The 72,089-nt window shown below is 37.3% G+C and overlaps 1 protein-coding gene across 2 annotated transcripts; it reads left to right on the forward strand.

The window, feature by feature from the left end:
- Positions 1 to 514: 514 nt before the first annotated feature.
- SLC25A36 (solute carrier family 25 member 36) lies at positions 515 to 38,735 on the forward strand. 2 transcript variants are annotated; one of them, XM_516786.7, is made up of 7 exons: positions 515 to 856; positions 15,326 to 15,490; positions 18,246 to 18,323; positions 21,900 to 22,000; positions 29,743 to 29,809; positions 32,543 to 32,832; positions 35,062 to 38,735. In XM_516786.7, exons 1-7 carry the CDS (start codon positions 816 to 818, stop codon positions 35,253 to 35,255), a joined length of 936 nt encoding a protein of 311 aa, XP_516786.2. In that variant the 5' UTR covers positions 515 to 815; the 3' UTR covers positions 35,256 to 38,735. The 2 variants fall into 2 exon arrangements, with proteins under 2 accessions (XP_516786.2, XP_063663299.1); XM_063807229.1 differs by lacking the exon at positions 515 to 856 and adding an exon at positions 993 to 1,514.
- The last annotated feature ends 33,354 nt before the right edge of the window (positions 38,736 to 72,089 follow it).

Here is a 72,089-nt window from a genome sequence, read left to right on the forward strand (position 1 = left end):
CATATGGAATCACCTCATCCCTTGTCACGATTGCATAATATTCCATAGTAGGAATGTTTCATGATTTATTTCTTCATTCCCCCACTGATTTCAATTTTCTGCAACTGCAAGCATTGTTCATAATTCTGTACTGTTTGTGAGCCTATACAGGAGTATCCGTGCAGAAACCTTTTTATGCATTGTGCGAGGGTTACTCTGAGATAGACACCAAGGGAATTGCTGGGTCATAAATCCAATTTTTTCAAAGCAAATCCGCTTGCGAACCCGGAACCAAGTCGATTTTTCCCGCCCCGCCAGTTCCCTGTTCAGGAGAGTGCAGCCGTGATTGGCGCGTTCACTCAGGCCAGGGGCGCCCCAGGTCTCAGGTGCTAGGAGCGCGGTGACCTACCACCCTCCGGGCACGCGTTCTGGCCACGCCTCGCGGCCCCTTTCATTGAAAGAGCCCGTAGGGATCACGTGAAAGAGCACTGCAGAGTGCGTGACGTCACGACGCTCACACCAATGGGAGCCTCTGTTTATGTCGGGAGCCGTCAAATAGTCATCTTCCCCCTACCATCCCCCGCCCACTCTCCGTCGCGCTGCGCTGCGTCGCTTTCAGCCTCTGGTGAAGGGCGGCGCGCTTAGGCAGGCGGTGGCGCGGCTGGAGTGCCGCGGGGAGGGCTGTGCCGGTTGCTTTCTGCAGCCGCATCTCGGCCAGCTCTCCTCGCCGTCCCCGGGGCGCTGTGCGTCTCCAGTCCGGGACCGAAGCCGCCTGCCGTAGCGGGCGGCCAGATCCGCGTCCCGCCTCAGCGGCCGGAGGACATGCGGGAGAGAGAATGAGCCAGAGGGACACGCTGGTGCATCTGTTTGCCGGAGGGTAAGGTCCTGGCGGGGCGTGCGCACTGGGGCTGAGGGTGCTGGGGCCGAAGACGCAGGCAAGGGGGGCGAGGGGGGTGGGGGTGGGAGTGGGGGAGGGGGGTGGGGGTGGGGGAGGGGAGTGGGGGAGGGGGGCGGGAGTGAGGCCTGGGCGGGGAGCTGCCACGGGCCTGCGGGTGAGGGGAGAGACCCAGCCCGTGGGTGGTGAGGGGGGCTCCGGTTCGGGGAAGCAAGAGGGTGAGGCCCGGGCCCGAGGGCGAGAGAGTGAGGCCCGGGCAAAGAGGGTTGAGGCATGAAACCCGGGCCGGGAGTGAGGTTTTGGGCCCGCGGGGCGGGGGTGAGGCGGAGGCCGAATCCATGCGTCTGAGGAGACGCGGGCAAGAGCTGGGGTCGGCGCTTGATTACCCGGACGCCGCTGGACCTGGCCGCACGCCGCAATCTAGCAGGCGTCGGGGATCCAGGGCCGCTTTGAGGAGCCTGGCTTCGGATTTCGCGTAGGTTGCATGGCCCAAGGGGACGGGGCGGAAAGTGCGGAGGCTGAGGACAAAATGGGCGCCGGAGACTCCTTCAGCCCTCGCTCCTTGCAGCGCTCGCTTGGGCCTCTGCACGTCACTCACGCCCCACCTCGGACCGCTCATTTCCGGGCTCGGCTTTGCAAGGTGGGTGGTAAGGGGGCCACGGGATTGAGCGGGGAAGGCTTTGGTATTCTCCCGTGGTTGCTGTAGGGTGTTTCTAGCCCTTGGAAAATTTCTTGCCCGAGGTTTTCCAGGTGGTGAATGGGGTGCAAAGCTTTGCAGTACCTTTGGGGTCAGATTCCTTTCGAGAAAACCACCGCTCTTGAACACCGTTTGCTTTTCTGCTGCTTAGGAGAAAGTAGGAGTGGAGAGAGGTCAGATTTTTTGAAGATAGTGTTAATAGTTACTATGTGTGTGCAAGATTAGGACTAAGCCTAAACTCTTAGTTCCCTGATTGCCAAAATGAGTGTTAGAGCTTCCAGTTTAGCCTCCTGTTTAGATTTGCTCCTTCTAAATCATTTGGAGAATCATAGCAATTTTAAGAGTTACTTACTTGGAGGATTATAAAGAGTTTTCTTATCAAAAATGCCTTCGGTGAATTATGCTGAGACTCTTACCGGCATCTTCTTAAATCCTACAGTTTTTAGATCGACTTTTAAGAATATGAAAGAAATACACACGCAGTTCTATTCACGGTGCCTTGCTTTGAGTTGGACATAGGGACTCTATTGAGCCAGTGATGGCAATACTTTCTTTAGGTTGGCACACTTTCATTCAACAAATATTTGTTGTACACCAATTATGGGCTAGCCACTGTTCTGGCATAAAAACAATATTTTTCTATTGATCTGTGAGACCCAGTTTAGGCAGTTTGCTTTCCATATTTCTGAAATGTTTACTGCCAATAATCAGGCAAATTAAATCATTTTTTAAAAATTCAGTAGCTATGTAGATGCTCTTGAAAAGATCTCATGCAAATAATTTAGCTCCCTCTTGTAATTAGATCTATAACCCTGAAGTGAGGAGACCGCAGATGTAGTCTAGCACTATTTTAATTTGGGTGAAAAATGGACACTTTTATTTCAATTGCTTCATCTGTAAAATTAGGAGGTTGTATTATATGATCTCTAAAGCCCTTCTCTAGCTCCTAACATTTCTATTATTCTGCGTTCAGGATTCATGTATCAAGTTTAGTTAAAAATGGGGCATACTTATATTTGAAATAAATGTTAGCTTGATTGCACTAATTTCCCACTTTGGATTAGGATCATCATTTTGTTATAAAAACATGTAAATATAGGTGTTCTGGTTTAAGAACAGGAATGGGAGGTGTTTGTGGCATCTAAACACACAGATGAGGAGCTCTATCCCCTCCCCCCCAGTCTAGCATATGTAGTTAACTTAGAGTATTAAATGAGATATGGTATGTAGGATTTGATACAAGATAGGTGCTCAGCCGTATAATTTCTCTTCCTTTGCATCTCATCTTGATTTTATTTTTATATGTGGTTACATAAGTGAGTTCAGTAAAACACACCTTATCTTTTTAAAGGAAGCCCAGTATATTTTAAAAGAACCAAGAGTAACCTTTCACAGAGTATTTAATCTTAGGCAAGGGTTTTCCGAATATGGAGCCTTTGAGTTATTTTTCTGATGAGTAAAATTGTAATATTCAAATATATTTATCAGAATCCCACATTTCTAATAGCCTAGTAGCTGTATTGTTAAACACCAGCACTGGACCTTGGTTCTGGGTGAAATACTCACATGCATAACTCGTGCTTTCTTTAAGACACCCTTTGATCCCATTATGCTTTTGCCAGAGTTAATATTCAGAGTTTGTAAGGTCAGTAGTTAGGTTAATTGAGTTAAGGAACGATATCATGACAGCCTGTAAAAAAGGTATAAATATGATTTAATTTTAGCTGTACCTCTAATGTATGTATATAGAGATGAAAGCACTATTAAATGTATTTTTAAAGACTGATAGAATTGTACATTGTCTAGTTGTTGTATCAGCTGCATATATCTACAGAGGCAGCTCATTTTTTTTCTATTTGAGGGAGATATTGTCTCAAATAGGAGCTATATACCTTAAGACTTTAAGTGGATGAAGTATTTTCTTTGTAGCTCTTATGACAGATAATTTAATATATGTAGTGAGTAAAATCAAAGATGATCTAAGAACTGTCTATTTTTATATCCTGGAGCTCATTCATTTGCTCAATCATTATTATTTATTCAGTAGGAAGCTCCCATTTGGGTATAATGAACGATATTTGTTAAATTATTTCACCTGTTTGCTTGAAGATCAGGGCAGAAGTAGAATACTTAAAAGTATAATTAATGTGATTTATTTCCACTTCACTCTGACCATATTTTTATTAGTCTCATTTCCTTAATTTTTACTACCTCTCCTTTTACTCTGTCTTGCTCTGTTTAAGCTGCTATTACAAAATACCAAAAACTGGTGGCTTATAAATAACAAATATTTCTAACAGTCCTGAAGCCTGGAAAGTTCAAAATTAAAGCAATAACAGGTTCTTTGATGATGGTCTACTTCCTCATAGAAGATACTCTCTTGCTGTATCCTCACGTAGTAGGAGAGGCTAGCCAAGATCTCTGGTGGCTTATAAAGGTACTGATCCCAAATGTCAGGGCTACAATCTCATGACCTAATCACCTTGAAAGTGTCTACCTCCTAATACTATCACCTTGGGCTGTGAGTAGGATTTCATCTTACTAGTTTTGGAGGAGACAAACATTCAGACATCCTCCTTCCCTTTTTTTCTTTCTAAAAATGCATTCCGTTCTTCTTACTAATAGACTGCAAAACTAAGGGAAGTTTCTTATCCTGTTGGAGAATATTCTCAAATCATTTTTCTGTAAATGAATTACTGTAGCACAGCAGCTACCATTTTTCTGCAAATGGATTAGTGTAGCACAACATTGTGGGTCAGGGATTCTCCTTCTTGAGACCCTTCTTGTGGTCTGAGAGTTTAAAACTATTTTCATAAAAATACATTATTGGCACAAATTTGTTGACATTTGTCCTGATGGTACAAAAGCAATGATGGGTAAAACTGCTGATGCCTTAGCATGCATCAAGGCAGTGGCACCAGACTGTAGTCATCGTATTCACCTCCAGGTACTTGCAATTAAAAAAAAAAAAAAAAAAAAAAAGCCAGTTTAACCTAAGAATGCTCTTGAAGAAGTAAAAATACTAATTTTATTAAATCACAACCTTTGAATACCTCTATATTTAATATTTTGTGTGACAAAATGGGAAACAGACATGAAGTAACTGTATGCCGAAGTGTGGTTCTGCGTTGTTTCAATTGCAGGCTACACTAGCTTCTTTTTTTCATGGAGTCAGCCATGGGTAAAAAAGTCATTCAGATTTTAAAATAGACCAGTGGATTTTAATATAACAGTATGAAAAGTTTACTGGTATAGTTCAGATTCTACATTGCAGCTAACCTTTAAGAACCTACCACTTGTCCGGTTGTAATATAGTATTGAAGAATATCGACAACCAGACAGCAAGACAAGGGACTGTCTTGTCTAGTAATTGTTATCATTAACTAGAAGGCGTTAAGTGCTGTGGGGAAAAAAATGGTGCACCTTAAAGGACTGTCGTAGGAGTGCACTCTAGTACTAAATCGAATGATGATGAATCTTATTGAGAAGATGACATTTGAGTAAAGACTTGGAAGGGAGAGAATTAGCTATACAAAAGGAACTAGCCCCAGTAAGACCCTAGCCCTGGTAAGAGTGAGATAATGAGGCAGGTATGGCCAGAATGATAGAGCCTTCTTAAGCCTTTAAAGGACTTTGACCTTTTCTATTGAAATGGGAGGAGTCATAGAATTTTTCAAGGCTAATTGGTCTCTGCTAGACTATGCGTGGGACAGGGGCAGAAGTAGGGAGTTGATCTGGCTATTTCAATAATCCACTTGACTGATAATGGTGAGTCAGACTAGGTTGGAAGCAATGGACATGGTGAGAAGTGGTTAGACTTCGAAGGTAAAGATAATAAGATTTTTGACATATTGAATGCAGAGTGTAGAAGAAGAGCAAAGAATAACTCCAGGGTTTTTAGTTTGGGCACCTGGAAGGGTGGAATTGCTGTCAACTGAGATGGGCAAGATTGCAGATGGAACAGAGTTGGGGTGAGGGGAGATCAGAAGCTCCATTTTAGACATGGTAAGTTTGAGAAGTAGAGAGGTCAAGAAGCTGATTGTTTAAGTGATTGGATATACTAGCCTGGAGTCCAGGAAAGAGGATTGGACTAGGGATATATATTTAGTAGTCATTGGAACATAAGTGGTGCCATGAGCCTAGTTGAGATCACTAAGGGAGTGAATATAGAGAAGAAGGGACCATGAACTACCCTCTGGGGACTTCAATAAAAGAGATCAAGAGAAGAGGAATGAGGAGAAGAGGAGGAACCAGCCAAGTACACTTCATAGTGACCAAAAAAATACGGTATCCTGAAATCCAAATGGAGCAAATATACAAGATCTAGAAAGGAGTAAGTGATCAACTATCAAATGTTACTGTCATTTAAGATGTCTGAAAGCTGTTAACCACTGAATTTAATTGAGGAACTTTGGTGACTTTTAGTAATTTCCAGGGCAGGGGAGTAAAAGTCTGGTTGGAGTAGGAGAGAAATTAGAGACAACAAATAGACAGTTTTAAGGTTTGCTGTAAAGGGTAGCAACGAAAGGGGGAAATTTACTTTTACTAAACCTGCCACATTCCCTCAGCCTATTTTGTTCCTATAATGGATTTTTTTTTATTATTTCTCAGTCTCGTATCTTACTATTTTTCCTTAACATAGTAAGCACTTTGAGGCTCCCAACAAAGGCCTTTTTCTTTCTTACAAGACCTATTTGCACAGAAATTTTAGTTTTTGTTTGTTTAAACCAGTCTTGGTTACACTGTGCCTAGCTTTACGAAAACCAAAAAACACTCTAAATAGTAAAGACTCTACAACTGCATCTTGGGCTGTATGATACGGCTTGCTTCCATGTTTATCTAAGTTGGCTAAAATTTTCAGTATTACTAGTCTTGATTTTGCTTTATCATCCACAATAAGAATAACGTGTTAATTTTTTCCTGCATCAGAAACACTTCCTATACTTAAAAAAATGCTGTGTTATTCTCAACCACGCATTGCTGACTTTTCCTAAGTTGGTCTATCAGGTATATAGATGTCCATCACCATTTCAAAAACTTGTATTGCTTCTCTAAACACTAAAGCTTCAGAGAAAATAGTTATACAAATGTACTACCAGAGAAACAATTTTTGGTAAGACTTCCTTAATGATTTGCATAGAATTTCAGGGACAGTCTACGTGGTTTTTTTAATTATTATTATTTTTTGAGACGGAGTTTCACTCTTGTTGCCCAGGCTGGAGTGCAGTGGCACGATCTTGGCTCACTGCAACCTCCACCTCCCAGGTTCAAGCAATTCTCTTGCCTCAGCCTCCCAAGTAGCTGGGATTACAGGTGCCTGCCACCACACCCAGGTAATTTTTTGTACTTTTAGTAGAGACAGGGTTTCACCATGTTGGTCAGGCTGGTCTTGAGCTCCTGACCTCAGGCAATCCACCCACCTCGGCCTCCCAAAGTGCTGGAATTACAGGCCTGAGCTACCACGCCCAGCCCAGTCTACATGTTTTAAGATTGAAAAACTCTTTAAGTTTGGCTAGCATTTTAAAGAAACTTCATCTTTAGTGATTGATATTTCTTTTTTTTTTTCTTTTTTACAATTTTTAGTAGAGATGGGATTTCACTGCATTAGCCAGGTTGGTCTCCATCTCCTGACCTCATGATCTGCCCACCTCGGCCTCCCAAAGTGCTGGGATTACAAGCGTGAGCCACCGTGCCCAGCCAGTGATTGATATTTCTTAATGTAACTAATGCCCTAAGTAGAGTATCACTGCGGGCAGAAAAATAAAATATTTTATCCTTTTCATCTTGCTTTATAAAGCTAAACACTGCTTAAAGTTAATAAAATGAATTCTGAAGTACCTTTTTAAATAATATGGACGTAAAAATATTGTTGACCTCATCAGAAAATATTTTGTTCATCTATCTATTACCTTGCCTGTTAAAAACAAGTTTCCTGATCCATACATGCTCAAGAGGTTAATATTGAGGACATATATCTAACAGTGCCTTGGATTTTTTCCAGTCCTTTTAAAGCTAGGGGAGCCAGATCTAGTGGTTCAGCAGCTTAGGACTATCCAGTCAATGGGGTTTTATGTCTGTGTACCTGTCTTAGGGATTCATAGCTGGGTATGATGGCTGAAATTCATCTGCTATTCATATTCACTTAGTGAACAATTTATCTTTCGCCTTTCTCTCCCATCTCCCCACCCTCAACTTTTGATTCCCGTGCTTCAATAACTAGTGTGGGAGAGCACTTTGAGGCTCCCAACAGAGGCCTTGCTCTTTCTTACAAAACCTGTTTGCACAGGGTTGTTTTATTTGTTTTGTTTTTTAAACCAGTTTTGGTTACACTGTGCCTAGCTTCAAAAACAAAAAAACACTATCTTTTTGCCACTTCTTTACTCAAGAGGTCCATAAAGGCCCTTAAGGTAGCTAGACCCCCTGGCATGCTAGAATTTTTATCTTCATTATATGCACTAAGTAGAAGCAACATCTGAAAGTTCTTAGACAGTTAAACTCTAAAAAGTTTGGCTTTATTAGCATCTGCAGTATTACCATAGGCTAGAGATGTGTCCACATTCCAGTAAATTACGAAGATGACTTGATAAACTTACTGTACAATTTGGCAAACATCATGAAAATAAAATAGTTTTAAATGTCTTATAAAATGCTTTAGTGATACCATATTAAACAATTTTAAATATTCTATAAGATCAATACATAGCTATGTGATTATTTGACTCACCAAGCGATCTTGGCCTTCTCATATCTTTTAAGATAGAGGACATTTGCCTATAAAACTTTAAATGAGTGTCAATCTAGGTAGTTTCACTACGAACATAAAGAACATGTAGTTATTTCTAATCTGGGTATACCAGGGGTATATTGACATTTAACAGTGTTGTTAGATTCGTAACCAAGAAACTCTCCTTTCTGAATTTTTGATGTTACAAAGTAATGAACTTACGCCCTTCTGTTACAGACTTGGCTATTCTGTCTTTGGAATTCTTTGCCAATCAAGAAAGCACACAGAACAAACCAATGACTGTTTTATAGAAATAACTTTGAATTGTAACTTTTTAAAAATAGTAAAGCATCCAACCTTGAACTATGTTATTTAATAGCAAATTACATTAGCCACACCTTGCAACTGATGTCATCCACATCACTGGATCAGAGGGAAGTAAGACCAGTAATGAGTGCCTGCTTCTACTCCACCATTTTTTTCTCTTGCTTTTTCTTGGTTTTCAAATTAATATATTATACATCATCTTTCTGTTCTGGTAGATGAGGATTTAGTTATATTGTACCACTCTCTTGTTTCCTTTTTCTTTACATCCTCTCAGTATATAATTTGATAACAGTTTTTGTTAAAAATCAAAAGTCAGTGCTTACCTTATTGTGACAATACAAATATTGTTCACTGCAGAGCTAAGTTTAAGTTGTCTATTATGTTGACCTTTCCTTTCTTGAATAACTTCATTCCTCCCCGCCCCCACCCCCCACTGCCCCTGAAGTTAATAATTGCCTCCATTAAAAAACTTTTGCTTACTTATGTGAGTATTCATACTTGAACATTTGTTTTCATATGGTCAGCTGAGTTCATCTGTCAGTCTTTTTTCCTGGAGACTTTTGTCCCACTGAATTCTGTCATCCTAATCCTATCTTGATTGGTTTTTTTTCAAGTCTGCCATTTCACTATCATCTTGGGACTTCTTTCTCTGTCTTGGGTTATTCTGTTCCTGCATTTGGTTCCCTCCCCACCACCATCTTCTTTTAGTTTACTGTCTTAATTTGTAGAATACATTTTTTAGTTAGCTGTGTAAGAAAAGGGTATACAGTAGGCAATTTCTTGAATACTTCTTTGTCCCAGATATATAGTTTGGTTTGGTATAGAATTTTAGGATAAGTAATCTGCAGTTGTCGAGAAGTATGATGCTAATCTGGTCACTTTTCCTCTATTATGTGACCTTTTTTCTTTCTGGAAGTTGAAGTCCTTGAAAGATTATAGTAGCGCATCTTGGTGTGGATTGTTTTTGCATCCTTTGTTCCTGCTAAACCTAAGCTCAGAAATGTTGAGTTTGTATTCTTCAGAGAATTAGCCTTCTGCCTAGGAATATAGTTTTATCCAGCGTGTGTGTGTGTGTCTGTGTGTGTGTGTGTGTGTGTGTGTAAGGCATAGAGCGACACTGGGCATCCTACCTTTGTCATACAGACTGTGACAGCAGCCAGTCCTGTTTTCAGTTCTTTGCCTTAATTCCCTCTTGAATACTTGGTGCCCTAATCATTAGGCCTCCTAGGGATTCTGCAGGGAAAAACTGCTGCTTTTTGGTATTTCCCTCTGCAAGCCTTTCTTCCTCTTTACTAAGTTGTCTTTCCCATTTGCCTCATTGGTTGAAAACTTGCAGCTGCCGATTTCTCTGGGCCTCTCTGTTCTTCTGGCATATTCCTTTAGACAGTGAGATTTTTGACATGGAGAAAAGATAAATCTAATGTAGTTCATCCCAACTTTATTGAAGCAATAGTTTTGTTCTCTACATCAATTCTGATTTGTGTGCATAATAATTATTTTTAAATTGCAGCAAGAGAAATACCAGAGTGTCACCCCTATACTACACATCTATTGCATTCTATAATGTAAAACTGCTTCAGGACAACCTAAGTGCTTGTGCATATACCCACTTATGCCACCCCCACCTCTGTACGATTTACTTATTTATTTTTTGAGATGGAGTCTCGCTCTGTCACCCAGGCTGGAGTGTGCACTGGCACAATCTCGGCTCACTGCAACCTCCGCCTCCCAGGTTCAAACAGTCCTCCCACCTCAGACTCCCAAGTAGCTAGGATTACAGGCGTGCACCACCACGCCCGGCTAATTTTGTGTGTGTGTGTATTTTCAGTAGAGATGGTGTTTCACCATGTTGGCCAGGCTGGTCTTGAACTCCCAACCTCAAATGATCCGGCTTCCTCGGTCTCCCAAAGTGCTAGGTTTACAGGTGTGAGCCACCACGCCTGGCCTTATTTTTTTGTTGTTTTTTAATTTTGTTGTTTTGTTGTTGTTGTTGTTGTCATTGTTTTGAGACAGGGTCTCACTCTTTGGCCTAGGCTGGAGTGTGATAGTGCAATCACAGCTCACTAAAGCCTTGACCTCCCAGGTTTAAGTGATCCTCTTACCGCAACCTCCCAAGTAGTTGGGATTACAGGCATGTGCCACTGCACCTGGCTGTTTTTTCCTTTCTTTCTCTCTTTTTTTTTTTTTTTTTTGAGATGGAGTTTCGCTCTTGTTGCCCAGGCTGGAGTGCAGTGGCACAGTCTCGGCTCACTGCAACCTCTGCCTCCTGGGTTGAAGCGATTCTACTGCCTCAGCCTCCGGAGTAGCTGGGATTACAGGCATGCACCACCACGCCCAGCTAATTTTTTGTATTATCAGTAGAGACGGGGTTTTATCATGTTTGCCAGGCTGGGCTCGAATTCCTGATCTCAGGTGATCCACCTGCCTTAGCCTCCCAAAGTGCTAGGATTACAGGAGTGAGCCACAACGCCCGGCCTCTTTTTTTCAGAGACAGAGTCTCACTGTGTTGCTTAGGCTGGTTTCAAACTCCTGGACTCAAGTGATGTTACCACCTCAGCCTCTGAAAGGGATTACAGGCATCAGCCACCATGCCTGGCCAGTTTAGATTCTCATGTGTTTTACTTGCTGAAGTGTTTTTTAAATATCATAGTATTTACCTTGTCTGTTGGTCTGGCCACAAAATATTCATAAGACTTCTATTAACAAAATTTCATAGTTACCATTATCAGTAATGGAGACACATAACTACATAGCTAATATTTATTGAGCACTTTTTATGTGCCACTTTACAAAATGCTTTATGTGGATTATATTATATCATCTTTACAACAAGCGTGTGAGGCATAGGTATTGTTTTTACCATTGTTGTTTTGTTTTCGTTGTATAATATTTATTTTCTTGGAACCAGGAATGACTGGGTAGGAATCATGGCTTTATGTACTCATGTTGCTTTTTGCTTGTTTTCGTTTTAATTATAGAAGTAATTCATGTTCATTGAATACATTTTTTAGAAGTTATTCATATTCAAGAATATTCTTTCTTAGGTTTTACAGAATATAAAATCAAAACATGTACATGTTTATTATAGATTTTGGGCCTGTTTGTGGGTTTTATGTTCAATAAATTTAGAAAGTAAATACACTAAACTGCTAAAAAGAAATCAGGCAAAGACAAATTGAATTATTATGGTTTGCCATAAATAGATCACTGTTATAGTGTGAATATGGTATGGACTAACCCACAGGTTCTTCTAAGTCCTACATTGCATATACTCTAAGTATACTGTGTGATGATGACTCATGTCTTTTACCACTTAGCTCTCAACTCTTATCATAAGTAAATTTATGGCTTCTATTTAAGATTCCTCTTGTGGCCTCATATATAATGAGGTTTTAAGACTATTTCATGGCTATTTGAAAATATCTTTTCCTTGTTTATTGAGTATTGAGGTTTCTAAGTTCTACTTAATTTTGTTTCAGATTTGCTATAATCCTACTACTTTTTGTCTAATTTTGTTGAAATCTGACCGTATAATTGTAGTTTCGACATTTTTTGGGTGGGGTTAAATTTTTTCAACTGCCTATTTAAAGCTATGAGTGGAATTTTTTTGAAGTATTAAGCTTATTTATGATTGAATGTTTCACATAATATAAATATATTCAGCCCCAGGTAGTTCATATATTAAGAATTCTTACTGGTTTTCACATATTTTTCAAATCAGATTTGTCAAGGTATCGTTTACATACAGTAAAATCTACCCTTTGTTAAATGTATGCTGTTTATTGACTTTTGGCAGATGTATAAAGTCATTTAAACACTACCATAGTCAGGATATTGGCTGGGCCTAGTGGTTCATGCTTATAATCCCAGTACTTTGGAAGCCTGAAGTGGGAGGATTGCTTGAGGCTAGGAGTTCAAGACCAGTTTGTGCAACATAGCAAGACCCTGTCTCAACAAAAAAATTTTTAAAAATTTTAAAAATTTAGCTGTGCATGGTGGCATGTGCCTGTAGTCCCAGCTGCTAGGGAGGCTGAAGCAGGAGGATTGTTTGAACCCAGGAGTTCAAGGCTACAGTGAGCTATGATCGTGCCACTGCACTCCAGCCTTGGTGACAGAGCAAAACACTATCTCAAAAGAAAAAAAAAAAAAAAGAATATTGAACAGTTTTTGTTATTCCAAGAATTCCCCCATACCCCTTGCAGTCACTTTCTTCCCTCTCCTCTACCCCTTGGAAACCACTGATCTCATTTCTGTTCCTCTCATTTTGCCTTTTCTAGAATATCATAAAAGTGTTTGCTTAACGAGGGGGGATAATTTTTTTAACGTCAAAAATAAAAGCCTTTTGTGCTTAGCTTTTTCAATTAGCATAATGCTTTTGAGATTTACCCAAGTGGTGGCTTTTTACTGCAGAATAGTATTCTATTATATAGTTGTACCACAGTTTGCTTCCACTAGTTGATGGACATTTGGGTTGTTCCCAGTTTTTAGCTATGAATAAGTATAGCTATTATAAACATTCATGAACAAGTCTTTTTGTGGACATGTCTGTTCATTTCTCTTGGGCCAGTACCTACAAGTGAGATAGGGCTGTGTGGCAGTGTTATGTTTAACTCTGTGAGAAACTGACAAACTGCTTTCTAAAATGCCTGTACCATTTTTAATTCCCACCAGCAATGTAAGAGATTTCCAGTTGTTCAGCGGTTGGCTGTTGGTCAGTCTTTTTAATTCTAGCCATTTAATAGATGGGCAGTAGTATCTTATAATGGATCTACTTTGCATTTCCCTGATGACAAATGATTTGCAGAATTCTGTGTGTTTATTTGCGTCTATATATCACTATCTGTTAAATCTCTTACTGAATTACTTGATTTTTTTCCTGATTATAAGCACTTTTGCAGGTAATGATTTGCAAATATTTGTTCTCAGTCTATTGCTTTCATTTTCTTCTCAGTTTCTTTCATTGTGTTAGCAGTTTCTTTCAGAGTAGAAGTTTTTAGTTTTGATAAGGTCCAGTTTTTCAGTTTTTTTCTTTAATGATTTGTGCTTCTTTTGATGTCCATATAAGAAGTCTGTGCCTAACGCAAAGTTAAAAGATTTTTTTCCAGATGTTTTTTTCCTAGATGTTTTATAGTTTCATCATTTTAAACTTAGGTCTGTGATCCATTTCGAGTTAATTTTAAAATGTACTGTGAGGTAAGGGGCATGTTTTTTATTTTACATATAATGTTCTTTATTTTTTAATAGTTTTGTTGCGTAAGTTTTTCACTCTAGTTGCATACAGTTTGGTTTTATCTTATTTTCTTGGTGGCATATACTAATAACACCAATATGACATATTTTTATCTTTTAAAATTTCTTTTACATTCTATTCGGAGTGATATTAACATTGCCATGCCTGCTTTCCTTTATATATATATATATATATATGTGTTTTTTTTTTATTGTGGAGGTAGAATTCTTTAGAGTATTATTGCATGGGTTGCTTTTCTTTTTCTTCTTTTAATGCCCATTTTGAAGGTCCATGTTAACCTGACTCAACTAGCTTTTCTCTTTCACCGCACCAAGAGCTTTTCTGAGTGATTTTCCCTTTTGGTTAGAAAGCAGTTCTAAAGGCTTCACTTGGTAGTTATTAATGTTTTAAGAGGAAATTATTTTCTACTCTTGTATTTTAAAATAATAAAATAATAATTACTCAGCCTATATCTTACATACCTTTTAAACAGTTCAATGTCATTAAGAGCTTTTGTTATTATTGTTCTGGTGATCGGTCCTTTTATTTAAGTTGGATTCTTCTAACAAGCCTACCTACATTGTACAGTTTTCCATGTGTAGGCCTGACAGATATTAATTGTGAGACTCAAATGCCCATTTTTTTTCTTTTTTGAGACAAGGTCTCACTCTGTTGCCCAGGCTAGAGTGCAGTGGCCTGATCATATTCACTGTAGCCCTGAACTCCTGTGCTCACGCAGTTTTCCCACCTCAGCCTCCCAAGTAGCCAGGACTACATGCATGCCCCACCACACCTGGCTAATTTTTTAACAAATTTTTTGTAAAGTGGTGTCTGGCTATGTTGCCCAGGCTGATGTCAAACTGGCCTCAAACCATCCTCTTGTCTCCTCCCAAAGCTCTGGGATTACATGTGTGAGCCATGCGCCCAGCCGTCAAATGCTGTATTTTTTTGTAGGTAAAATACTTCTGAATATTTGGGTATTTAAAATAAGAGAACTATGTATGGTTAACTATCAGTGAGTTCTTCCTTATTGTTCAGAAGACCATTTCTTCAGTTTGAAAGGACAGGAGTTTGAAAGATAGGATATACTTCAAAGAATGGCCTAGATTTTAACAGAGCCACAAGTTATATATATACATGAGTACTAAATCAAACCTTAGGACAGTATTTAAAGCCATTATGTGACTTACCAGTACAATTTTAGTAACAGCACCTATCAGTTGAAGTGTTTAGCAATTATTCTTCCCAGATAGTTACTAAGCTGTGTTCATTTTAGTTACTGAAGATGTTTGTATGAAATCAAATAATGGAATCTCTTAAAAATTTGTTTAGTCATCTAACATTAAAAATTATAAATTTTAGTATGTTGGCAAAGCTCCAGGTACCCATGTGGATTACAGCTCTGGGCATATGTACTAACTTATGAATTAAGTAGATAAGCTGTGTTCTTTTTTTTTTTTTTTTTTTTTTTAGATGTGGTGGTACAGTGGGAGCTATTCTGACATGTCCACTGGAAGTTGTAAAAACACGACTGCAGTCATCTTCTGTGACGCTTTATATTTCTGAAGTTCAGCTGAACACCATGGCTGGAGCCAGTGTCAACCGAGTAGTGTCTCCCGGACCTCTTCATTGCCTAAAGTGAGAGCATAGTATTCAGGAGTCTTTTTTAGTTTGTTTGTGTTCGTGATTTCCAGATGTTTGTTTACTTATATTCTGCCACATTGAAAATGATTCTTTATAAACCTATTTACAGAAGTTACTCTGAATTGTACTCATAAGGAATGATAATCCCTAATGGAGAAGAACAGTTAGACAGATAAGATAAAGTGTAATTTTAATTCCAAATCATGTGTATTTAGAATATTTCTACATTTATCCAGTGGAGTTTTTTCTAAAGCTATTATAAGTATTTTATTTTGGATTATTCATTTACTTTTGAAATGTGATAATGTTTAATGCTAACTCCTTTCGTGTATATTTTTAATGTTCCAAGTACTCTCACAAGTAAGTACATCCAATTAATGATAATCTGTGATTTTTATGTAACCTAAGTACAACTGAGACAGCAGAGTTCTAATGCTATTCAGTATTTGTTTAACATTTCCTGATGGTTTGGAAAAGATTTGTTTTTACAGTTTGCCATACTTATGTTGCAATTGGATTTGAAATTTCAAAACTATTAAAATTAGGTTTCGTATGTTTATACTTGTAAATAATGGAATGCCTTCGTGTCTGCCTTATCAGCTCAGTGTTTGAACTTAGTTCAGTAGTGTTTATTTTGTAGTAGCAAATAAACTCATTCTGTGTATTTACCTTTGTTACTAAAAGGTTTCATCAGCCTTTTCTTTTTTCAAACTTGTTTACATAAGTACATGAATAGGTAGAATAAAATTGATAACAGTTTTGAATTAAAATGCCATAAGTGGTGGCTCACGCCCATAATCCCAGCACTTTGGGAGGCTGAGGTAGGTGGATCATCTGAGGTCAGGAGTTCGAGACCAGCCTGGCCAACATGGTGAAACCCCGTCTGTACTAAAAATACAAAATTAGCCAGGTGTGGTGGTGCGCACCTGTAATCCCAGCTACTCGGGAGGCTGAGGCAGGAGAATCACTTGAACCTGGGAGGCGGAGGTTGCAGTGAGCCAAGATCACGCCACTGTATTCCAGTCTGGGTGATACAGTGAGACTCTGTCTCAGAAAAAAAAATGCTATAGTTATACATAAATACTTCTATCTGATTTGTAATAGGAAAAGTATTTTAATATCATGATTTTGATATTTACTACCACAGATTGCCTCTCCTTAAAATTCTTCTTTTGACCTCTGTGATAATACTTTTTAATTCTCTTTTTCAGTAGTTTTGCCTTCCCTTCACAGGAACTTTAGTAATCCTTCTGGGCTGTGTTTTAGTTCCGAAGTTTTTCAGGCGCTCTTTTAAGCTCTTTATATATTAATTTACTTAATCCTCACAGTAACCAGTAAAGGGGTACTGGTTTTTTTTATTTACTGCTGATGAAACTGAGTATGAGAGTAAAGTTATTTCAGGGTCGTAGAGTTATCCGTTACCAACATTGGGCTTCATATCTGAGAAGTCTGGCTACTCAGTTCAGGCCTTAAATTAACCATTAGACCCAACTACTTTTAAAAAGATCCCTCTTAAGCAGATAGATGTTTGAGAACTACTTGGCCTAGTCTGTTAACTCTGAATTAAAATACCTACTCTTCAGTTTCTGTTCCTTCTCACTGCCAAAACTTCATTTCATAACTTACTCCAAGAAGGTCTTCTGTGACTTACACATGGCTTTGTTCCTTTCTCTGCTGGGCATATATGTATCTAGGTTGTATAGTATTTGCTTGTTAATATGGTCTGTTAATTTATTTGTTTTGTTATAATTCTTTTTACCAAAACAGAACAGCAAATTTCCCAATGTCAGGGGCTTCGCCCTCTTTTTTCTATCTACTTACTTTTTCTAGTTATAAACAGCTAATTATACAGTTAAATACTCAGTATAGCAATGGTTAACTGAGTGGCAGGAGAAATAACAGGCCAACCATTCTGGTACCTTAAAGGACATTAGGGTGATAGATTCTGCTACAGCATTTCAATGGAATGGGGATGAGATAATACTGTAGTAGTAAGAAGTATTGTCCAATGTTGAGTAAAAGACCTGAAAACTAGGAAGGAACTACATTTCTAATTGGCGGGTAGTTATTAAGCTTTCAATTTGCTGGTAAAGATAGTAAAATTAAGGAAATCGAAGATAAGAGTAGCATGATCATATGAAAATAATGTAGAACTCTTTATCATTGTGTCTTAATCTTTCAGGAAAGAATCTGAACAGATATTTTAATCATTACTAGTAAATCTATTATCAGTCTTCAACAATTTATGCTATGTCATGAAAAAACAATGTTTTGTGTGTGTGTGTGTGTGTTTTCTTTTTCTTTTTTTTTTTTTTTTTTGGAGACGGAGTTTCGCTCTGTCTCCAGGCTGGAGTGCAGTGGCGCAATCTTGGCTCACTGCAACCTCCGCCTTCCAAGTTCAAGCGATTCTCCTACCTCAGCCTCCTGAGTAGCTGTGATTACAGGCATGTACCACCATGCCCAGCTAATTTCTGTATTTTTATTAGCAATGAGGTTTTACCATGTTGGCCAGGCTGGTCTTGAACTTCTGACCTCAAGGAATCTGCCTGCCTCAGTGTCCAAAGTGCTGAAATTACAGGCATGAGCCACCATGCCTGGCCACAAATTTTTAATAAGTAAGGAAAACTCACCAGAGAAGCACAACATAATACAAATGTACTGGATTTAGACTCTTAACTTTATATACAAAGTAAATAAAGTACCAGACTTTGAAAGATATTTCTGATAGAATTTTTTTTCTCTCTTTCAGGGTGATCTTGGAAAAAGAAGGGCCTCGTTCCTTGTTTAGAGGATTAGGCCCCAATTTAGTGGGGGTAGCCCCTTCCAGGTAAAAAAAAAAATTGTTTAAAGCAAATTATGGCAATCTCTTTTGTTTCAGCACACCTGGATTTAATCATATATAGATACAGTTAAATTTATAAATGTGGTATTCAATGTTTATGGGAAGTTAAAATACTTAATTTTCTTTTTAAGAATTTCAGATTCTAGCCAGAACAAATTTATATAATAAAGTAATGTTTGGTGGTAGGAAATGATACTGGATATTTTGAAGACTTAACAGTATTTCAGTGCTGTTAGAAATTAACAGTAATAATATGAATACAAAGGCTATGTTTCATAATATGAGGGAGAAGTTATAGTATTTGCATTAAATTATTGATAGTCTTATACTGGGGGAAAATAATAAAGTATCGCATATTATACCTAGAAATTTAAGGAACACTGTATTTATAGATAAGAGTTTTAAATGTTAAAATTCTATAAATGGACCTGAGATTTTTTTGGGGGAGATGTTGTAATCAAAGTTGAAAATAATGAATATATTATATATATTTATATTGCATAGACTAGGTGATATAAAATTAGTAATATTTGCAGGATAAATGGAAATACTCTCGTAACTAGTGGCAGTGTATTGAGTCTTCTGGGGAGATGCTTATCCTCTCATCTGACCATAGGAGTTAGAAGAATTTGGGGGTGCAGAATTGAAAATCTACACAGGGCTAAGGCTGCAAAATACTCCTGATATTTTGAGATAAGTGTTTGGTAGATTTGTGAGTTTAACTAAACCAGCTCTTGCATCTTGAAAAATTTTCACTCTAAGAAAGGTAAGCATTCTTTTAAACAAAATATTTTCCTTGGGCCAAAAGGCATTTAGGATATCTCGACTTTTTCTGCTTTTCATAGCTATCCTGCTGTGCGCTCCACCTGAAGTTAGTGTTCCTTTCTCACTTTCCACATAGAAATTAAACTTCAAAGAAACAAGATAGAAAATAGAACCAAAGGACTAGGAAGGATGTCAGGGCTTAGAACAGGGTTGAAGAAAGGGACAAAAAGTCTAAAAACCTGAGAATTTGTGTATTGTTGAAGGGCAGTAAGTGATGTACATGGCCTTTACCGTAATAAAAAGGAAGCTATTCAAGGAAGATGCTGAAGAGGTGTCAAGGTGATAAGGATAAAGAACTATGGTATGACAAACAGGTATCAGTAACCATCTAAAAGGATGGGCATGGCACCATGTGTAGGTGCAAAGGACCACATAGTAAGATCATTGTGAAGCAGTTTTTATACAAAGTCAAAAGACAGAGAACAAGCAAAGGAACTAATAACTAAAGGAACAACCAAAGGAACTAGCAGTTAGAAAGGGGAAGATCTGGAACTCTTTAAAACTAAGTCATTGTTTGGCTTATGGGACAAACCAAACAGATAGAATGGTTGCAGTCCCTATTAAGCCAAAAGGACATGAAAACATAACTTCTTCATTTTTCTCTGACACCATTGCATCTTAGATTGTTAACCTCTTCCATGATAGAACACTGTACAAAGTTCATATTTAGAGTGAAAATGCTTTCTGTATCCAAACCATGTACCAGATCCATGTCTTGTTATTTATTAGGTTTCAACTTTTTATGGGTTCTTTTCTCTCTTTAAGAAAATATCCAAAATTGCATCCTAATTATAAAACAAGTTAAAAGAAAAAAAACACCATTAATAGTTCATGTATATTCTTCCAGTAATTTTTCTCGGTTATCATATACATAAAAACATGTATACTTTATTGTGCTTTACATAAACTGAATAATACTAAATGTTTAACCTAATCTAACTGAAGTTTTTCCATGATAATATGTGGGGTGATTTTTTTTAAATTGTATAGCATTCTAGCACTAATAAACATTTCCTTATTATACATTTAGATTATTTTTAGATTTTCATTGTATGAACAATGGTTCAGTAAACATACCTCAACCTTTATCTTTGAATACTTTAGGAAGTATATTTTTTTAGGATGGTTACCTAAAATTAGAATTTCTGGATAAAAGGACATATGCATATTTAAGACTAGGTGAATATTGACCGGGCGGGGTGGCTCACACCTGTAATCCCAGCACTTTGGGAGGCCAAGGCGGGTGGATCACAAGGTCAGGAGATCGAGACCATCCTGGCTAACACAGTGAAACCCCATCTCTACTAAAAATACAAAAAAATTAGCCGGGTGTGGTGGTGGGCGCTTGTAGTCCCAGCTACTCGGGAGGCTGAGGCAGGAGAATGGCGTGAACCCGGGAGGCGGAGCTTGCAGTGAGCCAATATAGGGCCACTGCACCCCGGCCTGGGCGAAAGAGTGAGACTCCGTCTCAAAAAAAAAAAAAAAAAAAAGGCATACTGGATTTTTATCCCTTATCCATAGCCTTACCAATGCTGGCTACTGTCCATCTTTTTTAAATACTTACCAAATGGACTAAGAGGGATTTTTCACTGTTTTAATATGATTTATTAAATTTATTTTGGTGCAGTCATGCTTTCTTGTAATTTGTCATTTGTATATCTCTCCTGTGAATTGCCTATATATATTTCATGGCCATTTTCTCATTAGGATTTCTTTTTTTCTTACCAATTTCTAGAAATGCGTTGTTTATTCCTCTTCCCAACTTGGCATCAAGTGTATCTTATGGTTTTCTTTCTCATAAATTAGAATGTTTCATTTTCAGTTATATTAATTTTCCTTTTTTCTTAAGTACATTAAAAAAGGTACAACAGTGAAATTCTCATTTGTATTTGTCACTCTGTTTCTTATTGGATGAGTAATCAGGATTTTTGGGGAAATAACTGGATATTTCATACAGCAAGCAAATAATTCAAAGCATGGGAAGTTAACATAGAGGTGGTAGTGGGGATAAAATCGTAGTCAGTAAGTTAACAATGAGGGAAATAATTAAATTTCACTCAGTGTTTACAAACATTGGAAAACATATTCTGACCTGATGGGTCTGATTTCTTTTGTTGGAATTGTTTTGTCTGTTTAAGGATAATGTGAATTACTCTGTGTGTAGTATAATTAGAATATACCACAGTATCTTAAAATTGTTTAGCATATACTTTAATCAGTTGGATCTGCTTCCCCCTCTTCTCCCCATGAAAAAAATTATATGTTAAGTGCTCATACCATATCTACTTATCTTCAATAACTATATTTAGCCTTAGCATTACACCAGCCTTACAGCCTTATTCATTCATTTAGTTTCTAAACATCAAAATCTTAAATACTTTTTGTTTAAATTAGTTGTTATTTTGTTTTTATTTTCTTTTTTTTAATTTCATTTTTTCTTTTTATCTTCTTGGATACCAAGTTTTAGTGAGTTAAGTGGCTGTCAGAGTATTGGAAGGGGATCTGTTTGAGGATGAATGGTAGGAACTTTACATTTGATATTGTCTTATTTTAATGAGTCAATACAGAAAGTACTTCAGAGTATTTATGAAAAGTGTAAATCTAATGTTACATGAGAATGTGGCTAGGACTTTATGGTTTTTAAATTTCTCCCTTCTAAAATTATGAAGATCAATTTATATGTAAATCTTATGCATTAAGAACATGCTTATTGATAAATCTAAATCTCTATTTTAGAGCAATATACTTTGCTGCTTATTCAAACTGCAAGGAAAAGTTGAATGATGTATTTGATCCTGATTCTACCCAAGTACATATGATTTCAGCTGCAATGGCAGGTATGAATGTATAATATTAAAAAACAAAAAACTTTCTGAAACCTAGAGGCTTAATATTGAATTATAAGTTTGTAGTGAAAAGTTGATGATTAATGTGCTTTTCATTGATTAGATGATTTTTATATTTATCGATATAAACCAAATTAGGTATATGTAAAATCTGTCATCAGTTGACATTTTTGTAGTCAGGAGTTTACATGCTAGGGTACAAGTAATATATTTATATTGCCTTGTGTAGTCCACTGAATGTTTAGTGATCATTGTTAACAGTTTTAAGAATCCAACCATAATTACACTATAAATAAGTTATGGAGCTGTAATTTACTCTTCTCTCCTCAATTTCTGTTAGTGCCTTTTCCCTTTTTGCTGCATGTTTTGGCTTCTGTCTGAAATGTGTCGGCAATTCTTGGTAAAGTATTCATTTTGTCCTGTGCTCAAATGCTGAAATTTTTCTGGGTGATGTATTATTATTGATAATTCAGTTACTATGTGTATTTTTTTAAATTGTTTATTATTCTACATAATTCACACTAGATAGCACCTGAAATTTAGACACTGGCTATGTGTACATGCTTACTATAGAAATGTTTCCAGGAACTCTCTGTTTCTGTCATCACTGATAAGTATATATGATTCTGAATTAAAATAACTAGTTATAGGTCTTTACCCTGCCATAAAGATAAACAGTTGGTTTGACCAATCTGGTTCTGGAATCATTTGCTGCTATGCATGTTAGACAAAGCCACGAACTTTGGTTTTGAAATTGGTTTGGAATTGCAAATTCTCCCTAATATCTGAGATTTATTGCATATTTACTCATATGTCACATTTTCAAATTATGCTGTAACTTTATAAACTGTAGCTGCTTTCATCAGCTATTGATCAATAAATTGAATGTCAATTATGTGCTTAATAATGAGTGCCTTAAACTGTTAAACACTTTTGGTTTAGAAATAAATTGAATCAATTTGACCTATATACTTCATGAAGTAAGTAAGTTTGAAATACAAATTTCTGAAAGGTCAGTAGCCCTTATCGTATTACAAATTGTTTTTAAGGCTTTTTGTATTTATTAATTGTCGATTGATTCACTGAAGCTTTAAAACTGGAAGGGACAATCTAAAGGTCAAAAGAGTGAAATACAATCATTTACCAATAAGGAAACCTTGGGCAAATTATGTAATTTATGTGAACCTCTCTTAGCTTACCCATGGAATGAGTCAAGTGGTCTACATAGATTTGGATTTTGAGAATTAGTTCTTTCATTTAGTGTCATAGAGATTATCTTGTTACAACTAGAATTATTTTTAATGTAATTTTTACAGATGTTGAATATTAATAGATAGGATTTTTCCCCTACGAATTTGGATGTAAGGTAAAGGTTGGTGGCCAGTGACAAACCTTATAACCACTTTATCAGGTTCTTTAAAAATATATTTCTGAATTACCAGTGATTATGTTTTTGGCTTATAACCTCAGATAATTATAAAGAAATGTTAATCTTATTTGAAAGAATTGGAATCTAGAAAGTTAGATGAGCAGTCATTTTATATTGATATTTGTTATATCAGTATAGTAAATGCAGAGGTTCAGAATATCTTTATTTCCACTGGAACATCTTATTTCATTAGAGTATCTCATCAGAATTTATTACTGTATTTGTATCACATTGCAAAGAATTTCAGTAGAATTGTCAGTTTGCACTTTTTTCTCAAATGTGTACAAATGTTAACATATAGTTCATTTTTATCTGTACATTGATGCCATTTCCCAACTTGAATTCCTCAAGTTTTGGTAAACTTATAATCTCATGCTTGTTCAGAGGTTATTGCACTGTACACTTACTGTGTAGAAAATACTGTTTGAATTTGTTTGCAGTTACATTGTTCTGAGAACTGTGCTTTCAGAGCTTCTGTGCACTATTCATGAGCATTAACACTTAGCTTTGCAGTTTTATACATAACTATATGGTTAGTAAAACTGAATGGTCCAATGCAGACTCATTAAAGTAGGCTTTTGCCCCCTTTGTTCTTGAAATAATCTAGACCAGATTACTCGGAGTTTTTTTGGGGATTATTTTTATAGGTCTAAATATGAATGATTTGGGGGTATGAAGTACTTAAAGATAGTTCTGTGAAAAATCATTTTCAGCTGTCTATTCAAGGGAAAAAATGCTAACCTTGTCACTTTACTACACAAAACCACACTAAAATAAACCATTAATGATACTGCCTGCAAGATTTTAACACACCAGATGGCACACACATTAAGGATTTATAAGGCACTGTACGTAATTTTTATTCCAAGTGACCTCTCAATTCATTTTCATTTTGCATTTTATCCATATGAACTCATGTTTAATTTAGATACTAAAAATTTATTTTATTAAAAGGACAGTTTATTTAAAGTGGGTCTTTTTATTTGTTGTAGTGCATACTATAAGAATTTTTAAGCCTCTAAAGTTGAGCTATAAATTTTCATGCATTAAAAATTTGTTTCAGTTGTGAGGATATTTAATCAGATTAAATAATGTTGACTCTTAATATTTTGCCTGCCTTTTTTTTCTCCTACACATGACCTTTGACAGACTAAGTATATCTCAGCTATTGAGGGTATCTGTTTTGTTGCCTGTATATTTTGTTTAAATTAACTTGTATATTCCTCTGTATACACCTAGGCACAGATGTATGCAAAAAAATTTATTAAATTACTTCTTTCTTTATAGTAATTCCCAATTTTTAAAAGATTTTATCTGGCATGTATGTACTTTTATATAGAACATTATAAATGTAAAGGAAATGAATTCTGATTTTAATTGGATTATGTATTCATACAGTTACTTCTCAATTTTTAAAATACTTATAATGTAATCATTGAATGTTTCCTACATACGTAGTGGGTTTTATTTGCTTACAGCATACACTGTTATTTTTCAATTTATGTTTTTCTATTAGACTTAAACTTCATTATAATAAAGGCTTTTACTCATTAAATACAGGTATTGTCTTGCATTTATGAAATATTTTTTAAAAATATTTTATTTGTCCATGGCAGTTAATTCAGCCAGATGGATGGTTGGACAGATGTTTTGTGTGTTTGTGTGTAAACATTCTTCCTGTTTTTTGTTTTGTAGAACACAAGAAATTAAATACAAAATAATGCAAAATATTTCATAAGTATGGATGTGCAATATTACTGGCCATAGTGCAAAAGGTGAAAGGTACTATTGTAGCAACGTATTCTTTATTTTATTAAAAATTTATATAAATAGCTCCAAAATGAAGTTACTTGAATATTCTGTTGGTTTTTTTTTTTTTTAAGATTTATTAAGTAGGCTGATTGTTAAAGGATAGAAATTGTGTTTTCACCTCCTTAATTATAATAGATAATAGTGGTAGGAAAATGGGAGATGATGATCCCCTCTAAATATTCCCTTTTGACAAGGTTAGCATTTTTTCTTTAAGGCAGAATTGATCTTCTTTTAGGTAAGTATTTAGATTCTGAAACTGCTGCAGATGGCAGGATTTTCAGTACTCGGTACATTTTTTTAAATGGCCCATTTTGATATTCCTTTCTTTTTTTTAACTTAAAATTTTCAAAAAAGTTAGATCTCACAGTAAATATTTCTCAAATCCTTCCAATAGGATTCAATTTGTACACATGTTTCTGATGAGGTCACTGCTTGTTGTTATGATACAGAAAAGCCTGTGTCTATTTTAGGCATTTACTGTACATTTCTCCCGAGAAAAGAGTGAGATCGTGTCATCTCATGCTCCCCATCCGCAGGTCACTTCCTGTAGAAATATGGACTAACTTAAACCTCGTGAGTACTGATCTGAGCATCTCTTGCAGCCTGTAGTATAAGAAACCCACCCTGGGATTTTATGATAGCTGTGGAATTAGAAGGCGGGAAATTAACTTTTATTTCCTGAATTTGTGTGTGCATTGCGTATTTTATAAAGGCTAAGTCTGATTCCTTTATAATATTCCTTCTAGAAGGAAGAATGAGGTATTTTTCAGTCATCATGTAATAAAAGCCTGGGGTCTTCAGCTTGGCCATAACAGCCTTGACCTCCAAAGAATGTAATAACAATATATATATAGCTGTAAATGGTATTATACTATCTTAAAAGTTTTAGATAAAATCATAGTTCTCTTTGCTTAGCATAACATATTTAAAAGCCTAATACAATGCTTTCCATTCTTTTTTGTCTGTTGATACTTGGCTTTCTTAGAACTCTTTTGCAAAAAAAAACCAAAAATTAATTACTTTGCAAATAAATGCAGGATAAGAATATATGGGATCTTAGCTGTTTTAGTTTTAATTACTTTTAAAAGTGGTGTTAATACATTTAGGAGGTTAGGTGGGCTTTGTTCTTACAGAAGTTAGTTGAAATAAAAAGTACTGAAAATGCAACACTACAGGTATCACTCACTTAATGAAATCAACATTTTCAGCAAGTTTAAGCAGAATTTTTCTGTTAATCTGGTTTTTAATTGCTCGACACTATCAAATGGAATCTTACTTAGATAAAGGAAAACTTTTAAAGTAGCATTTAAAAAAAATTTTTAAGCTTTCTAACATACTAAGCATCCTACTAACAGTATGGCCAATATATTGATACTTTGCTTTAACTGACTGTGGAGCAATATTAGTTCTTCTTAACTTACAAATGGATCCCTCATGTCATCTTAAGTTCATTTTCATGTTTCACTAGGTGCTCAGAATCTTAATATAAATTGGCAAATTATGAAAATGTCACAAAATTAAAATGCAAAATAAAAAGTAATAGGCAATTTCTAAATTTCAGGGGCACCATTCCCAGTATCTTTGTGTGTGTTTGTCATATAAGTAGTGGGAAGATATGTTTAGCTTGGGCTAACCTCAAATTGCCTTACCATATATAATGCTAAGTTACGATAAATTTTTGTTTTTTTCCATTGGCTTCATTTCTTAGATTATTAGATTATATTTATTAGATGTAATTAGCCTAGTAATGTCTATTTAGTTTGTTAAAGTGTCTTTGGTTAGGAGAAAGTAATAGCATAAAACTCAAGGACCTGAGTTTTTAGCGCTAAAGGGCTAATAGCTAAAACTGTGGATTGTGTCTAGATTCTTTACCTAACCCAATGGTTTGCTGGCATTTAGGTTAGTGTCTTTATAAAGAGCTAGCTCTCATTGGGAGAGTTGAGCCGGAGCAACCATAGTAAACATAGCTTACTGATAATAGCAATTACGTAGGGATAAGATAACATTCTCTCACTTACCTAAATTTTAATGTGTCCTGTTACATAGGTTAATTTGTGCTTGGAAATGAATTTTAGTTAAGTGAGAAATACCTGTTGTTTGCTTTCTGACATTATAGTAATATGTAAAGAGAATAATTTAAAATTATAATGTATGGGTCTTTAAAAAGTTTTGTTCCTAACAACATTTATAAAAATTTATTGTACTATTGTAAAGTTTTTTATATATAGATTTTTTTCCAGCCTCAAATTCTTTTGTGACTTGGAAGACTATTATGGACAGAAGCTTGGGTACTTAAAAGTTTATGTTTTTAGAAGTAGAACTTTTATTTAAAAAAAAAACTTAGGTGCTCATCTTCTTTTCAAATAAGTATAATAAGATGAATGAGCATTTTTACCTAGATTGGCTGTTTTTTAAAAAGTTTGATGTAAAGATTCCCAGTTTTAAGCTTTTAAAATTCAATAAAAAGCAAATAGTTTTTCTTAAGATTTCTATAAAATGATTAATAGAAATCATTGTAGTGATGCAGAATATTTTGTTGGTTTATGCTGCTTAGCAGCTTTTTACTAATAAACCCTTAATTTTGCTGTACAGACATTTAGCTATTACAAATATTTAAGTTTACAAAACAAGAATCATTAAATTGGAGTTTGACCAGAATATTGATGTCTGATTGCTTTAAAATATAATTTGAATATCCTAGCCTTTTCATGTAGAAAAATGAGGTTCAAAAGAAGAGAAAAATAATACTCTATAACTTTATTCTCAGTTAAGCTAGAACCATGCAAGAAAATATTTAAACTGGTCTGATAGTTTCATGTTTTTCTTTTCTTTTCTTTTACCAAGAATATATGCATGAAAAGAACCTTTTATTTAAAAAGATGTTCCTGGCAGCCTGCTCAACACTTTAAATTTTATCAATTTAGTACCTGCTGATGCGTCTAAAACTGTTGGTCCCATTCTAGTTTTATACTTACATATGTAGTATTAAAAGCACTTAAGAGAAATGTAGAATATATAATCTTTATAAAAGTATTAAAGGAATTATTTAAATTGAATTTGTATCCCATTTATCTTGCTTGCTAAATAGATTTAATTGGAGCATTCATTTGTGTAACATCTGGCTATTTCTACAATGTTAAAACAGTGGGTTAAGGAAGTAAAATTTGAGTTAGTCAGTTACTGACATAGAAAAGAACCCTGTGAGACCAAATTCAGCTTTGTAAACAATTTAGTGTAATTATTTTGCATATGTAGATACACCTTTGAAAGCCAAGAAAGGTTTATGATTGGATCTGTACTATATTAATTTAAAAACAAATTATTCTTAAGTATATTGTAGCATTTCTGTTCCTGTAAGTACTTTACTCATCTTAAATGTACTGATCATTAGCCACCTTTATAAAAATAATGTGCCTGACCCACTAGTATTTGATAGAAATATTAAAACAGTTAAGATCCTTAAACATTTCTGCATATAAGTTTTTGTTGAGTAAATGTAACTTAACGTAAGTAGTTCTATGAAGTCTGTGTAAATTAAAACCCTGTTTTGTATAGATGAAGCAATCTTTACAAGTTTCTGTCATCAAGACTGTATTTTGTGTGCTATTTTTCCATAGCTAGGAAGGTGGCAAGTAAAACATATGCACTATCCTAGAAACATACTGTTCCAGGTAGATCTTAATTTACTACCTGGAATGAGCCATCTTAGGTGACCACCATTCTGCACCAATACCTAGTACGTAATACTTTAGTTTTAAAGTAAACTAGAGCTGTCTTCTACCCTGAGTTTATTCCATGTCTATAAAAGAGGGAACTTCCAATTTGTAACTTTTTGAACTTTTGAGTTTTTCTATGTGTTTAAGTAAATGACGATAGGCCTATCCTATTAACCCTAACAAAAACCTTACTGTGATACGGTTATTTTAACAGTATTAGTAAGTATATATGTAGAAAGTATTCATGGGACCAAACAACAGTCTTTTCCACTATATAATCAACTAAAGATCAAACTATTGGTAAAATTTGACATTTGTGTAGAATTCATTTTGAATGTAGTGATTTGGGATGCTAATCAAACCCCAGGTAACTGTTTTTTTAGCTGGTTTTAAGGATCCCAAGTGCATGCTTTTTAGCCGTAGAATACACAAAATGTCTATGTGTTTGTAGAGATGGATTTCTGAATTCAGCTTAGACAGTAGAGAGCACCCTAAAGGATATTCTAAGTAGGTTGGGAAAGCAATTTATATTCATTTTGCTTTTAAAAGAATCTGTTAGTTAAGGACAGAATTTGAGAATTCATATATATTGGAAGTGAAGACAAATGTTTGTCGTTGTATGGATTTGTAAAATGAAAAGTGTAATATATACATAAATTAGTAGTTTATTTATATATTTTTTCTTGAATGTAGATTTATCTAATTTTTAAAACCTTAAAAAGTTAATAGTGAATTCTTCATTTTTACCAGAGTTCATTTTAAACATGTTTGTTTAGGTTTTACTGCAATCACAGCAACCAACCCCATTTGGCTTATAAAGACTCGGTTACAGCTTGATGCAAGGTATGTTAATTCCTTAAAAGAAAATTGGTTAAAGTGGATTTAACTGATTTTTTTTCTACAAAGTTTTTCTTTCCTTTGCTGCTGAATTTGTTTGTTGTTGTTGTTGTAGTTTAATTTTGAAACTTGGGTCTGCCATCAGAAAAAAGATAATGTAAGAGTTGACAATATGAGCTTTTCCAGGTGAAAAAAGTATATTATTAATATGTGTTGTTTTGTTTTGTTTTGTTTTAAAAAGAGTGGCTAGAAAGATTCCGTAGAGAAACAGAAAGGAAAGAAAGAGATAGATTAACCCAGCCCAAAAGGTAATACTTTCCCTACATGGGTACTTATAATTGGCCTCGCAGAAGCTAAATAAGCCACAAGGTCAGCTAGTCTAGACCGAATCTTTGAGGATCGTTGCTCAAATTTAGTGACCTTGTGAATAGAGAACCCTAGGCTGACAGACAGTTCTCATATATCGTCTGTTACCACTGACCACTTTATAATAGCAAGATTCATTCATTCAACAAATCTATATTAGCAGATACTGCTGTGTCTTAGAGATGCACCAGGAAACAGTGGGGACTTATTTTAAATGGAATAATCAAGGAAAGGTTTTTTGAACCCATTTTAAGCAGAGGAACCAATCGGTGCAAACCTCAGAGGTTCTAAAGTGTAGGGCCTTTGGTGTTCTGGGAACTGAGAGTAGGCCAAAAGCAGTGCTGCATAGGGTCTTGCCATCTCAACTCTCCTACTGGCTTTAGAATAGAGACTCTTAAGTAGCGAGATGGTCCTATCTTATATGTTACAATAATAATGTTAATGGTTTTAAACTATTTTAGACTTTCAGTCTGGAGTAGGTTCTGTGTATAACATGTTTCTACTGTTTTTATATTTTGGTGTTTGGGAAATAGTGTTATGTCCTATAGGCTTTAAGTAAAACTGATCTAATAAATCATTAACAATTATGCCTGCTTAAATATCTGTTTTCCATCTTCTGTCATGTTGAACTATATACTATTTGGAAACTTGAAAAGAAATATCTAATTGTTTCATCTGAAATAGATCTTTTAATGAAATCTTAAGTGTTGTAGCAAAACTCCAAGTTTATTTCTTAAAGCCACATATCTGAAAAGTAGTGGTAGCTAAGACTTATTCCAAAGATTAGAAAGTACAAGATGCTAGTCCACATTATTCTATTGTAAACTACCAGAGTTAGGTTTCACTATGTTTAGCGTTGCTCTATGAGGAATCCAGGAAAAGCATGACTTAAAACTCTTTAATATTATTTTTTTCCACTTATAATTGTAACACAAGCTGGCACAATTCTTAGGCTTGTGGGGTTGGGGAATTGGATAGGGGTGGGGTAATAATGAAAGGTTGACTTGAGGATTCTGGTTTATAAGGCTGAGGGCTGGGTGCAGTGGATTATGCCTATAATCCCAGCGCTTTGAGAGGCCAGGGCAGGAAGATTGCTTGAGGCCAGGAGTTTAAGAACAGCCTAGGCAACATTGCAAGACTTAATCTCTATAAAAAATGCATGCCTATAATCCTAGCTACCTGGGAGGCTGAGGTGGGAGGATTGCTTGAGCCCAGGAGTTTGAGGCTGCGGTGAGCCATGATTGCACCATGGAGACTCCATCTGTTAAAAAAGAAAAAAAAAGAAAAAAAATTAATAAAAAAATTAAAATAGGGCTGATATGTCACCTTTCAGGATTTGTATCTCTTCTAACTTTCTTGTGAGGAAGGATCTTTAATGAAACTAGTTACAGTTGGTTTGTGGATCATTTATCTAATAGGTATTCAATATCTAAAGACAATCCATTCATAAAACTGGTGGAATCTGTAGGTAATTAAGTGGGTGTTGTAGTTGTGATTTTATTTTATGTCAGAAACAAGTTAGGTATAATTTATAAATAGGTGAATTTTCTGTTTTTTTAGTAGGTAGCATTTAAACCTATCTCTAATAGATAAGGACCTGTTGGGGGAATCAGTGTAAGGTAACAAATATTGTTAAAACTCAAAATTACATGTGTAGGAGATGTTGTATTCTATAAGAGTAGGTGCTGCCCCCTTAAGTAGAACTAAGGAAATTGTATTAGGAAGAGTACTGAATAAATACTTTATAACACTACAGGTTCTCATTTACTAGTCACCAGGGAGACTGATATGACCATTGCCTTTAAATGATCATAGGGAATTTGACTTACATTCACCCTATCACTTCTTGGGAGAATATGAGTGGGATTGAAAGAGAATCCCTCAGGTGCACAGAATTTTAGTTAATCATACTGCCTGCTTTATGATATTCTATCATCATTAGTGTCTCAGTCATTCTATTTGTGTTACTAAATGCAAAGGAAATTCAGCTTACTTAGAACTGGAATTAATACAGTGTGAGGATTTTTGTTTACTTTGTTTTGTTTTTGTCTTGAGCTGCAGTCAGGGTGTATAGTTCCTAAAGGATTTTGTTGCTTATCCCTGCCATGTGAACCCCAATGAGGACATGAGACCGAAGATTCAATATAGTGCATTTTGCATTCAGTAAAATAAACTATTTACATATCACCCATTTAATATGACAAATTTGGGACAAAAGAATAGGAAATCTAAAATATGAATATTGTTTTAAAATTCTAATTCTTCATGAGTTAAAGAAGGCCATTCTTTATTATTAGAGTGACATATTTTATTATATTTTACTTACTTTATTTTAAAAAACCTATCAGTAAGATGTTTCTTTTTGCTTTTCAGGAACCGTGGGGAAAGGCGAATGGGTGCTTTTGAATGTGTTCGTAAAGTGTATCAGACAGATGGACTAAAAGGATTTTATAGGGGCATGTCTGCTTCATATGCTGGTATATCAGAGACTGTTATCCATTTTGTTATTTATGAAAGTATAAAACAAAAACTACTGGAATATAAGACTGCTTCTACAATGGAAAATGATGAAGAGTCTGTGAAAGAAGCATCAGATTTTGTGGGAATGATGCTAGCTGCTGCCACCTCAAAAACTTGTGCCACAACTATAGCATATCCACATGGTAAGAAGAGTTATCTATTAAATCAGAAGTATTTTCCCACCCCAGCCAACAGCTCACTTATTAAAGCATTTATAATTTTACTGCATTCTGGTATAACAAAATACAATTCTTGGGAGTTCATAATGAGATTAAATCTGGTTAAGTAATGTAGGCTCTATTAATAGGTCAGTATTATGCTATCAAATAGCATGGTGGTGATTGAGCATGAGCTCTGAAGTCAGTCAAATTCCAGCCTTACTTCAGCTTGATGACTTTTGGGCAAGTTTCTAAGTTTTGAAAAAAGTATGTATGTTGGTGCTATACTAGATAGTTTACATACATTACTAATCTACATAAAAATTCTCTAAAGTACTTATTTTCCCTGTTATGCTAGAACATAACCAGAATTGTTCTCCTTTTCAAATTGAATACTGAAAAGAAATGTAAACATGAAATAACTTGCCCAAGGTCACATACCTACTTAATGGTGAAGCCCAAATTTGAATTAAAGTCTGTAATCCCAAAGACCAAGCTATTTTACATTATTTCATGTTGGCAAATAAGTATGTGTTAATAATTCCTTTTATTTCTGTATTTAAATTTTATAATAGCCTATTTCATTAATAGCTAGATAAATCACTTAAGAATTTATCTGCTACATGCTGAGGTTTTTTGGTAGCTTTTTTGGTTGTTTTAAGTGTTGCTTTTGATTTTTGCATGTTTAAGATTTGTTTTTTAATGTAAGCGCTTCATTTTTGTTCACTTACACTGATTAATATTTACCGTCTCCATTGTATATTATATCAGGAAAAAGAGACAGGCCTAGAAAATGCGTATTTGCTCTAATAGTAATTTATGAAACCAACTCTTTAACCAGGTTGGACTATGAACTTATCTCAGTTTCCTGAAGGAAGTTCCTGACTTTTCTAAAAGAAGTCAAAATAGGACAGTATCAGAAATATTGTTTAGATACTGACCTATGGGGTAGGTTAGGATGGTGGCCTGCTAAGGTGTAAGGAATAGAGTTTTGGGGTTTAAACAGTCTTTTCCCTCGAAGTGAGATGATGTCATTACGGGAAGAGGTACAGTTGATAAACAAGATACGTTCTTTTTTTTTTTTTTGATAGGATCTCACTGTGTCACCCAGGCTTGAGTACAGTCACATGATCATAGCTCCCTGCAACCTTGAACTCCAAGGCTCAATTAATCCTCCTGCCCCAGCCTCCCAAGTAGCTGGGACTATGAGCTCAGGCCACTATGCCCAGCTAATTTTTTAATTTTTAGTAGAGACATAGTCTTGCTGGGTTCCCCAGGCTGGTCTCAAACTCTGGGCTCAAGCGATTCTCCCACCTCGGCCTCCCAGAATGCTAGTCAGGCATGAGCCACCACACCTGTCCAAACAAGACATTTTGGAGTTAAATGGCACGAATCTTTAAGACAGAACAGATTTCAAGTAAATAGTTACAATTGCTGTGGGTTGCTTTAGACTTTTTCCCTAGGCCCATCTGGAATACTGTGTTGAAAAAATTTGAGAAATAGTGGATGTAAAAAAAAAAGTAGTTACATAGGAAGCTGTGAGTTCTTGTCCCAGCTTCTACCCACAACTGGCCAAAATTTCTCAGTAGCTCCAATTTCTCGCCTTTTAAAATGAGGAAAAATTGGACTGACTAATCTTTAAGGTTCATTCAGCTCTTAAAAATTTATGATTTTTGCTTACCTGATTCCCAGACTGGGTTTTGTAGCCGGCAGCTAGTGTTTGGAACATTGGCAACTTCTTTGTCCACACGATGTTTCACATTCATATATGTGGACTGTTTTGAATAGATTAATAATGCTATTGTTTCTTTGTACTACTCACTTTAAACAAATCTTTTCTGCTTGTTTCTCACTGTATCCTTTTTATATTCATCCTGGATGCCACCTCTTTACTGCCTCTTCACCTTTTCCTCCTTCTCATTTCTATTCTTCCTTTTATCTGTTTATCTAGCATACAACTGATACTTCTCTTTTGTTATATTGTATCTTTTTACATTCAAAGACTATAAAGTCTATAATTAATGTACATGATTTTGGCCATATTAGAAGTTTGATGTTACTATAATGTGACTGGTTTCAATAAGCTACACATTAGAAGCCATCCTTTTTTATCCTGAGCTTACACTTACAGACTGATAAATGGGATGTGCTCAGTTATAATTAGAAGAGTATAAAGATATCAATAATGTTTAATTTTATTTCTTTCCTACACAGAAGTTGTAAGAACAAGACTACGTGAAGAGGGAACAAAATACAGATCTTTTTTTCAGACTCTATCTTTGGTTGTTCAAGAAGAAGGTTATGGGTCTCTTTACCGTGGTCTGACAACTCATCTAGTGAGACAGATTCCAAACACAGCCATTATGATGGCCACCTATGAATTGGTGGTTTACCTACTCAATGGATAGCAGCATGAGGACTGCTGTACTGCAAAAAAAGAAGACCAAAAGATTACAGTGGACCATGGAATATGGAAGCCAGCATGGCAGACAGAAGAAAAATAGTTTGGGAACATGTAACTATTCTAAGTGGAAGTTTTGTTGTAGGAATTATAGTAATCACACCACATTACTTGGCCTTTCAGTAATGTGAAAAAAAAAAAAACCTCAGAGCCTCCAAGGAAATGCCTTTAGAAGCACTCCTCTCTCAAAATTGCCATTTTCTCTACCATGTCCCCCAGACACAGTTGGGTTTTGTTGATTTATGGCAGTCTTCTAAACAAAGCCATCCTTAATTTTACATACTGTATTGTAACTATCCAAAGATAGTATTGGCAGTCATAAATTTATAACTTCTGGCCTTTGTTTAATTCCAGTAAAATAACAGCAATGACAATGAGATTGTCAGTATTATTTTCACATTTCCCTGAGAGGACCTGGCACAATATTTTAAATTTAATTATTTGGCAGTAGTCACTGTTTTTGACAACCAATGAAATAGCGTCTAAATATCTTGTATATTTTTTAGCATCAAAATGTTTTGGTTTCCACTGCTGACAGGTGCTTGATGTTTAGCCTAATGTGGATATTTAAATTGTTAACATACCAAACACACATGGTAATAGTTTGGGACAAAATAACTAGTAAAATGTTGATTTCTTGGCTATTTCACTGACTGCGGCATGTCCTCGTGTCTTCTCTGATTTTGTGGTACATGAATGAATGCATTTATCTTTTTAGTGACTTACTAGTTACAAACTTGAATTATCACCTCTTTGTCATACTTAAGTATCATTTACATAAAGTGTAAAAGATTTTTTCACTTTTGAATCTTTACCTACTTGCTTTCACATTAAGAATTTGAACTTTTGGGTTTTTTCCAGGTCTATATATAATAGATTACATTTATTTTGTAGAGAAAATAGTAATTTAAAGTTTTGCCATTTTAAGGTGACAATATTTGGGACAGTATAAATATTATAGACAAGGGCCCCCTTGCTGTCTGCTTTAGCAGGTAGTGACATTAATTGACTTCTAGTTTTGTGTAAATGAACAAACTGCTTTTGACAAGAAATTTATTCTGTCCTAGTTTCCTGCGTGGTAAATCATAGAAAGATTCAAGTTCATTTGGGTTAAATGTGCTAACAGGATGTAGCTTTTAAATTCTGCTATTGAGTCAGCTGTACCTTTTAATACTTTAAATGTGTTATTTGTATGGCTCTTATAAAGGTGTTTGCTGTAATTCTGTTAAAAGACTTCGCCTATGCCATACTGGTGTATAAAAACTGCCGCAATTGGACGCCAGTGTGGTACTCATTTCAGTATACCTGAACTGTACATTTTGTGCAATGGCTTTATCTAAAAGAATGACGCTTCGTGAAAGCACTTTGTGGCCTTTTTTTGGGGGGGAGGGTGAGAGAGTAGGAGAGAATACCATGTTAAGATTAAAAAAAAAACATTGGTCATGTATTAGGCAGAAACAGTGTTCATAACATTTTTCTGGGTTTTAAGTATGTTGTTTCGGATATCCTTAATATAAATGTTTTAGGTATTCTGTGTACCCTGTCGTACCCCCAACATTATAGAATATTGCAGCGTGTCATTGCAAGCTTTCTCTGCTGTCACCAGTGAAACATAGTGCCCTGTTAAATTCCCCCACTTTAACTTCCTTGTGATCAACAGTAACTGGATGTTTTTGAGGTGCTCAATTGGAATAAAAATATTCCAATCTATTTGGAGACCAAAGGCAAAATCAGTTTTCTTACCTTTGGAATTATTCGTACCTTTTATGGTAAATTTCAGCTTTGACATGTATTATGAGGAACATACCAAAAACCGGTTTGTAACAAATCTGTAGAGAAGGTCTGAATCTATCGTGTTTGCCTTTTCAGGTGCCATTTCTACTGCCTAATACAGTGCCATTTGCCTTGTGAAGACCCATAAACATTCATTGTGTTGAATGTAAGGTAGAGACTCTCCCTGGTCTTACTGATCTCAATACCCCACAAATGATTAAGAATGATATGAAAACCAGCAGCTAAGGAACATCTTATTATTTAGTTGTAGCATATTCATAACAAGTGTCCTTCAAGGATAAACATATATTCTCTATTTGTATTTAGCAAGTAAAACTTGTGTTGACCTTTAGTGCATTATATTTCAGCTTTTAACAGTATTATGTATGTACTGGAAAGAAAAGAAATCTTAGAGTCTTGAACATTGTTTATTTGTGCAACAACTAGAAAGGAGCAATGAAGTTTATTTCAGTTGTATTTTTCCCTAAGCACAATCTGCAATAGTTTATGTATGACAGAGATAATTCAAAAAGGAAAACTATATATAAAAGTTATATATAAAGTTTATCTCTGAAATATTTCTTTGAAGTTTTTAAAAAATTGACTCATGTTTAAAAACAAAAACACATATTCAGAGCATTGGACTTTTTTAACTTGTTTTCATCTGTTTATCATGACTTTTTTATTTCTGGTGTAGAGTCCACATTATTTAGATTGTTGTACTTTTAAATTTCAAAGTTCAAATCTGAAGAATTAGCAATTGTGATTTCAGGATACCATGCAGTGGTTTTAATCCCAAGAAAAAAACTATCACCAAAAGTTGGTTTGATTCTCATTATGTAACTTTGTAGAACCATCCTTTCTAGATGGGTCCCCCACAGTGAATTTGTAACTTTGAAGTCAGGATAGAATATCATTAGATTATCTGTGGGATAGCATTACTATGTTAGGACCAGCAGAGTTTGGGTTGGTAAAAATAATGTTTGCTCTATTACTGGGTTACAGACATTTCAGCATTTTTAGATTGGTTTTAAATCACTAAAAATATTTATTCGGATTTGAAGGATTTAAGTGTTAAAAATCAATCCATTTCTTGCCCTTCAAGAATTGTCCATGCCTGCCTTTTGTTGTTTACATGCTCTTCTGCCCAGACTGTTAGTAATCTAGGGACCCCCTTTGGAGCTGATAAGTACAGTTCAGCCTTTTCTCCTCAAATATCTAATGACTTTAACATTCCTAAGAATATAGGTATTTCTGAATGATTTAAATTTGAGGAATTTTAATACATAAAATACAATGTACAAACTTTCTGCCCACTCAGATCTCTTCTCCATCATGTACTTAGTATTTCCCATTAACCTACACACTGATTTTTATGCTACTCCTTGTAGAAACAAAATTCTGGTTTGACTCAGTTTTTGTGTTTATAAACTTTTGGAATGTGTACCCCGTTTATGTGAACAATTACAACCTATCAGACATAGCTAAATAGTGAACCTCAAAAGTGTTAATTTTTGACTATTCATGTGAGGTTTGGTATCTTGCATTTATGTACATGGCTGTAAATTATGTGCATTTACTCTGTATTTATGTTATCTAGCTGACTTTTACTTGAATTGTTCAAATTTTAAAAATTAAAATACGCTCATGAAAATATGGCTTTTTCTGTAATATATCAACATTTTATTGAGAATATAATCACACTTTTTTGGATTATCCTATGTGTGGAACAAAAATCCATTGCCATTTTCAGGTTAAGTTTTAGGCTCGCTTGATTCAGTCAGCAAAACCTTATCTTGAGCACTTCGTATCTGTTAGATCTAGTGATGTCTGAAGGAACCCAAAGGTCAAGTAATCCAACTTCCTCATAGTGTAGAAAGAAATCTTGCATATCTTCCACAGGTTTATTGACTTTTATCCAACACTTTTCATGTTTTAATTTCAGCCTTTGTGAAAGTTGATATTAAAAATACAGAGGTGAGAACTTGTTAGAATAACCAAATGAATCCACATGTTAGATCAAAATACAAATGACAAAGATAAAATGCTATGTAGTGCCAACCCTCTTTACATTTTGTCTATTTTATTTAAGTTTTTCTGAATTGTAGTTAACATCAAACATTGTCCAGTCTTGTAGGTGAGGAAACCAGGACGAAATATATTTTGTATTTCAACATTGACATAAATCTGAAATTGTTGGTTCTACTAATAGTACTCTGCACTGAAGGCACTGGCAAAATAATGGTTAAAATTGAGCACAGGTGTTCCAAGTTGTGTGTGTGTGTTTATTACTGAACGTTGGGAGCCGTGATAGAGGAAGTAATTTGTGAGTTCACGATTTCTTAAGGTTCTAGTGTGACATTTATACACTGATAAAACTCAGGCAAGCAAAATGTAATTAAATGTTCCCCCTGCCCCCCCCCCCCCTTTTTAATATATATATACGGAGTTTCACTCTTGTCGCCCATGCTGGAGTGCAATGACATGATCTCAGGTCACTGCAACCTCTGCCTCCCGGGTTCAAGCGATTCTGCCTCAGCCTGACTTCCCTTCTGTTTCTTTATGTTCACACTGTGTAGAACAGCTGACTGCCTTAATGTGTATTGAATCAATTCAAGATTTATGTTCATAGAGTGCTGTGTTTCTACAGTGGTTTCATGTGATTTCTTAATAGCCTATAGATCCAATAAATACAGAGGAATATTAGTCACAACTGGAGTTTTTGACTTTAGTGCTCTGAATCTTAGTCCTGTGTTTTTTTATTTACTACACTAGGTTATTCACCAGCACTTGACAATAGATTGATGTTTTAGAAACTTCGTTTTAAAGGAAAGATGGATAGAAGTTGGCTCTGAATGAAACATTAGGAAGTAGTAAGGAACAGAGTTGAATACATAGGAACAGTATGAACTGTCTAGAAGCTAACCTATATAAACCTTAGGTTACATCCTGAGGCCAGTGGGGAACCTCTCAAGGTTTTTTTCTCCCAAAGAATGATTAGCAACATCCTAGAAAGCCAGACTTAACAGATACTAGTTTGTCTTATGTAAGTTGCTCTTAATTAATACTGTCTTTGAGCCTCGGGAGTGTCAGAAGGTGATCTGTGTTCTCTGAAAGTAGTAATTCTTTTAGCAAAACCTTGGTTGCATGGGGAAAATGGCATTTTAACTAGGCTTTGAAACAGATAAAAATTTTACAGGCTGACATGGGGAGGGGCATTCTTTGTTAAAGGTCAAAGTGTTTTAGCCCAAGTAAGGAAAAATAACCCATTTTCTTTTGTTCTTATCTCCTAGGAATTGACTCAAAAGGTGTAAATGTCTTGAGATTTTAAAACCAGGGGTAGACCAGGATTCCAAACCTAATCTAACTCAGGAGCTTATCAAATCCAACCAAACAATTTAGTACTAGACCTCTGATTTTCTGTTTCCCAGTCCCCTCCCTGCTCTTCCAATGCACTGTAGAATTCCTCCTTGAGTCATTGTCAAGGATAAATAGCCCTAACATTCTTCAGCCATTACTTCTGAATCTTACCTTTTAAGGTTCTCCAATATGATCGATCTCCTTAGTATGAACTTAAGTGTTTTAGTGGCCCAGACTATTGGATCTATACCTTCCTAAATTAGATACTGATTTTTAGGGTGAGTTTTTTGTTGTTTTCCTAACTTGGAAAAATTGTGCTGGAGCAACTGGACATCAATATGAATTAAAATGAAGCATTATTTCACTTCCATGATCCAATCATCTCCCACCAGAACCCCCACTTCCAAAATTGGAGATTACATTTCAATATGAGATTTGGGCAGGGACACACATCCGAACTGTCACTGTACATTTAAGATTTGTTCATGTTAAGCATTTTTAACCTAATAATGCAAAATAAAAGCATAAACTAGATACTTATATCTTTAAAATACTTTACCCAGAAGACAGCAAAGAGATAAGAAGAGGACTATACGGAAGAAAAGTTAGGTATCATGGAGAATGGGATAAGTATGTCTAATGTACTTCTGATCGGAGTTCCAGAGTAAGCAGAGAGGATGGAGAAGAGACAATATTTTAAAAGGTAATTGGAGGCCAGGCACGGTGGCTCACGCCTGTAATCCCAAAACTTTGGGAGGCTGAGGCGGGCGGATCACTTGAGGTCAGGAGTTCGAGACCAGCCTGGCCAACATGGTGAAACCCTGTCTCTACTAAAAATACAAAAACTAGTTGGGTGTGGTGGCGGGCCCCTGTAATCCCAGCTACTGGGGAGGCTGAGGCAGGAGAATCACTTGACCCCAGGAGGCGGAGGTTGCAGTGAGCCGAGATTGCACCACTGCACTCCAGCCAAGGCGGCAAAGGGAGACTCCGTCTCAAAAAAAAAAAAAAAAAAAGATTGGAAAACTCCCAGCGTTGATGATAAACATGAATCCATAGCTCCATGAATCACAATGCATTCTAAATAAGATTAAAACATGCCTATAAACATTATAGTGAAATGGAAGAATATCAAAACAAAGTGAAGATACTGATTTCTGCTACCTAGATGATGGGTTAGGAATGAGGGTGAAATAAATTTCAGAAAAATTAAAACAATTTGCCACTAGCAGAAGCTCAAGCTCACCAAAGGAAATCCTGTTCTATACAACTGTAGGATGACTGTAGTTAACAATAATAGTTTCAAATAGCTAGAAGGAGGAATATTAAATGTTTCCAAAACAAATGATAAATGTTTGAGATGATGGATATGCTAAGTACCGTCATCTGATTACTATACATTGCATGTAACAAAACATCACTATGTAGCCCTTGAATATTTTTTTAAATTAAATTTTTAAAGACGTCAGAAAAAAAAGGATGTGCTTTAGGCAGAAGGAATGTGATACCAGAAGAACTAAGATGGAAGAAAAAAAGGCAAACAAAACAGGTGGGCAAGTGCAAAAGGTGATTTACCATATAAAAAGTAACAAGTGAAATATACACAATAGGCTGGGCACGGTGGCTCACACCTGTAATCCCAGCACTTTGGGAGGCCGAGGCAGGAGGATCACCTGAGGTCAGGAGTTCGAGACCAGCATGGCCAACATGGTGAAATCCTGTCTCTACTAAAAATACAAAAATTAGCTGGGCATGGTCGCACACGCCTGTAATCCCAGCTACTTGGGAGGCTGAGGCAGGAGAATCATCTGAACCCAGGAGGTGGAGGTTGCAGTGAGCCAAGAGCACACCAATGCACTCCAGCCTGGGCCACAGAGCAAGACTCCGTCTCAGGGGAAAAAAAAAAAAAAATATATATATATATATATATACACACACACACACATATATATACACACACACATATATATGTATACACATATATGTATATATACACACAATATAGTCTATTACAATTTAATGAAAGTAAGGAGGGAGAGAAATGGAGTTAAAGAGTTCTACAAAGCATTGTATTATCCAGGAAGAAGATGAAGACTAATTTTAATTTTTGTTAAGTATACATATTGTAATAAGTGGGGTAACCATAAAAGAACATAAATAGTGTAACTAGTATACTTGTAGAAGGAGAAAACATGAAAGAATTCTTTTTTAAAAATCAGTTCAAAGGAAGGCCAGAAAGGAGAAATAGTATGAAATAATACAGTTTTAAATCCAAATCTATCGGTACCATTGACCCTTGAACAACACAGGTTTGAACTGCAAGGGTTTGCTAATACACAGATTGTTCTCAATAAATATATTGAAACTTTTTTTGGAGATTTGTAACAATTTGGGGGGAAAAAACTCACAAACTATGTAGCCTAGAGGTAAGAAAAAAATTAAGAAAAAGTTTCATATGTGTTCCATGACAGAACCATATATACAGACACAGAAGGGGCCTAGAAATCAAAGAATGAGGCAAACAAATCCGTTTGTCAGTATAGGGTGATTGGTTTAGAGAACTTACCAACAGAAGCATGGTCTTGGGCCACTGCAAGACAGGCAGAGCTTTGCTGTTACCCTCAGCCTCAGGGCTTTATACCACAGAAAAAGGGGGTACATGTTCTGTGCAAGACAGTTAGAGACCACCCTCCAGAACAGGCAAGAGAATCCTGCGTGCATCATAGCCTATAATTTGTGCAATAACATTAAGGTTGCTTTGATCTAAAGGCAAGATTTATAGTGAGTACATGCTCTTACATTAAGGATAGTAAATAAAGTGAAATCAGGAGGCATTCATGAGACTGGGGTCAATCATAAGTCAACACGATGGATTAGCATACACGATGGTGTCACTTGTGTCTCCACAGTATGTGACGAATGCATAAATAATTGTAGATAGTACTTTATAATTTACTACCATAGAATATATAAAAATCTATTTTAAAAAGTCAAAATGTATCAAAATTTATGCTCACAAACAAACCATACATGGTGCCATTCGCAGTCCAGAGCAATGTAAGCAAATGTAAAGAGGCAGTATTATAACCATATAAAATTAACTAGTACATACTTTACTACTGTAATAATTTTGTAGCCACCTCTTGTTGCTATTGTGGTGAGCCCAAGTATTGCAAGTATCCATTTAAAATGCTATGTGACATGACACTAATCATCTCAAATGAGCAGTTCCTCTCTCCGGTAAATTGTTCATTGCAGTAAAAAGTGGTCTCTCTTGGTTCTCAGGTGTTTTTTGTAGTGTTTAGTGCAATACCATAAACGTTGAGTAACACCATTAGACTCATGCAAAATACAACTATAAGTGCTGGAAGTGCTCCCAAGAAGCAGAGAAAAGCATGACATTACAAGAAAAAGTTTAACTGCTTGATGTGTGCTATAGACTGAGGTTCGCAGCTACATTGGCCTGCCATTCAAGATAATGTAATCTAGCTAAGGACCATTGTACAAAAAGAAAAAGAAATTTGTGAAACCATGGCTGTGGCTACACCAGTAGGTGTGAAAACCTGGCACTTTTTTTGTGAAATACTTTTTTATCTCGTTGCAAATGCAGCTTTTATGTAAGGTAGGATTGCTATAAAAAAGGCATTACCTATAGACTAACACGATTTGAGAAAAGGTGAAGTCACTATATGGCAACTTAAAACAAAAGAAAAGTGAGGGGTCTAAAGCTAGAGAATGTAATGCCAGCAAAGGATGGTTTGATAATTTTGGAAGAGATTTGGCTTTAAAATTGTCAAGCTAACAGAAGAAGCAGCTTCTGCCAACCAAGAGACAGCACACACATTCCCAGAAACCATTAGGAAAATCATTGAGGAGAAAGGATAGCTGCCTACACAGGTTTTTGTTTTGTATTGTTTCCATTTTTGTTTCTAGAGAGTGAGTCTTGCTCTGTCACTTAGGCTGGAGTGTGATGGTGCAATCACGGCTCACTGTAACCTTGAATTGCTTCTGGGCTCAACCAATTCTCTCACCTCAGCCTTTCAAGTAATTAAGATCATAGGCACGCATGACCAGGCCCTGCTAATTTTTTTTCTTTTTTTTTTTTTTTTTTTTTTTTGTAGAGACAGGGTCTTGCTATGTAACCCAGGCTTTGAACAGGTTTTAATGCAGACAAAAGTGCCCTATTCTGGGGGGAAAAATACCACAAAAGACATTAATTAGTAAGGAAGGGAAGTGAGCAACAGGATTTAAGGCTGGAAGGGATAAGCTAACTCTACTGATGTGTGCAAATGTAGTTAGGTTTATGATCAGGACTGTCCTTACCTATAAAATCTGCTAACCCCCAAGCCTTAAAGGGAAAAGTTAAAAGTTAGCTGCCAGTCTTCTAGTTGTATAACAAGAAGGCCTGGACAAGAACCCTTTTTCTGAATTGATTCCATCAATGCTCTGTCCCTGAATTCAGGAAGTACCTTGTCAATAAGGGACTGCCTTTCTTCTTTCTTTTTTTTTTTTAATTTTAAGTTCTGGGATACATGTGCAGAACGTGCAGGTTTGTTGCATAGGTATATATGTTCCATGGTGGTTTGCTGCACCTATCAACCCATCATCTAGGTTTTAAGCTCCACATGCATTAGGTATTTCTCCTAATGTTCTCCCTCCCCTTGACCCCCACTCCCTGGGGACTGCCTTTTAAAGCTCTTATGATACTGGATAATGCCTCTGGCCACCCATGATTTAAACCCCATGAATTCAATACCAAGGTCATCAAAGTGGTCTACTTGCCCCAAACCCAATGTCTCTAAATCAGCCACTGACCACCAGATCATCAGAGATCTGGGGGTCATAAGGTTTAAGGTTAATTAAACACAGTATTCTATGGAAGGGATTGTCAATGCTGTGGAAGAGAACCCTGACAGAGAGAACATCATAAAAGCCTGGAAGAATTACACTATTGAACATGCCATTGCTGTTGACATATTCTTAGATTGTTTCAGGTATTTGGGCCCTATGACATATTTTTTATAGACATCAGATTTTCAAGACAATCTAGTTAAGACAATTCGTTTAGATTGTCTTATTACTTGAAACAGGAAATTCCCGCTGGAGAAAACTGTGTCCAGATCTTGTGCATGAATTCGGAGGATTCATGACAGAGCCAATCACAGATATCGTGAAAGAGACTGTGGCTGTGGGCAAAACAGATAGGGGCTGAAGAGTTTTAAGATACAGATCTTGGAGAAATTCAAAAGCGAATAGACACCATGCCAGAGGAATTAAGAGAAGGTGACTTGACAGAGATAAGTGGTTCCAAACCAGTGCCAGATGATAAGGATGAAGATGTAGAGGAGGCAGTGACAGAAAACAACTTGACATTAAGCAATCTGGCAGAAGGATTCTGATTATTCAAGACTACTTTTGACTTCTTTTACAACATGGAGCATTCTATGATACCAGCAATGAAGCCAAAGCAAAAGGTGAAAGGAGAATTGGTACCTGATATAGTTAGGATATTTGTGTCCTCCAAATCACAATTTGATCGCTAGTGTTGAAGGTGAGGCCTAGTGAGAGGTGTTTGGGAAGTAGGGGCCCATCCCTCGTGAATGGCTTTGTACCCTCCCCACAGCAACGATTGAGTTCTCATTTCATTACATCGTGAGAGCTGGTTGTTTAAAAGAGTGTGGCATCCCTCACCTTGCTTTCTCTTGCTCTCTCTCTCACCATGTGACACACTGGCCCCGCTTCCCCTTTGACCACAACTGGAAGCTTCCTGAGGCCTTCACCAGAAGCAGGTGCTGGTTCCACGCTTCCTGTACAGTCTGCAGGACCATAACCATATAAATCTTGTTTTCTTTATACATTACACAGCTCAGGTATTCCTTTACAGGAATGCAAAATGGACTAAGTGTCATATGGTAACATTTTTAGAGAAATGAAAAAGCAAAAATGGAGGGGCCGTTCCAAGATGGCTGAATAGGAACAGCTCCAGTCTACAGCTCCCAGCATGAGCGACGCAGAAGATGGGTGATTTCTGCATTTCCAACAGAGGTACCAGGTTCATCTCACTGGGGCTTGTTGGACAGTGGGTGCAGGACAGTGGGTGCAGCCCACCAAGCATGAACCAAAGCAGGGTGACCATCGCCTCACCCAGGAAGTGCAAGGGGTCAGGGAATTCCCTTTCCTAGCCAAGGGAAACCATGAAGGACGGCACCTGGAAAATCAGGTCACTCCCACCCTAATACTGCGTTTTTCCAATGGTCTTAGCAAATGGCACACCAGGAGATTATATCCCACACATGGCTCACAGGGTCCCACGCCCACAGAGCCTCGCTCATTGTAGCACAGCAGTCTGAGATTGATCTGCAAGGCAGCAGGGAGGCTGGGGGAGGGGCGCCCAACATTGCTGAGGCTGAGTAGATAAACAAAGTGTCCAGGAAGCTTGAAATGGATGGGGCCCACTACAGCTCAAGGAGGCCTGCTTGCCTCTGTAGACTCCACCTCTTGGGGGAGGGCATAGCCAAACAAAAGGTAGCAGAAACCTCTGCAGACTTAAATGTCCCTGTCTGACAGCTTTGAAGTGAGTAGTGGTTCTCCCAGCATGGAGTTTGAGATCTGAGAATGGACAGACTGCCCCCTCAAGTGGGTCCCTGACCCCCGAGTAGCCTAACTGGGAAGCAACCCCAGTAGGGGCAGACTGAAACCTCACACGGCTGGGTATCCCTCTGAGATGAAGCTTCCAGAGGAACGATCGGACAGCAACATTTGCTGTTCAGCAATATTCGCTGTTCTGCAGCCTCCACTGCTGATACCCAGGCAAACGGTCTGGAGTGGACCTCCAGCAAACCCCAATAGACCTGCAGCTGAGGGTCCTGACTGTTAGAAGGAAAACTAACAAACAGAAAGGACATCCACACCAAAACCCCATCTGTACGTCGCCATCATCAAAGACCAAAGGTAGATAAAACCACAAAGTTGGGGAAAAAACAGAGCAGAAAAGCTGAAAATTCTACAAATCAGAGTGCCTCTCCCCCTCCAAAGGAACGCAGCTCCTCACCAGCAATGGAACAAAGCTGGGTAGAGAATGACTGATGAGTTGAGAGAAGAAGGCTTCAGACGATCAAAGTTCTCCGAGCTAAAGGAGGAAGTTCGAACCCATCACAAAGAAGCTAAAAACCTTGAAAAAAGATAAGACGAATGGCTAGCTAGAATAACCAGTGTAGAGAAGTCCTTAAATGACCTGATGGAGCTGAAAAACATTGCATGAGAACTACATGACGAATGCACAAGCTTCAGTAGCCGATTCCATCAATTGGAAGAAAGGCTATCAGTGATTGAAGATCAAATGAATGAAATGAAGCCAGAAGAGAAGTTTAGAGAAAAAAGAGTAAAAAGAAACAAACAAAGCCTCCAAGAAATATGGGACTATGTGAAAAGACCAAATCTACGTCTGATTGGTGTACCTGAAAGTGACGGGGGGAATTGAACCAAGTTGGAAAACACTCTACGGGATATTATCCAGGAGAACTTCCCCAACCTAGCAAGGCAGGCCAACATTCAAATTCAGGAAATACAAACAACACCACAAGGATACTCCTCGAGAAGAGCAACTCCAAGACACGTAATTGTCAGATTCACCAAAGTTGAAATGAAGGAAAAAATGTTAAAGGCAGCCAGAGAGAAAGGTCGGGTTACCCACAAAGGGAAGCTGATCAGACTAACAGCTGATCTCTCAGCAGAAACTGTACAAGCCAGAAGAGAGTGGGGGCCAATATTCAACATTCTTAAAGAAAAGAATTTTCAACCCAGAATTTAATATCCAGCCAAACTAAGCTTCCTAAGTGAAGGAGAAATAAAATACTTCACAGACAAGCAAATGCTGAGAGATTTTGTCACCACCAGGCCTGCCCTAAAAGAGCTCCTGAAGGAAACACTAAACATTGAAAGGAACAGCTGGTACCAGCCACTGCAAAAACATGCCGAATTGTAAAGACCATCAAGGCTAGGAAGAAACTGCATCAACTAACGAGCAAAATAACAAGCTAACATCATAATGACAGGATCAGCTTCACACATAACAATATTAACCTTAAATGTAAATGGGCTAAATGCTCCAATTAAAAGACACAGACTGGCAAATTGGATAAAGAGTCAAGACCCATCAGTGTGCTGTATTCAGGAGACCCATCTCACCTGCAGAGACACACATAGGCTCAAAATAAAGGGCTGGAGGAAGATCTACCAAGCAAATGGAAAACAAAAAAATGCAGGGATTGCAATCCTAGTCTCTGATAAAACAGAGTTTAAACCAGCAAAGATCAAAAGAGACAAAGAAGGCCATTACATAATGGTAAAGGGAGCAATTCAACAAGAAATCCTAAACATATATGCACCCAATACAGGAGCACCCAGATTCATAAAGCAAGTTCTTAGAGACCTACAAAGAGACGTAGACTCCCTCACAATAATAATGGGAGACTTTAACACCCCACTGTCAACATTAGACAGATCAATGAGAGAAAGTTAACAAGGATATCCAGGAATTGAACTCAGCTCTGGACCAAGCGGACCTAATAGACATCTACAGAACTCTCTACCCCAAATCAACAGAATATACATTCTTCTCAGCGCCACATCACACTTATTCCAAAACTGACCACATAGTTGGAAGTAAAGCACTCCTCAGCAAATGTAAAAGAACAGAAATTATAACAAACTGTCTCTCAGACCACAGTGCAATCAAACTAGGACTCAGGATTAAGAAACTCACTCAAAACCGCTCAACTACATGGAAACTGAACAACCTGCTCCTGAATGACTACTGGGTACATAATGAAATGAAGGCAGAAATAAAGATGTTCTTTGAAACCAATGAGAACAAAGACACAACATACCAGAATCTCTGGGACACTTTTAAAGCAGTGTGCAGAGGGAAATTTATAGCACTAAATGCCCACAAGAGAAAGCAGGAAAGATCTAAAATTGACACCCTAACATCACAATTAAAAGAACTAGAGAAGCAAGAGCAAACACATTCAAAGGTAGCAGAAGGCAAGAAATAACTAAGATCAGAGCAGAACTGAAGGAGATAAGGACACAAAAAAACCTTAAAAAAAATCAATGAATCCAGGAGCTGGTTTTTTGAAAAGATCAACAAAATTGATAGACCACTAGCAAGACTAAAAAGAAGAAAAGAGAGAAGAATCAAATAGATGCAATAAAAAATGATAAAGGGGATATCACCACCGATCCCACAGAAATACAAACTACCATCAGAGAATACTATAAACACCTCTACACAAATAAACTAGAAAATCTAGAAGAAATGGATAAATTCCTCGACACATACACCCTCCCAAGACTAAACCAGGAAGAAGTTGAATCTCTGAATAGACCAATAACAGGCTCTGCAATTGAGGCAATAATTAAGAGCCTACCAACCAAAAAAAGTCCAGGACCAGATGGATTCACAGCCGAATTCTACCAGAGGTACAAGGAGGAGCTGGCACCATTCCTTCTGAAACTATTCCAATCAATAGAAAAAGAGGGAATCCTCCCTAACTCATTTTATGAGGCCAGCATCATCCTGATACCAAAGCCTGGCAGAGACACAAGAAAAAAAGAGAACTTTAGACCAATGTCCCTGATGAACACTGATGTAAAAATCCTCAATAAAATACTGGCAAACCAAATCCAGCAGCACTTCAAAAAGCTTATCCACTATGATCAAGTGGGCTTCATCCCTGGGATGCAAGGCTGGTCCAACATACGCAAATCAATAAACGTAACCCAGCATATAAACAGAACCAACGACAAAAACCACATGATTATCTCAACAGATGCAGAAAAGGCCTTTGACGAAATTCAACAACCCTTCATGCTAAAAACTCTCAATAAATTAGGTATTGATGGGACATATCTCAAAATAATAAGAGCTATTTATGACAAACCCACAGCCAATATCATACTGAATGGGCAAACCTGGAACCATTCCCTTTGAAAACTGGCACAAGACAGGGATGCCCTCTCTCACCACTCCTATTCAACATAGTGTTGGAAGTTCTGGACAGGGCAATCAGGCAGGAGAAAGAAATAAAGCGTATTTAATTAGGAAAAGAGGAAGTCAAATTGTCCCTGTGCACAGATGACATGATTGTATATTTAGAAAACCCCATCGTCTCAGCCCAAAATCTCCTTAAGCTGATAAGCAACTTCAGCAAAGTCTCAGGATACAAAATCAACGTGCAAAAATCACAAGCATTCTTATACACCAATAACAGACAAACAGAGAGCCAAATCATGAGTGAACTCCCATTCACTATTGCTTCAAAGAGAATAAAATCCTGGGAATCCAACTTACAAGGGATGTGAAGGACCTCTTCAAGGAGAACTACAAACCACTGCTCAATGAAATAAAAGAGGACACAAATGGAAGAACATTCCATGCTCATGGATAGGAAGAATCAATATCATGAAAATGGCCATACTGCCCAAGGTAATTTATAGATTCAATGCCATCCCCATCAAGCTACCAATGACTTTCTTCACAGAATTGGAAAAAACTACTTTAAAGTTCATATGGAACCAAAAAAGGGCCCATGTTGCCAAGACAATCCTAAGCCAAAAGAACAAAGCTGGAGGCATCACGCTACCTGACTTTAAATTATACTACAAGGCTACAGTAACCAAAACAGTATGGTACTGGTACAAAAACAGATATATAGACCAATGGAACAGAACAGAGCCCTCAGAAATAATACCACACATCTACAACCATCTGATCTTTGACAAACTTGACAAAAACAAGAAATGGGGAAAGGATTCCCTATTTAATAAATGGTGCTGGGAAAACTGGCTAGCCATATGTAGAAAGCTGAAACTGGATCCCTTCCTTACACCTTATACAAAAATTAATTCAAGATGGATTAAAAACTTAAATGTTAGACCTAAAACCGTAAAAACCCTAGAAGAAAACCTAGGCAATACCATTCAGGACATAGGCATGGGCAAGGACTTCATGTCTGAAACACCAAAAGCAATGGCAACAAAAACCAAAATTAACAAATGGGATCTAATTAAACTAAAGAGCTTCTGCACAGCAAAAGAAACCACCATCAGAGTGAACAGGCAACCTACAGAATGGGAGAAAAATTTTGCAATCTACTCATCTTACAAAGGGCTAATATCCAGAATCTACAAAGAACTTAAACAAATTTACAAGAAAAAAACAAACAACCCCATCACGAAGTGGGCAAAGGATATGAACAAACACTCCTCAAAAGAAGACATTTTTGCAGCCAAAAGATACATGAAAAAATGCTCATCATCACTGGCCATCAGAGAAATGCAAATCAAAACCACAATGAGATACCATCTCACACCAGTTAGAATGGCGATCATTAAAAAGTCAGGATATAACAGGTACTGGAGAGGATGTGGAGAAATAGGAACTCTTTTACACTGTTGGTGGGACTGTAAACTAGTTCAACCATTGTGGAAGACAGTGTGGCGATTCCTCAAGGATCTAGAACTAGAAATACCATTTGACCCAGCCATCCCGTTACTAGGTATATACCCAAAGGATTATAAATCACGCTGCTATAAAGACACATGCACACGTATGTTTATTGTGGCACTATTCACAATAGCAAAGACTTGGAACCAACCCAAATGTCCATCAATGATAGACTGGATTAAGAAAATGTGGCACATATACACCATGGAATGCTATGCAGCCATAAAAAATGATGAGTTCATGTCCTTTGTAGGGACATGGATGAAGCTGGAAACCATCATTCTCAGCAAACTATCACAAGGACAAAAAGACAAACACCGCATGTTCTCACTCATAGATGGGAATTGAACAAGGGGAACACTTGGACACAGGAAGGGGAACATCCCACACCAGGGCCTGTCATGGGGTAGGGGGGAGTCAGGAGGAGGGATAGCATCAGGAGATATACCTAATGTAAATGGTGAGTTAATGGGTGCAGCATACCAACGTGGCGCATGTATACATATGTAACAAACCTGCACATTGTGCACATGTACCCTAGAACTTAAAGTATAATAAAAGAAAGAAAAGGAAAAAATGACAGACAGAAATTATGATGTACTTCTATAGAGTTTATATGGAGTGCCAGGCTCTCCTGCCTCCCCTTCCATTCCTTCTTCCTCTTGTGCCTCTGACACCTGAGACAGCAAGACCAGCCCCTTCTTTCTCCTCCTCCTCCTCATACTAAACATCAAAATGACGAGGATAAAGACCTTTATGTTGATCTGCTTTCACTTAATAGTAAATTTATTTTCTCTTCCTTATGATTTTTCTCTTAATTTATTGTAAAAATACAATATATAATATTTAACATATGAAATGTGTGTTGATCAACCGTTTATGTTATTGATAAGTCTTCTAGTTGACAGTAGACTATAAGTACTTTAGTTTGGGCAGTCAAAAGTTACACATGGATGTTTAACTCTGTGGGGGCTCGGTGCCCCTAACCTCAACATTATTCAAGGGCCAAACTATAGTTACATGAAATGGGAATGGACCAAATGTTCTGATTTGAAGATTATCAGACAGGATTTTGAAACTACAACAACCAACAAACTATTTGTAAGAGACATGGCTAAAACCTAAAGGTATGCTAAAGTTGAAAATAAAGGAATGAAGGGGATAAGGCATGAAAACATTACCCAAAGGAAAACAGTCATATTACTCTCAAATAAAACTCACTTTAAGGCAAGAAAGCATTACTAAAATTCAAGGTTACCTCATGATAAATAAAAGGTTTGTTTCACCAAAGATATAATGATTAAAAAGTTTCATATATTTAAAAAATTTCCACAGTACATAGAGTCAAAGGTGAGATTGAAAAGAACCATAAGAATTGAAAGAACCACAAGAAGAACCTCAACCACAAGAATTGAAAGAACCTCAAAAAATTCCAAAGTATTATAATCATATAGAGGTTGTTTTCTGACCACAATACGACTAAGCTGGAAATCAACAAGGAGATAATTGAAGAACCAAATATGTTTGGAAATCGAAGAAGCACATATGTTTGGAAATTAAGACATTATTCTAGATGACCCATAGGTCAGATAAATCAAGTGAAACAAATATTTTTGAACTGAATGATAGTAAAAATTCTAAATGTCAAAACTGGTGAGATGCAGCTTGTATTAGGGTTCTCCGAAGAAATAGGACCAATAATATATATTAGGAAACTGGTTCACGTGATTATGGAGACTGATTCACATGATTATGGAGACCCAAGAGAGCCAGTGCTGGAGTTCCAGTCCAAAGGCTGGCATGCATGAGGCCCAGCAAGAGCTCATGTTTCCATCTGAGTCTGAAGGCAGGGAAAAACCAATGTTCCAACTTGATGCAGTCAGGCAGGTGGAGTGTTCTTACTTTGCCTTTTATTCAGGCCTTCAACTGATTGGACGTGGCCCACCCACATTAGGAAGGGCAGTTTGCTTTACTCAGTCTACTGATCTAAATGTTAATCTCAGCCAGGCGTGGTGGCTCATGTCTGTAATTCCAGCATTTTGGGAGGCCAAGGTGGGCAGATCACTTGAGGTCAGGAGTTTGAGACCAGCCTGGCCAACATGGTGAAACCCCATCTCTACTAAAAATACAAAAAAATTAGCTGGATGTGGTGGTGCACACCTGTAGTCTCACTATTTGGGAGGCTGAGGCAGGAGAATCGCTTGAACCCAGAAGGTGGAGGTTGCAGTGAGCCGAGATTGTACCACTGCACTCCAGCCTGGGTGACAAAGTGAGACTCCAACTGAAAAATAAATAAATGTTAATCTCATCCAAATCACCCTCACAAACACACCCAGAATAATGTTTGGCCAAATATCTGGGCACACCCTGTGGCCCAGTCAAGGTTAACCATGAGGCAGCTTAAGTAGTCTTTAGAAAAACAATTTAAAATTTAAGTCTGTATATTAGAAAAGGAAAAAGGCTGAAAATTAATGAGATAAGTATTTAATTAAGGCGGGCTAGAGTGCAGTAGTATAGAGACATAAATGCATAGTGGTTCAACCTGGTAGACATTTATTTCTTCCTCATTTAGTAGTCTTGGACAGAGGAATGAATGTTCTTCTCCAGCAGCCTTTCAGGGACTCAGCTGCCTGAGGCTCTGCTATTCTCCACATGTGCCTTCTAAGGTTGCACTGGGGCTGTGGTTCTCAAACTTTAGCATGTATCCAAAACACCTGGAGGGACGTTTAAACACTGATTGCTGGGTGCTACCCCCAGAGTTTGATTTAGGAGGTCCAAGGTTATGGCCCATGAATTTGCATTTCTAATAGGTTCATAGGTGCTGCTGCTGCTATTGGTTCAAGGACCACGCTTTAGTATCTATCTCTAAGTCAGCTGAAAAGAGAATGATTATAGGGGAATACATAACTTCTGCTCACATTTTACTGGCTAGAAGCCAGTCAGATGGCCACACCTACTTGCAAGGGAGGCTGGCAAATACCCAGTAGCTGTTGGCTCATGAAGAAAAGGAAACAATTATTACTGCTGTGTCTTCCAAATGGTGACTTTCTATTTCCATATTCCTTCTACATTTATTCATTGGAATTCTATTATAAGGAAGAATGGTGTCTTCACCCAATTTATTTATTTATCCAATTATTTATTACTTTCTTTATAGAGATGTGGTCTCACTATATTGCCCAGGTTGGTCTTGGCCTCAGGAGATCCTCCTGCGATCATCCCACCCTGGGCTCCCAAAGTGCTGGGATTACAGGCGTGAGCCATCACACCCAGCCCAATTATTTAATTATTTAACCACTATGGTGGTTGTTCGATTTATTCTATGTGTAATAATCTACTGATTATTACATGTTCTTTTGCTCAAATTGTTCCAGAGTTAGCCACTAGGATCTCCTTCAAGTTTTCTTCTGTCTCATTTTAACATACCTTCACTATTTTTGTGCATTTTCTTACTTTCTGGCACCACAAGATGTTTCTCATTCATCTTGTACTTGCCCTATTCCAGCCATGGGAATCTGACATTTATCCAAGCATCACTAGTTGCTTTCATTGGAGGATGCTGTTTAGAAACAATATCTAAGCACTGGGTGTAATCATTGTTCATGGGGTATCACGGCTTCTAGGCCATCTCAGCAATAGAACCAGTATATCCACATACATGTATATATCTGTATCTATAGCTGTATATCTATATGTATATAACTGTATATCTAGTACCATGAGTTCATACTAATACATTCTATTCTAAACCAGCACCACAGTGTTCATTCTAACAGTCTCCTTTCCTTTATTTGTAACTTCTTTCTCTGACAGTGAGAAACCTGGTTCTCATTGTTCATGGTGAGTCCTAGAATACACATAAGGCCATTTAAAAATTGTAAATTTCACTCCTCTGAAAAACAAATTTACAAAGTAGAGTACAACATTGTACACTTTATAGTCGAAACACTGTTTTCCAAAGTTACTTAGAATTGTTCTTTCTTCTCTGCCCTCTTCAGTTTGGTTACATTGAGCACCCATTTTATTTATTTATTTATTTTCTTCGACATTTATTTATTTATTTATTTATTTATTTATTTATTTTTTGAGACGGAATCTCACTCTTTCACCCAGGCTGGAGTGCAGTGGCACAATCTCCGCTCACTGCAGGCTCCACCTCCCGGGTTCACGCCATTCTCCTGCCTCAGCCTCCCAAGTAGCTGGGACTACAGGCGCCGGTCACCATGCCTGGCTAATTTTTTTGTATTTTTAGTAGAGACGGGGTTTCACTGTGTGAGCCGGGATGGTCTTGATCTCCTGACCTTGTGATCCACCCGCCTTGGCCTCCCAAAGTGCTGGGATTACAGGTGTGAGCCACCGCGCCCAGCCTAATTTTTATTTTAAGTTCAGGGATACATGTGCAGGGTGTGCAGGTTTGTTGCATAGGTAAACATGTGCCATGGTGGTTTGCTGCACAAATCAACCCATCACCTAAGTATTAAGCTATTAAGCCCAGCATTCATTAGCTATTCTTCCTGATGCTCTGTCTCCCTGCCCCTCCAACAGGCCCCAGTGTGTGTTGTTCCCCGCCATGTGTCCATGTGTTCTCATCATTCAGCTCCCGCTTATAAGTGAGAATATGCAGACGCACCCATTTTAAATACAGATACACAGAGAGATTAGAAGTAAATAAAAGGATGAAAAGAGATATACCATGCAAACACTAAGCACAAGAAGCTAAGTGGCTATATTAACATCACATAAAGCAGACATACTCCAAGCAAAAGCTTACATCTGAAAGTAAAAATAGACAAATCCATAACTATTGTTGGAAATATCAACACTCCTGTCTTAATAAGTGGTAGAACAAATAGACAAAAAGTCAGTAAAGATATACAAGATTTGAACAATACTATCAACCAACTTGATCTGATTGGCATTTATAGAATACTCCATCCAATAAAGCAAAAAACTTTCTTTTCAATGCATACGGTTCATTCACCAACATAGACTATATACTGGGTCATAAAAGAAGTCTCAATAAATGTAAAAGGATTTAAATAATACAGAGTATTATTTAAAGTAGAATAAAATCAGAAATTAATTACAGAAAAATACCTGAAATATCCCTCCTAATATTCTGAAGTTAAACAGCATACTTCTAAATAATCCATGGGTCAAAGAAGAAATCATAAGATTCTTTAGAAAATACTTTGAGCTGAATGATCATGAAAACACCATATCAAAATTTGTGGGATGCATTTAAAGATGTGCTTTAAAGGGAAATAAATGGCTTTAATGGTAAAAATAGAAAAGTATAAAATAAAAGATCTAAGCTCCCACCTTAAAAAACTAGAAAAAGAAGAGCTAATTTATCCCTAAATAGAAAAAAGGAAATAATAAAGATAATAATAAAGAAATCAATAAAATAAAAAGTGTAAAACATTCATGAACTAAAAGCTGGTTTTTTGAAAGATTAATAAAGTTGATACAACCCTGGCTAGACTGATAAAAAGAATAAGACAGGCTGGGCGTGGTGGCTCACGACTGTAATGCCAACACTTTGGGGGCCAAGGCAGGAGGATCACTTGAGCTCAGGAGTTCGAGACCATCCTGAGCAATATAGTGAGACCTCATCTCCATCAAAAAATTTAAAAGCTAGCTGGGCATGGTGGCATGTGCCTGTAGTCCCAGCTACTTGGGAAGCTGAGGTAGAGGGATCACTTGAGTCCAAGCAAGTTGAGGCTTCAGTGAATGCACCACTGTACTCCAGCCTGGGTGACAGAGTGAGACCCTGTCTCAAAAAAAAAAAAAGACTAAGACACAAGTTAGCAATTTCATAAATAAAACAGAGACAAATACTACCAATGCTACAAATACTGAAATAATAAGATAATAAGCAAACATGAAGATCTTTATGCCAATACATGCAACAACTTAGAGGAAAAGAATAGATTTCTTGAAATGGTGATCTATGTGATGCCATTCCTTGTCCACTATAGTCCAGACCCACCTCTCCAGTGTATTGCAGAAGATTTGAACAACACTATCAACTGGAATTCCAGTGGGATGCTCTTGCTGAAGGAAACTTGAGGAAAATTGCAGCTGATCTTGAAGCTACAAGTATACTCATTGCTTCCCTCTTCCCCAGTTTATTCTAGATTTCCCCCACTCTCAGGTCACGCTTACGCTGGTCTTAGTGGTTCAAATGATGACACAATGCAGACACTCATCTCTGCAGTGTCTCAATGTCTGGTCACCATAACTTTCTCAGGACAGATCTGCTGCACTTGCCCAGCTACCATCAAAATTGGGAAAGCGAATACCAGGAGGGATCCAAGTGGATCTTCTGGTTCCCCTTTATTCCTCCCTACCCTCATTGTGCAGCAGAAAACCCTAAGTTTCTCCTAACGATGAGGGCCAATTCTCCTTGATAAAATGAAGACCCCTCTTCTTGCCTGCTGGCCATGAAGAACTTGACATGCCTAGGTGGCAGATGTAGCTTATGGTTCAAGTGGGCTCTTGGCATAAGTGTTCCTCTCTTTGGGGACCCAGGCCTCTAAGTTTGCAGAGCCCAGAGTTGCAAGAAGATGAAACTCACCAGCTAGAGGTGATAAGTGGAATCACCCCTTTGGATGCATGCATTCCTCTTTTTGGGGATGCAGATCCACCTCATAGTTTTCAGTTTGTATACAACATCCTGGAGGATAGTGTCCCATCTTGATTCAGTGTCACCTGTGAACTGGAACTTCAGCTGTGCCTTCAGCAGGCCATTGCAAGCCTATGAGGTCAGAAGCTTTTGGGTGGTAAGTGTGATATAACCAGTAGATCTTGTGATCACAGGCCTGCTCCTACACCTCCTTCCCTGGAAAGTGGGCCCCCTGGTCTGATGTGATGTGCAAATGGGTCATATTTTCTGTAAGTTCTCAGATGGAGGTGCTGTCAGGAAAGGCAAACCCATATGTAAAATATGTGTCCAGTTCTGTCCAAACACATTTCTGGCCCTTCCTTAATGCAAAAGGACAGATATAGTCAACTTCCCACTTCCTGGCTGCCTGGTCCCCTCAAGGAATGGTGTCATGTCTGGGCCTTAGCATTGGTCTCTGTTGCTGGAAGGTTGGCCACTTGGTGGCAGCAATAGCTCGATCAGCCTCTACGGGTGGAAGCCCATGCTGCTGCGCCCAGGCAGAGCCTTCATCTCTGCCACTGTGGTGACTTTGTTATTGTGCCACTTGTCAGCACTAGAGTAGGCATTTAAGATTTTCAGAAGCATCAACTCAGATGACTCTGTCACATGTGCCCCATTCTTTCCCAATCACAGCTCTGGCCTGGGCATAGCAGACCTACATTGGTTGGGAATTCAATCTTTGGAGCTGGTCTGCTCTGATGATTAGATCCTAGGCTTGGTCCTTAGTCTCCTTGCCCTCCCACTGCAGAGATGAGCCCTTCTTTGTGTGCTGCTAAAGAAGCCCCCCTGGCTTTCACACTTGGCTTTCAATGACCTGCTAATCACTCAGCCATTTGTTAATTTTTTCTAGAGCTGTGATAGAGCTTATATCTCTATATACTAGTTTCCCCTGATTTTTCAAATGCTTGATATGTTCTACCACTTAGTGCATTGGCCTTTGCAGTTTCAGCTATAAAATAGAAACCTTGCGCTAGATGTCTATCTCTCCTTGGACCATATCTCACTCCCTTTACCTTTTTACTCCCTCTTGCCTGGAATGCTGTCATCATGCTTGAGGCCAAGCAACCTGTGACAAGGTAGTCACAAGCACACAGGACATGACTAAGCAGCAAGACAAAGAAATCATCCCAGATAGCAATGTGGAGCAACGGTACCACTCTAGACAACCAACCTTTGATCTTACCATTATACAACAAAAATGAAACCAGCTTAAGCCACTAGATTTTTTATTTCTGTTTCAAAAAAATGTAACTCATCTTAACTGTGTTGATTATCAAAATATTATACGAAGCATTTTTTAAATTTAGATGAAATTAACAAGTTCATGAGAATCACTTGCCAAATTAATTAGTACTGGCTTATGAAGAGAAATTTAATCTGTGGCTTAAAATTTTCTCATAGCACACCCAGAAATCCTAGATTTTAACCATGAAGTTTCATCAACCACTTATGGAACAGATCATTGCAAATGTACATATATTTTTCCAGAAAACAGAAAATGATGGTACACTCTTTAATTCATTTTTTTGATTATTATATCTTGATTGCAAAAGCAGGAACAAGAAGGCAGTATGAAAAATTGCAGACCAATCTCATTCATGAACTTGATAGGCTCAAAGCAAAAGGAATTTATTGATGGCATTTTTAAAAATATAATAAATTTATAATTAAATTGGGTTAATCCCAGCAATACAAGGTTAGTTAACATTTAAAAAATTATCAGTGTAAATTTTTCACATCAGCAGATTAGTGAAGAAAAAACCACATGATTCTCACAGGTGTGGAAAAAGCATTTAGTGAAATGTTATATTCATTCGAGATAAAACTCTTTGCAAACTAGAAATAGAAGGGGAATTATTTAACCAGATAGAAAATATCTTCAATAAACCTATAGAAAACATCATACTTAAAGTGACATATTATAGTAGTTTCTTCAAAATCAAGAACAAATCAAGAACGTCTGCTTTTATCACTTTTATTCAATATCATAATTAGGGTCCTAGCCAGAAACAATTAAAAAGGAAGAAATAAAGCTGTTATGATCATCAATATGGAAAACAGAAAATAATCCATAGGTAAATTATTAGAATTAATATATGTTTAACAATGTTGCTGATATATAGAAAACACTGTATTTTATAGTAGGCAAGAAACAAAATATAAATTTTAAATAATGCCTTTTTTATAAAAGCAACCATGAAAAATCATATAGCTGAATATAAAGCTCAGAAAATATAGGAAGAAAATGTGGAAAAAATTATAACTCTTTTGGAAAACTTTTGAAGAAGTCCCAAATAAATGGATAGGAATTGTTATGGTTAGAAAACCTTGGTATTATAATGATGCCAATTGTGTCTAATAGACCTATTGGTTCTACAAAATTGAAGCTCAATAGCTTTTTTCTTAGAATTTGTTAAAATAATTCCAAAATGTACATGGTAGAACAAAGAACCAGCATAGCCTAGATGCTTCCAAAGAAGAAGAATAGGATACAGTAACATTATTATTATAAAGTTAGAGTAACTAAGAGAGTATGGTTTGGGTACAGGGATATAAACTAGAATAATGAAACAGAAGACAGAGCCCAGAAACAGAGACACACCTATGAAGAAACGTGACCGTGTCAGAGACAACATTGCAAATCAGTGAGAGATGGATCGACCATCCAACAAAATGGTGCTGTTTCAAAGTTATCCATATGAAAAAATATAGAATTAAATATTCATATCCAATTGGTGGATACCTCATGCTATACTAAAAGAAGCCATTTCGGATGAATTAGACTTAAATGGGAGAGGCTAAACTTTTACAACTGTAAGAAGAAGAAAATACAGGAGAAAGTCTACAAACGAGTGAAAGAAAGCGTTTTCTTAAGCAAGATATTCAAAGTGCTTTAAAAAGATATTAAAAATGATTGATAAATGAGCCTATGTTAAACTTCAAAACTTTTTTTTTTCTCAAAGTACTCCAAAAAGAATGAAAAGATAATTCAAAAACTGGAAAAATATATTTTCCACACAGGTGACTGATGAGGGATAGAAATAGAATATGTGAAGAATTATCTATGAATCAATCAGTTAAAGACAATCCAGTAAAAACCTGGCCAAAAGTCATAAGTATTTCACAGGAGAATAAAACCTGATATGTAATAAACATGTTAAAAATGGTCATGTTAATAATATGATAATTAGGAAACTGCAAATTAAAATCATAATGAGATGTCATGTTGCAACTATCAAAAAGGCAAAAGTTAATAAATCAGACAATATCAAATGGATATGGAACAAAGAAATGTTTATGTACTCTACTTGGGAGTGTTAAGTGGTATCAGCATTTTGGGAAAAAATTTGTACTATATTCTAAAGTTGAAAATACTTATAACATATAAACTGGCACTTTCACTCCTAGGCCTATAATTCCCCAGATAAATCCTGACTCCTGTGTTCTAGGAGTCACACAGCATGTTCATAGCAGCCTGGTGGCAATAGCAAAACACTGAAAGCATTCTGCGAGTCCACGGACAGGAGTATGCGGAAATACGTCACATAAGTGAAAATGAACTACATCATCAATGTGGCTCAGTCTCAGGAACTTAATTTTGAATAAGAAAAACAAGTCACAGAAGTATACCGATAGCATGATTCTGTTGAAGTTAAGTACAAAATCTGGCAAAACGCAACAAAATATGTTTAGGCAAACATATATCCATGTCAAAATGATAAAGAAAACCAAGGGAATAATAAACACAAAATTCTAGATGATGGTTACCTTTGTCAGAAGAAAATATTTTTCCTATCTATCAATGCATAACAAATTACTCTGATAGTAACTTAAAGCAACAGGTATTTATCATCTCATAGTTTCCATGGATCACGAATCTGGGTTTTCCATCTCCAAAAGAGACTCTTACAGGTTGCAAGGTGTCACCTGGGGCTGCAGGCAACTCAAGACTCTACTGGAAAGAAACCACTTCAAGGCGCACTCACATGATTGTTGGCAGGATTCAGTTCCTCGTGAGCTGTTGGACTGAATTCTCAGATCCTTGATAGCTTTTGGCCAAAGCCCACACTCAGTTTTGTGCCATGGCACTGGCTTTACTAGAGTGGGTGAGCGATGGAGCAGGAGGCAGGCCAGAAAGAAGCCAGAGTCTTTTATAACCTAATCTCAGAATGACAACCTGTTGCTTTTGCCGTATTCTATTCATTACAAGCAAGTTACTAGGTCCAGCCCACACTCAAGGGGATGGAATTACCCAAGAGTATTCCAGGAGGCAGGAATTACTGAGAGCCCTTTTAGAAGCTGCCTACCTCATATCTATCTGTGTGTGTGTGTGTGTGTGTGTGTGTGTGTGTGTGTGTGTGTTTCTGTATTAAATCTTCCGTAATAACAAAACCTCCTCAGTAGCTCTCTGGGAACTTCAGGATCAAAAAAGCAGGTAACCCCATGCTAAGAGGCTCAGTTCCGTGACCTGGCCCTGTTTTCTCTTCCTTCCTCCCCTGTCTTTCCTATCAGACAATTGACTTAAGTTTCCCAAATAAGCAAGGCTGTTAAGCCTCCAAGCACTTTTCCATGCTGCACTCCACCTAAAGTGTCCTCACTTACCTTCTCCACTCATCTGGTGAACAAGCATTCCATCTCCCAGAAAGCCTTCTCTGCCCCTGCTCCTCATCTTCCCCCACCCTCAGGCCTGTGCTGGGTTCTGCTGATCTCATGGTAGCTTGGGCATTCGCTCCCTTCCACTCTGGGCTCTTGAAGAGTAGGGCCCTGCCTCCCTGTTTTGCCTCGCTGGTACCAAGCCCAGAGCCGGGCACATGAACCACTGTCAGTGAAACTGTGCTGACTGAATGATGGGACATTGATACTTCTGCAGCAAAGCATATGCGTAGTCATAGCAAGGGAGTAAATCGAGGCCATAAAGAGCCTTATGGCAGTTCAGGTGGGGCTTTGTTGCCAAAGAAGTTATTTTAAAAACTCAGTTTTCAGAGCTTTTGACCTTTAGAATTTTAGATAAGGGATTGTGGTTGCTTGAAATATCCAGCATTATTGTAAGGTTTTTTTAAGTTAGACTTTTTATTTTGTGAAAAACATTTAAACCCACAAAAAGCTTCTAGTGTATTGCACTTAATTTCCATATATCCTTCATTTCTTCCATTTTTATTTATTTATTATTTGACACATAATAATTGTACATGTTTATGGAGTACAGAGTAATATTTTGATACATGTATGCAATATGTAATGATCAATTCAGGGTAATTAGCATATCCATCACCTCAAACACTTATCATAGTGTTAGGATCACTAAAATCCTCTCTTCAAGCTGTTTGAAAATATGCTATAAATATTGTTCACTGTAATCCCCCTACAGCACTGTAGAATATTATAACTTATTCCTCCTAACTAGCTGTACTTTTGGATCCATTAGGGAACCTCTTCCTCTCCACCCACCCCGCTACCCTTCCCATCCTCTAGTAACCAGTATTCTACACTCTACTTCTATGAGTACAACTGTTTTAGTTCCCACATATGAATGAGAACATGAGATCTCTGTCTTCCTGTGCCTGACTTACTTCACTTAACATGTCTTCCAGGTTCATCCATGTTTGCCATGAATTACAGGATTTCATTCTTTTTTATGGATGAATGGTATTCCATTGTATATATACACCACATTTTCTTTTTCTGTTCGTTACTGGACACCTAGGTTGATTCCATATTGTAGCTATTGTGAATGGTGCTGCAATAACCATGGGGTTACAGATATCTCTTTGATATGCTGATTTCCTTTCCTTTGGTTAAATACCAAGTAGTGGGATTGTGGGATCATATAGTAGCTCTATTTTTAGTTTTGTGAGGAACCTCCGTACTGTTTTTCACAATGGCCATATGAATTTATATTTCAACCTGTAGTGAATAGTTCCCTTTTCTCCACACCCTCACCAGCATTTGTTGTTTTTTTGTCTTTTTGATAATAGTCATTCTACCAGGGATAAGATGATATCTCACTGTGGGTTTTATGTGTATTTCCCTGATGATTAGTGATGTCGACCATTTTTTCATATACATTTTGGCCATTTGTATGTCTTCTTTTGAGAAATGATCTGATGTCTATTCAGATCATTTGCTCATTTTTAAATCAGATTATTTGTTTTTTGCTATTGAGTTGTTTGAGTTCTTTGTATATCCTGAATATCAATCCTGTGTTCAATGAATAGTTTGTAAATATCTTCTCCCATTCTGCAGATTGTCTCTTCACTCTGTTGATTGTTCCCTTTGCAGTGTAGAAACTTTTTTTTTGAGATGGAGTCTTGCTGTGTCACCCAGGCTGGAGTGCATTGCCATGATCTCGGCTCACTGCAACCTCTGCCTCCCAGGTTCAAGCAATTCTCTTGCCTCAGCCTCGTGAGTAGCTGGAATTACAGGCACACAGGCTATTTTTTTTTTTTTTTTTTAGTAGAGATGAGGTTTTACCATGTTGGCCAGGATTGTCTCGAACTCCTGACCTCAGGTGATCCACCTGCCTCAGCCTCCTGAAGTGCTGCGATTACAAGCTTGAGCCACTGTTCCCAGCTAGAAACTTTAAAATTTTCCATAATCTTATTTGTCTGTGTTTGTTTTTGTTGCCTGTGCTTCTGAAGTCTTATCCATAAAATCCTTAGATCATAAAATCCTGAAGCATTTCCCCTATGTTTTCTTCTAGTAGATTTATAGCTTCAGGTCTTACATTTGTCTTCAATCCTAATGAGTGGATGTTTGTATATAGTTAGAGATAGGAGTTCAGTTTCATTCTTCTGCCTGTGGGTATCCAGTCCAGCACCATTCATTGAAGAGGGTGTCATTTTCCCACTGTATTTTCTCAGTGCTTTTGTTGAAAGCAGTTGACTGTAAATACATGAATATATTTCTGGGTTGTCTATTCTGTTTCATTGGTCTATGTGTCTGGTTTTATTTCTAGTACCATACCGTTTTGGTTACTATAGTTTTATAGCATTTTTTTGATGTCAGATAGGGTGATGCCTCCAGCTTTGTTCTTTTTGCTCAGGATTTATTTGACTATTCAAGGTCTTTTGTGGTTCCATACAAATTTTAGAATTATTTTTTCTATTTCTGTGACAAATGCCATTGGTGTTTTGATAGGGATTACATTGAATCTGTAGAATGCATTGGGTAGCACAGTCATTTTAACATTATTAATTCTTCTAATTCATGAATATGGGATATAGTTTCTTTTTCGTGTGTCTTCTTCAATTTTTTCATCAGTGTTTTATAGTTTTTATGGTAGTGTTCTTTCACTTCCTTGGTAAAATTTATTCCTAGGCATTTTATTTTTGTAGCTATTACAAATGAGATTGCTTTCTTGATTTTCTCCTCAGCTAATTCATTATTGGTGTGTAGAAATGCTACTGATTTTTGTATGCTGATTTGTATCCTACAACTTTACTGTATTTGTTTATCAGTTCCAAGAGTTTCTTAGTGGTGTCTTTAGGTTTTTCTGTATATAAGATCATGTTGTCTGCACACAGGAATAATTTGAATTCCTCTTTTCCAATTGGGTTGCTCTTTATTTCTCTGTCTTACCTAAGTTGCTCTGACTAGGACTTTCAATACTATGTTGAATAAGAATAATAAGAAGGCATTCTTATCCTGTACCAGTTATCAAAGACAAAGCTTTCAAGTTTTCCCTATTTAGTAAGATGTTAGCTGTGCGTTTGTCACACCTGGCCTTCCTTTTGTTGAGGCATGTTCCTTCTATACCTAATTTGTTGAAAGTTCTTTATCATAAAGGGATGTTGGATTTCATCAAATGCTTTTTCCATGCCTATTGAGATGATTATGTGGTTTTTATCCTTCATTCTGTTAATGTGATGTATCACATTTAGTGATTTGTTTATTTTAAACCATTCTTGCATCCCTGAGATAAATCCCACTTGGATGAGAATTGTCATGGTGCATATACCCTTCATTTATTGTTAACTTGTTAACATCTTGGAATGTTTGCTTTCTCGTGTGTGTGTGTGCGTGTGTGTATGTGTGTGTGCGTGTGTGTGTGCGTGTATGTGTATGTGTGTTATACAGACTAATGATTCCCCAAAGATGTCTGCATCTTTATCTCTGGAGCCTATGAGTATATTTTGTTACATGGCAAGAAAGAATTAAGATTACAGATGAAATTAAGGTTTCTAATCAGCTGACTTTAAGATAATGACATTATACTGGATTATTCAGGTCGACCCAGTGCAATCACAAAGGGCCTTATAAACAAGGAAAAGGGAGGCAGGAGAGTTAGAACCAGGGAGATAGCATCGTGAGAAAGACTCAACCAGCCATTACTTGTTTTAAAGATGAAAAGGGGCCAAGAGCCAGGGAACGCAGGCAACTTCTAGAAGCTGGAAAAGGCAAGAAAACAGATTATCTCCTCAAGCCTCCAGAAAGGAATGCAGGTCGGCTGACTCCTTGATTTTAGCCCAGTAAGACCCATTTTGGATTTCTGACTTCCATAACTGTTAAATAATAAATTTGTGCTACTTAAAGCCCTAAGTTTCTAGTAACTTGTTAAAGCAACAATCAGAAGCTAATATAGTGTGCATGCTATTTACATATCCTCATTCAATTTTTTGTTTTAGTTCCTTTTTTTCAGTTAAAAGTAAATTGCAGAGATTAAGAACATACTCTTATATAACTATAGTCCAATGACCAAATATGGGGAAATTAACATTTATGCATTGCTGCTATCTAATGTACAGTGCATATTCAAGTGATTGTCCCAAAAAGATTCAGTTCAGAATCACAGGCTGCATTTAGTTATCACGTCTGTTTAGTCTCCTTCAATCCAGAGCTATTCTCAGTTTCACTTTGAAGACACTAATCCTTTTGAAAGTACAGATCAATTATTTTGTAGAATGACCTGTAGTTTGGGTTTGTCTTATTTTATCTTTATGATGAGATTGAGGTTATGCACCTTTGGGAAGGAATACCACAGAAGGGATATTGTGCGGCTGCAAGGTTAATTCTATTCCTGAAACAATTAGAAAATAATTACAAATGCAACCCAATTTTCAACTTAGGTGAGAAATAATTTAGAAAAAAATCCACCCGGACAATTTTCCCAATCGAAACCTATTTCTAGTTGAAAAGATTTTAGAAACAGAGTTGACTTGAGACTTAAATAGAAACAAGGTGTCGCGCCCCTTCAGAAGCCTAGGGGATGTCCAGCAGCTGCTGTTGGGCGTGGAGCCACTCTCTGGATGTCCACAGTGGTTCTTCCCCTCTGAGCTGAGGAGCAGGCACTGAGAACCTTCAGAACCTGGAGACAGCATCCACCCACAGAGGAGTGTCCCTGAACATCTGTTAGATTAACGTTTTATCAAAATGCACAAGATGCCCAAGAGCCTGATAGATGACAACCATTAAAACACAGAGAGAAATAAAGAAAGGTTTCATAGTCTTCTGTGATGATAAAGGGCAAATTAAATATGGTTTGAATAAACTCATTTGCCATTAGGTACTTGCCCTTTAACAGACTATTTAGTACTGTTGCATATATACAAGTTTGTGCTGCATATTAATACTTTTGTGATTGAATGGTATAATTTAGCTAGAATGAGATTATGAAGTTGAAAACAGCAGCTGGGTGCTCCCAGACTCCCTACCTCATAGAAGAATAGTCTGTAAAACGTTGACATTGTTTCTTTAAAACAATTTGATTCTGATTCTAATTGCAGTTGTGATAAATGCTCTCTTTTTAATCTCCCTCTAGCCCCCCTCCACTTTTTTGGGATGGGATTTCACGCTGACTTGAGTGGGCATGAGAGCAAATGCTTTGCTATGTCATGCAGGAAATCAAGGATTTAAAGTAATATTGTGTTTATTGGTGCAATTTCCTCTCTGTTCCTGGAGGGCTTTACTTTAAAGCAGGTGGGAAGAGGGGAAGAGCCCAGGCCTGCAGTAGGCCTGTTCCAGCATTTCCCTTAGTCCTCACTCACTGAGAAACTATTCTCAGGCTGCGAAAGCACAGAATACAGTCATTGGTTTTCTTGTTTATTCGTTTATTCATATTCAGCATATGTTTACTGAATTATAGTGAAATCATGGCAGAGCTTCATGGAATTTAGAACTTCCTTCAACAGTTCTTCATTGTGTATAGTGAAAGACCATTAAAATTGTGCTCACAGTTATATCTGTGGGAGAGACAGAGCTGAGAGGAAAAAGAGCTCCTCTCTAAAGGCCCCTGCAAGTAGAGTTTCCATTTACGATTGCGCCCCTGGAGTTTCAGATTTGGGAACGGAGACAAATTCTAAGGGCAGAAAGTCCAGCTCTTTGTGCCATGCAAAGATTTATGTTAAGGCTGGGTGTGGTGGCTTATGCCTATAGTCCCAGTACTTTGGGAAGGTGAGGCAGGAGAGTCACTTGACACCAGGAGTTCCAGACCAGCCTGGGCAACATAGTGAGACCTCGTCTCTACAAAAATTTTAAAAAATTAGCTGGGCATGATGATGTGTGCCTGTAGTCCCACCTACTCAGGAGGCTGAGATGGGAAGAACACTTGAGCTCAGGAGTTTGAGAGTACAATGAGCTATGATCACGCTCCTGCACTCCAGCCTGAGTGACAGAATGAGACCCTGTCTCAAAAAAAAATGCCCAGTGGGGCAGTGAACACCATGTCCTGTGTGAAACAGTGGAGGAAGGCAAGGTTATACAAACAAGTGGTTACCAAAGGGTATCATAAAATCACTACTGTTTCCTAGTTCAGACAGATCTAGGTTCAAATCCTGAGGCTAGCACCTGCTTGGGAACTTGAGCAAGTCATCTTCTCTTATTTTTCCCATCTGTAAGATGGCAATTATAATGACCAATATGGTTGCTTTGGCCATTAAATTTGATGAGCGCCTGCGAGAAGGTTTGGTACACAGTAGGAGGCTGGTAAGTACAGGGTCCTTCATGCCACCCCACCCCAAACCCCTCCCCAGCTGGAGGAAAGCAATCAATTGCACTTTCATTTAAACCCTTTAGCTGCCTGATGTATGCTTAGAGAAAATTTTGCCAGCCTTAGTCTTTTCCTCTTCCAAAAAAAAAAAAGAAAAAAATGAGCATTGAGAAAAGAAAGAATATATATATATTCTCATATATATATATGAGAAACTTTGTCAGTAAGTCGGGTGTTCATCTGTATGAAGGAAAGAAATCACAGTGTAAATTCACCTTGCCTCAAGTTCCGCAAAGCTAAAGTCAAACCATAATTTGGAAGGTGAGAATAAATTGGTCAATTTTTGGTAGAAGAAATATAGATTTTTCACATTGATTCCTCTCATGCCATTGCTCTTAGGAACTCCCATAATAAATTTCTTCTTGCGGCTGAATATCAGCCGTGGGTGTTCTGTGGGACCATGTGCCTAAAGGGAGTCCCTGCTTATCCAGCTTGCATTTTGGGCTGAGTGGTTGTTAGTAGAAGAGTGACACAGAGGCATTTCATCTTTACTCTTACGATACTAGCAAAACATCGTTAGATTATAATTTCATATTATCCAGGGATTCGTTACCCCAGCCCAAGTTAATTGGCATGGCAAGTGTCTTATGAGAAAATCTGCAGCGTTAGCTAAGTGTTTCTATATGAAACAGAGACAGTTGTGTAGATGGTTAGATGTCCTTACTCTTTGTTACTTCTCTTAGAGACTGAGAATTCAATTGTTGAGGTGCTCAGGGTGCAACTGTTTCAGCATCAGTAATTTCCAGTGTCTTCTGCTTCTTCATCTGGCAAATGGAGACAATAATACCCACCCCCTAGAGTTGTCCCTGAGATCCAGAAGGAGCATGAAAGAGAAGGCACTCTCGTTGTGATGATTTTGCTATCATTCTGGAAGCTGCAGAGGAGACGTCTGCATTTCAGAGAGATGCGCTGTGCCAGCGATTCTCAGCAAGAACAGGACTGTGCACGAGGGGGCGCTCGGGAGGCTTGAGCGGTGCTTTTCGCCCTCAGGCTGATAGGAGAGGAGGACACTTGGTGGGTGTGGGTGGGGGTTGCTGGCAGCCCTGCAAAGTGTGGGACAGCCCCATACAACACAGTTGTCATGAACCTCACATGAATTCTTAGTATTCTACCAGAAACTGACGTAGTGAACCACCTGCTCATAACTACTTGATCCTAGAGCTCTGTTTTATAAATAAACAGAAGTATTTTTGGGTGGTTTCAATATACAGTGTTTTCTAGAAATGCATCTACTGTGTAAATCAAGGCAAAATTCGTTTGATTGAAACTTTGCCAAGAGTTGTTTGCCATTTCAGAGAGCCACAACACCAATGACACTACCACTCCTGTATCTGAGTCACAAATAACCCCCCTGGTTATCAGCCTGCATTTGAAGCTGCTTTGCTCACAGTGAGTTTACCTGTAAGTATCGGCATCTGACTGCTTCATCGTATCTGCTGCTGAAATTGTGCCCGAGCACCTATATATTAAACTACATATTATTACAAATCACTTTCCTTTTATTTCTCCTTTATATTGGAATTAGGACATTATATTGATTGGGATATATTACATGTAAATTTTTTTCAAGATGATAAAAGAGGCCTTGCAAAATATTTGTTATACAAAGGGAAGTTTGATCAGGAAGGCTGAAACCTTCTGAACTAGGAGATCACCGAAGTTCCAGAATTCTGCATCATGTCTGATTTGGATGCTGTGGTTTATATCGATTTAAATTAGGCTCATCTGCCTGGAACAAAATACCCAAGTAAGTGGCTTAAACATGACAGAAGTCTGTTTCTCTTTCTCAGAAATGAAGTACAAAGATAGGCATTTGGGGCCGGCATGTCAATTCTAATGGTCATCCATCAGGGACCCAGCCTCCTTCTCCGTTCCTATTCCCTTATCCTTAATGCCAGGCTTCCACTTTCAAGGCTGTTGCATGATCCAAGATGATATTGGAGCTCCAGTCATCATGGCCACAGTTAAAGCAGGAAGCTAGGAATGGGAGGAAGGCAATAGGGTGCCCCGCCACTATCTGTTCCCTTATAAGGAGCTTACTCAGAAGTCCCATGCCACAACTTCTACTCATGTCACATTTGCCACCCCTAACTGCAAGATAACTTGGGAAATGTAGTTTTGAAGCTGAGCACATCGTTCTCCATTATAAAATCAGAATTCTATAATAAGAAAGGAAGGGAGAAAGGATATTAGGGTGGCATTTACCAATTTCAGTTGGGGCTGCTGCTAGTGTTGTTGATATGCAAGTACCTCCCTCCCCAGGCTTAGGGAGCCCATTGTCATGAAAAGAACAAAGGCTATGAAGCCCAAAAGACCTGGGTCACATTATAACCCTTCCATTTACTTATTATTAATATTTGGTGACCTTAGCCAAGTGACTGAGCCTGTTTGAGCCTCATTTTCCTCAGCTGTACAATGGAGATACAAGTAGTACCTACCTTCTAGGGTCATGATGAGGTTTAAATAAGAAATTGTAAAAGCCCTTAGTAAC

Source organism: Pan troglodytes, chromosome 2, assembly GCF_028858775.2.
Source record: "Pan troglodytes isolate AG18354 chromosome 2, NHGRI_mPanTro3-v2.0_pri, whole genome shotgun sequence".
NCBI lineage: Eukaryota > Metazoa > Chordata > Mammalia > Primates > Hominidae > Pan > Pan troglodytes.

Excerpts from the sequence above, each read along its gene's own strand:
- SLC25A36 (XM_516786.7), top strand. The coding sequence starts at position 816 with ATGAGCCAGAGGGACACGCTGGTGCATCTGTTTGCCGGAGG. Across the intron at positions 15,491-18,245 it reads GGACCTCTTCATTGCCTAAA|GGTGATCTTGGAAAAAGAAG; the intron begins GTGAGAGCATAG and ends TCTCTCTTTCAG. Across the intron at positions 32,833-35,061 it reads AACTATAGCATATCCACATG|AAGTTGTAAGAACAAGACTA; the intron begins GTAAGAAGAGTT and ends TTTCCTACACAG.